Source organism: Talpa occidentalis, unplaced genomic scaffold, assembly GCF_014898055.3.
Source record: "Talpa occidentalis isolate TD23 unplaced genomic scaffold, MPIMG_talOcc4v2.1 talOcc4.4, whole genome shotgun sequence".
In the NCBI taxonomy this organism is placed as follows: domain Eukaryota; kingdom Metazoa; phylum Chordata; class Mammalia; order Eulipotyphla; family Talpidae; genus Talpa; species Talpa occidentalis.
In genome coordinates, this window is record NW_023604295.1 from 2,979,718 (window position 1) to 3,033,429 (window position 53,712).

At 53.6% G+C, this 53,712-nt stretch overlaps 3 protein-coding genes across 5 annotated transcripts in view; 2 read left to right on the top strand and 1 right to left on the bottom strand.

Moving 5' to 3' along the window:
- Positions 1-1,981: 1,981 nt before the first annotated feature.
- On the top strand, positions 1,982-28,874 carry LCA5L (lebercilin LCA5 like). The gene is made up of 10 exons (XM_054700635.1): positions 1,982-2,039; positions 6,342-6,491; positions 13,857-14,188; positions 16,729-17,237; positions 19,410-19,547; positions 23,638-23,719; positions 25,505-25,611; positions 25,786-25,903; positions 27,150-27,237; positions 27,346-28,874. Exons 3-10 carry the CDS (start codon positions 13,867-13,869, stop codon positions 27,752-27,754), a joined length of 1,773 nt encoding a protein of 590 aa, XP_054556610.1. The 5' UTR covers positions 1,982-2,039; positions 6,342-6,491; positions 13,857-13,866; the 3' UTR covers positions 27,755-28,874.
- GET1 (guided entry of tail-anchored proteins factor 1) lies at positions 28,087-43,673 on the bottom strand. 2 transcript variants are annotated; one of them, XM_037524933.2, is made up of 5 exons: positions 38,376-38,736; positions 36,433-36,598; positions 34,566-34,633; positions 33,453-33,567; positions 28,087-32,332 (listed from the first exon to the last, which is right to left on the bottom strand). In XM_037524933.2, the coding sequence occupies exons 2-5, from the start codon at positions 36,596-36,598 to the stop codon at positions 32,259-32,261; spliced, it is 423 nt and encodes a 140-aa protein (XP_037380830.1). In that variant the 5' UTR covers positions 38,376-38,736; the 3' UTR covers positions 28,087-32,258. The 2 variants fall into 2 exon arrangements, with proteins under 2 accessions (XP_037380830.1, XP_037380829.1); XM_037524932.2 differs by lacking the exon at positions 38,376-38,736 and adding an exon at positions 43,529-43,673 and having other exon boundaries at positions 28,088-32,332.
- Positions 43,674-50,397: 6,724 nt separating this feature from the next.
- HMGN1 (high mobility group nucleosome binding domain 1) overlaps positions 50,398-53,712 on the top strand; it is a 5,914-nt gene continuing 2,599 nt past the window's right edge. The window contains exons 1-5 of one of the 2 annotated variants that reach the window (XM_037524934.2): positions 50,398-50,446; positions 50,757-50,789; positions 50,866-50,895; positions 50,971-51,021; positions 53,405-53,533. In XM_037524934.2, the coding sequence (XP_037380831.1) occupies positions 50,432-50,446; positions 50,757-50,789; positions 50,866-50,895; positions 50,971-51,021; positions 53,405-53,533 (258 nt within the window). In that variant the 5' untranslated portion in view covers positions 50,398-50,431. The remainder of the gene's footprint in view (positions 50,447-50,756; positions 50,790-50,865; positions 50,896-50,970; positions 51,022-53,404; positions 53,534-53,712) is intronic. The other variant, XM_037524935.2, reaches the window with a different exon arrangement.

The following is a 53,712-nucleotide window of genomic DNA, read 5'->3' on the forward strand; positions in this document are numbered from 1 at the left end:
AGGGACGAGCTCTGGGGACCTGGAAAAGCCCAGAAAACGCGGCTTGCAGGAGCCGGGAGGCCTTGTGGCCGTTGGCAAATAGTGGAGGAGAGGCCAGAGGTGGCTGAATAAACAGAAGCGCGGCCTCGGCCTCCTGCTTGAAAATGTTCTGGCAGATTTTAAAAATAAAGCCCGTCCAGCGTCATCTGATCCGCTCCTTTGCGAGCAGCTGTGTCCGGTGTCTCGGCGCCCGCCTGTTGGTCCTAAAGAACAGGAGCTGACCAGGGCCGGGCTGCAGGGTCAGCGCCATGGCCTGGTCAAGCAAATCGTCTTCTCGCCCTCGAGACGCTGGAGACGAATAGATGATGTTTGCAAAGGGCTCCACGCGTCCGTCTGTAAAGAGCACTGGAACTGGGTCCAGAGCTAGAGGACTTCAAAGCCTAGGAAGAAGCCCAAGTGCTGATCACCTCACTCTTTGGATGGGTTTCCAAATCCAGAGCACCGGGAGCAAAGGCAGCGGGAGACTTGGTCCTCTTAGGTAACTGAGCTGCCCCCGCCCCCTTTTTTTAGTCCCCTGCTACTCACGAAGGGGGTGGCCTGACTTCCTGGGAGGTTTCCAGCACCAGCCCCATCCTCCCTCTCCGGCACAGTGGTGGAGGCCCGCCCCTTCCCTCCGGGGTGCCTGCTGTGATAGGGACACCCTGGGCCCTGGCACAGCTCAAACTCACTCTCATCAGCAGGAACCATTAAAATTACCAAGAGCTGACTTAGTCCCTCGACGGGCAAACGTAACTACTCCAGCAAATCTGCCCTTAGCGAAGGTCATTAATGGCCCCCAAATTTCAGTGACTAGCAATTACAGATTTTTTTTTTAAGATTTATTTTTTTTTATTTATTTATTTATACAAGAACCAGGGTACAGGCCAGATGCGCGGAGGTGAGAGGATTCACCAGAGACAGAGCAGGGAACAGAACAGGCAGACTGACGAAATCCACTGCTCAGGGGAGCAGCGGGCGGCAGGGGAGGTCTGCGCGCCACGTGGGACCCTCCTCCGGTGGCCGGGGAGCAGCCGGGGATCGAACCGGCGCTGCAGAGGCTGCGGGCAGCTTCGCAACCCAGCGCTCAACCGCTGCGCCACCGGGGAGGCCCCCTCCAAATGGTATTTAATAAAACACAAAGTCCTGGGCCTCCCTGGTGGTGCCAGGGGTTAAGACACAACCTATGAAGCAATCCACAGCCACTGCAGCTAGAGTTCGATCCCCCAGCCAGGGAGATACCCACATGGCGCTGCTGACCTCTCGGGCCGCCCGCTGCTCCCCTCAGCAGTGTCCTTCGGTCCTTCTGCCTGCTCTGCTCCCCGCTCTGGCTCTGGTGAAGCCTCTCACCCTCCCGCGCCTCTGAAATGTACCCCAGCTCTTGTATAAAATAAATCAATCTTAAAAATAAACAAAACAAAATAAAAACACAAATAAACGCGTGTTTCGTGTTAACATGTGTCCTTTGCTCTGGGGTCACACCTTCCAGGACAGTCTAATCTGGGGGCGCCGGACAAGCGCTGCCTTGTGAGCGCATTTCCCCCCCCAGGGGATGTCCTGCTGTAAGGCGACAGCTCGCGGGCGCCCGGCCCAGCCCTGCCCGGCCGAGACGCGGCCCCGAGCCCGCAGCCCGGCCCGGCGGCTCCCGGGAACCCGGCAAACGCGCGCGCCCGCCGGGGCGGCCGCGGGCCCCGAACCCCCGGGCCTCCCCTGGCCGGGGCCGCGGCGCCCGCCCGCCCGCGCCGGCAGCCACCCCTCGGGGCCGGGGGGCGCGTCGCCCGGGGCGGCCCACGCGGCTGCGCGGCCGGGACCCCGCGGGGTAGGGGCGCGGGCGCAGACAGCGGGCGCCGGAGGCCGCAGGACACGCGCCGCGCCCCGCCCTGACCCGGGGGACGGGGCGTGGCCGGAGCGGCCCGAGTGCGCCTGCGCCCGACTCAGGCCCCGCCCCGCCCCGCCGCGTCCCAGCAGGCCCCGCGCCCGCGTCTCCATGGCGACGCGCCCCGACCGAGGGCTCCGCGGAGCAGGTAACGGCCGCGCCGCCGCCGCCGAGGCCCCCGCCCGGCCCCGCCGAGCCTCCGGGCCGGCCCGCCCCGCCCCGCCCGGGCCCCGCCCCGCCCGCGTTGCAGTCGGTGACGGGGCCGGCGCTCGGCGGCGTCGGGCGGACGGAGGAGCCTCCCGCCCGCGCCAGGCTCCCGCCGCGTCGCCGAGGGGCAGCGGGGGCAGGGGGGCAACCACGACACCCTCGGCGCGCAGGGCCTCCCGCGGGCGCCCTCCGCCGCGCCTCATCCTGCCGCCCGCAGCGCCGGCGCGCTCCTTCCCCGGCCCGGGCGTTCTCCGCCGCCCGCCGCCCCTGCCCCTGCCCGAGCCCCGGCACGCCCGCCCCGCAGCCAGCCCCGCGGGAGCTCGCCGGGGGGGCGCCCGTCGGCAGCCCCTACACCTGCTGCCCCCTCACCTGCCGCCCCTCACCTGCTGCCCCCTCACCTGCCGCCCCCTCACCTGCCGCCCCTACACCTGCTGCCCCCTCACCTGCCCCCTCACCTGCTGCCCCTACACCTGCCGCCCCTACACCTGCTGCCCCCTCACCTGCCGCCCCTCACCTGCTGCCCCCTCACCTGCCGCCCCCTCACCTGCCGCCCCTACACCTGCTGCCCCCTCACCTGCCCCCTCACCTGCTGCCCCTACACCTGCTGCCCCTACACCTGCTGCCCCCTCACCTGCCGCCCCCTCACCTGCCCCCTCTACACCTGCCGCCCCTCACACCTGCCGCCCCCTCACCTGCCGCCCCCTCACCTGCCCCCTCACCTGCTGCCCCTACACCTGCCGCCCCTACACCTGCTGCCCCCTCACCTGCCGCCCCCTCACCTGCCCCCTCACCTGCTGCCCCTACACCTGCTGCCCCCTCACCTGCCGCCCCCTCACCTGCCCCCTCACACTCGGACCCACTCAGTTACTGGGAGCCGCCCTGCTACCTGGCCAGGCCTTGGCGTCCTCCTTGACTCCTGGGCCTTCCCCTGCACCTCCGGTCGGCTCACGCGTCTTCCAGCCCCCTGCCGCGCCTGGGCCGCCTCGCTGGTGCCAGCGTGACCTCGCCAGCCTCTTCATGCGTCCCCCCTTGGTCCCTCCCTGCCTCGGGCACAGACGGCCCAGGAATGTCAGAATATTTTCCCTGAGTGAGAGCAGAGACATGGGGGCGTTTCCATAGAAAACGCAGTATTTTCGGTACACACTTTGAGAAGTGCAACCAGGTAGAAAAGGCTGGTCATTAAACCAGGTCGAAAAGGCCACACACGCACCTTCCCCTGACCCACCAGCTGAAATGGGCAGATGCCCGTCGGTTTTCGTGGGGATAGATGCGAGTTTTCCTAGAGCGTAACTGTGGCGGGAGCTTTAATCCAGGCTAAGGGCAGGGAGGCTTTGGCTTTGTGTGTCCCCTGTTTTTCCCACTTTAGAGAAGCACCCACAAAGGCAAATTGAAAGGGAGACATTTCCACAGTGAGTCCCTGGCGCTGACACCCTGGCTGGTCACGGCGTGCTGCCTTGGGGGGTCTGATGACCCCCACGCTCCTGTGCCCTGGCCAGTTGCAGGCCTCCAGCCCCCACTTTTCCGCTCTCCATCTGGTGAGACCCTCATTGACCAAAGCGATGCAGTCCTGAGGGCCACACCCACCCAAGGCTGCAGACCGCAAACCCCCTTTATCCAGAGCTGATCTCCCACATCCCCCTTGTGCTGTCGCTTCACAGAGGAACTTAAATCTAAGGGAATCGCCCAATCTGCACCATCAAAACCCCAGCCTGGCCTCCATCAGCCCCATCTATTTGCCCTCCCCCACTCCCCGCCCCCTCAAACCCCCAGGTTTTTGCCCTGGGCTACCCGTTCTCTCTCTTTTGAGCCCCTGTCTCCCCTGACTTTTCACACGCCCGAGTTGCCCACCACAGCAGAAGGAAAGATCCTCTCCCATGACACCTCGCTCCCCTTCCTAACCCAGCCTCCCGCCGCTCCACGGGCAAGCTTTCAAGAGAACGGCCACGTTCAGCCGGCTCTCGTCTCCACTTCACGCTGCAGCAGGAAGCACTGATCAGACCTCTCCCGGCTGTCTCGCCTCAGCAGCACCGCATGGGACACCGCTGTCCCTCCTCGCGCTGGGCACACTGTCTTTCTTGGTATCCGCACCTCCTCCCAGCACCCTTCTGGCTCCTTCTCTGCGAAGCTCCTTGCCATGGCGGTCCCAAAGCTCCAGGTCTGCCTCTTTGTGCTCTGACCTTAGCCTCAAGCCCCTACCCCCTGCCTGCCTGCTCGGGCAGCGTGGCCCCCTTTCCTGGCTGAACCCGTGTCCATCTAGCTGAGTGACATCACCTCTCCATACTTCTCAGACACCTCCAGTTCAAACGCCCCATCGCCACCACCCTGCCCACTGGGACGCTCCACTGGGAGCTCAGGGGGGCCCTTCCCTCACCCCAGATCCAGCGCACCCCACCCCACCCCGGTCTCCTGGCGCCTCTCTCATCTCTCTCTTCACCCTCACTGATGCCTCAGTCCGAGCCACCGCCTGCCCTGCCCCAGCCCTCTGCCCTTCCCTCCTCCACACCACAGCCAGCGTGACCCCCCGCAGGCCAGGCGGGGCTGATAGCCCCTCCCGGCCTCCCACTGCTCCCAGCCTGCAGCTGCTCACCCCTACCTGCCTCTCAGCACCTCCAGAATCACTGCTCTTCTCGAGGCCAGTCCCCAGGCCTTGCCCCGTCCTCTGTCTGCTGCGCCCTCCCTGCCCACCGTCCCGCTGCCCCGGCCGGGCCGCACAGGTGTCTGTCCCGTGTCCGCGCAGGGCTGCCCCTTTCCTCTAACACATGACAACAGTCAGGCGGGGGCCGCGTTATCACCCACGGGAGCGCTGCAGAAGCAGCTGTTTGCCTTGGTGTCCATCATGCCGGCCCCCACGCGCAGCCGCTCCCCGGAGCACTCGGGGATGTGTCGAATGAATGCAGTGAACATTCTCGAGTAAGACACGTGACATTGGGGGGTTTAGTAAGTTTTGTTTAAATAGAATGAAATATCAGATCAATGATCAAAATGAAGGGGCGCTCCTGGTGGCGGGAGAGGGAGCCGAGGGTGCCCCCCAACCTGCTCTGGAGCCCAGGAGGCAGGCCAGGGCCGGCTCCCTCTGGGGGAGCAGAGGCCTGTCCCGACCCTGCCGGCCCTCTGGGGGGCGCCGCCTGCTCACGAATTGAAGCTCTGTCAAAAATAGTTTTTCAGTGACCAAAACCTACCCAGCTTGTCTCTAAACAGCCAAACTGTGAGCGTGGCACGTTTCCATGGTTTCCAGTAAAGCGTGAGGTGCAGGTGCAGTTACGGATTTCTGTGCTGTTCGGGACCTGGAAGTCACTGGAACGGCCAGCTCATTTCACACACTCAACATGAGCCTGGCCACGCGAGCCGCCTTCTCTTCATGATCCCTGTTTTCAAAGCACTCTTCTCCGATAGGCAGGGCGACCCTATTTTTGAAGCAAAAAAGACGGGGCATGTCCTCTTCCGAGGGGATGCGGGGCGGAAGCCGTGCTCTCGGGAGCCCCCGTCGTGGCCGTGTCGCAGTGTGGCTGCCACAAGCCCAGTGCAGGCTTGGCGTGGTGTCAGCGGGTGCGTGTGACGGGGGCAGCTCTTCCTTCTCTAGCAAGACCCGCCACCTGAGTCCGGCCCATGTTTCCTCGTGACCCTCTCAGGCCAGTCCTGAGAGAAGACCATGGAGTGACCATGTCCTCGGCAGTCACAGGGAGGCCCGGGAGGGCCCCTTCGCACCCCCGGCGAGGTGAACCCTGATGACCTGGTCAAGGTGGGAGCTGCCAGGCCTTGCCATTTTTCCCTTTGCGTTTGATTCATTTTAAGCCAAATCCTGTCCCTTGTCAGACTTCCACCCACTGGCCTCTAGCATCGCAGAGGCCAACCCCTGGGTTCAAGTCCTGCAATTCTAGAAATAAGAGGGTTTAAACCTGCCCCTTGGGGCTACGGCTGTGAGGGCTTCAGCGGTCACCACTGATGTGGCATTCATGCATTGGTTGGTTGTCCTGCTACCATCTGGAGAACTTTCTCTTCCTCGTTGATTTGTTCGGGGCAATGAATACATCGGCACACTGCTGTCTTCCCACTGACGCCTGTGTCTTTAATAGAGGAATGGACATGGCGAGTCCTGTGGGATGGACTGAGGGATGGACTGGGATGGACTGCTGAGGGATGGACATGGCGAGTCCTGTGCAAATGAATAGAAATCAATACTTGTTCAAACTTGGAACTTATGTTTGTGAGATTGTAACAATTTCCTTTTGTAATATCATTCTAGGTTTTTTGAAATATATTTTTTCCTTAGAGACCAAAAAATGTCCAAAAGTACTACCCAGGAAACCTCATAAATACTACAGTGTGAAGGACCCTGCGCTCAGACCACACAGCTGACCTGCATACATCTTAGGGAGGCCTGACAGAGCAACAGGTAGGCATTCACTCATTTTAAGACCTTCTAGCCTGTTTATTTTTGTCCCTCTTGTTGCCAATGCAGCATCAGAACAATGCAGAAGTACACCCTGATCTGGAACATTCTTGTTTCAAATATCAGGATGAAATGGGCCTGACATTAAAATGTGCTGTTCTTGCAGGCAGCTGTCCCTTCTCCGTGCTGCATTTCAAAAGAACTTCTCTCCAACTCGGTCACATTTTCCACTAGGAGAGTGTTTTTAATTGTGGGTTGTGTTTGTGAGTCACAACAGCAAAGCAACTACTACAGACACTCTATAGTGATAGAGACACAGTGAAATTATGCTTTCAGTGTATTAAAATGGGCACAGCTACAACTCCTGTAAGCAGTGATTGTTCAAAATAGAAATGCCACCAAAATAAACCTGAGCTATGTGCTGCCGTAAACGTGACGTCTGGAAGCCAGTGTGCTAGCGGAGCGAATGGCAATTACAAAATTGCTCTTTTTCAGATCCTTGAAGGCAGAAGCTTGCCTTCTTCAGAACCCCAAACCTGCAGACACTTAAAAATATCTTCTTTGGACATTTTAGATCGTGATTAATGAATGAAGAACATCATTCAGTAGTTGACCTAAAACCTAGGTTTTTTCCAGTGATTAGCCACATAATCAGAAATTCACCCATGTGCAGCTTATGTACATTTTCATTGATAACAACAGTGAGGTAGAGCCTATTTATGTTTCTACAATGACACTAAGTTAACTTACAAGTGTAGTTAGAGGTCTGACACTAGCCACCTGTCAGTTCTTTTTTTTTTTTAAAGATGTATTTATGCATACAAGAACTGGGGTATAGGCCAGAGGTGCAGGGGTGAGAGGATTCACCAGAGACAGAGTGGGGAACAGAACAGGTGGATCTACTGAAATCCACTGCTGAGGGGAGCAGCAGGGAGGCAGGAGAGGTCTGCTGTGCCATTTGGGCCAGCTCCCTAGCCGGGGATCGCTTTCAGGCCACAGTGGTGACAGCGTTGAGATGAGCCCCTAGGCCACCAGGGAGGCTCCCACTTGTTGGTTCTTAGCCGGTAGGTGCGGAAAGTGGTGTTTGGCAGACCAGCTCTAGAAAAGTGCCCAGGGCGCATGCACACCCTCATGGGCAATAGCCAGAAGTGCAACTTAGGCCAACACTGCTGTCTTGGGTGTAAATTTTAGAACAGTTCTGGGAATTGCAGAATGCTAAGAATATTCAGTATCTCTGGTAGATGTCATTTATGTTACGTACAAGTAATTCTTTTGATAATTCTTCCTGATGAGATACACCTGAGTATATTAATGATCAATGCCTGCGTCACAAATTACCCCAAAACCTAACGGTTTAAAACAGTAGTGGGGTGGCGCAGTGGTTGAGCGATGGGCTGCGAGGCTGCCCGCAGCCTCTGCAGTGCCGGTTCGTTCCCCGGCCGCCGGCGAGGGTCCCACAAAAAAAAAAAAAAAAAATTTAATAATAAAACAATAGTGTGGCTGGATGCCACTGTTTTGAGAAAATCATGACTGGACTAAAACCAATGGATTATGAAATCGAGAAAACATGGCATTGTGTAATTGGCTTTGTTTTTTTCAAAATTAAGTAAACAGGACAGCATCTGTTAACCAAAAGAAGCTATTTAGCATTTGATCTTGTTCTTCCATTTTCTGCAAGGTCACTGCTGACTTTCGCCTCCTGGGGTCGATGACTGTAGCGCCAGCAAGGCACAGGAGCAGTTTCCCTGTGACCCAGGCAGGCAGGTGAAGGAGGGTCCTGGAGCCCTCAGTGCCTTTTTCGGGCTTCTGTTGAGCTTTTTACATCATTTGTAGTGCGGCAACCAGGTCCTGGGCAGGCAGGGGGGATGGGGGGCTGGCGAATCTTCACTCTTTCTGAGCTCTCTGGCGTTCCCTGGAGGGCTCTCTACTGGCCGCTACCGCTGTCTCTGCTTCCCTGCCAACTTGCTACTGTCACCGAACCCAGCCGCCTCAGTGGGGGGAGCCGGCAAGAGCAGGGGTGTCCTCTAACCCTGCTGCTCCACCCCAAGTCAGTCATGGCAATTGCTCCTCAGAGCTCAGTAACTGCCGTTTGGAAGGGACCAGTCAGGTGCTAAATGGTGCAATCACACTGCGGGTGAAAGAGGATATAAGCCAGGGCTGGAGGGAGCTGGGAGAGCTCCCAAAGGAAAGAAAATGACCCCAACCCCTGAGTGAAGAGGATGGGGGTCCCCGAAAAAGAGACGCCAGCCCCTGAAGAGAAAAAGATGGTTCCAGCCTCCAAAGAAAGAGGAAAAGAAGCATCCAGCAGCTGAGCTCCAAGGAGGGCGAGCAGCCGGAGCACTCTCACGGACTGGGCCTCAGTCCTGTCTCTGATGTTGCCTGAAGGGAGCCCCAAAGGCGCTGGGCCTGGCATTTCAAAGAGCTGTGTAACCCGACAACTCACAAAGAGCTGTGAACACTGGTGTCTCGGACCATGTGTTTTAGAGTTGTTGAATGCCAGCTGACGGTGTATCCATTACATATAGATGCAGATTAGATGGCAGATCGCACACCCGTCTCACAAGGCTACAGTCAAACTCCATTCTGACCCATCGCAAGGAATCCACACCTGTAGCATCAGGTAGGGGACATCGCTAAACAGGAAGGATTTTTCTCATTGGTACATTTTTAACTGTATGTAATTTTTCAAGCATTTAAAGGAGCTGCAGTTCAGACCTCCAGCTGTAAAGCCCTACAAAGCAGACCCACAGGAGACAGCGCAGCAGGAGTGACCATCACCGCCACCACCAAAGCCTGGACACCCGCGGGGGAGGCCGACAGCGCCGAGCAGCTCAGTCAGTGGCGCCTTCCCCAGGGGCACGGTCATCTGGGAGATGGTTTCAGGAGGGAGGGTTTATAGGTACCAGGCCTCACGTGGCTGCAATGGAGTCCCCCCCCATCTCCCGCGTTCTCGTGCCATCTGGCACTCTCGTCCCCTAGCAGTGGCCCCCTCGCTGTGCTGCCGCCACCCGCCATCCCCAATCTGGGCACGCGCCCCTGCTCTGCGGGCCCAGGTGTCGTGGTCATAGGCCCGCGCCCATGCTGCTCGGCCTGGAGCCTGCGCTGCAACTGAGGAGGCGATGAGGCCGCAGGCACTCCTGGGGGGGTTGGCAGGAGGGCACAAAAAAAGCCTGACGTAACTCCTCCACCCACACACCTAGACAGTGTGGTCTAGGGGTGGCAGAGCTCCCCACTCCACCCTGACCACCTCCACCCTTGCCATCCCCATCGCGTCCGCCTCAGGGGGAGTTCTGCTAATGCATCTGAAAGATGAAGGGACAAGTGGTTGTCTTCCATTCGGGCTAGGATTTCGAACTCTGAATAGAGAGAAAACTGAACACTGAGGAGCGAGTAATTCCCTCAGCCTTATCACAGCTTTTGACATAGTTTCAAGTTGCCGTGATAAATGGGTTGGGTTAAGTTATAGATCCATGCTGGGCCAAGCAGAGGCCCGAGTTCAAACCTCAGCTCTCCCACTCTCTCCGGGGGGACCCAAGCCACTTAGCCTTCCTCAGCCTTAGCGTACCCATCCGTGAGGCAGGGTTGATGACTGCGGGTCACAGCCCCCAGCACAGGCAGGCAGGCGGCTAGTGCGGGCTCACCAGCTCTGACCTCTGCGTGGCCTGCAGCAGGTGGTGCCGGGTGTGGTGACAGTCACGGGCGCGGAGTAGCGGGACTGTGCTGGGCCTGAGCTGACACCAGGAACAAGGCGTAGCCTGTCCGCAGGGAGCTTTCAGGGTAGTGGGATTCATCAAGCAGCTGTTCCTGGTAAAATGTTGACGGCACCACTCACCTACCAGAGCAGTCCAGGCGTCTGCGCCAGCATCACACCCCTAAGCGGGGAAGCTAGCACCTGTTGGCTGCTCCGAGGGGACAGTCCCCTCATAGCTGTTAGACAAACACCCTCCTCTCCCCCCATAAGCCCCACTCACCGCTCACAGATGGCCGGCACCAGGGAGCCAGCGAGGACCCAGGCCCACACCCTCGGCCGCCTGCGTCCAGCTGCCCCCACTGGTGTTGCTTGGGACGGGCAGGGTGAGAGGCTTCTCAGAGGGAGTTCTGAGGTGGGGAAGGGGGGTAATGTTTATGGGGCTTCTGCACTGAGACTCCCGAGGAGGGGCAACTCTGAGCCGCCCCCAGTTCATTTCATCGAGGGTTGGGGGAGGAGCTAAAAGGCCGGGCAGATGCAGAAAGAGCTGCAAATGGAAATGAAATGTGACGGTCTGATCCTAATTTCCAATCACGGGCAGCTGCTACCGCGCAGCTGAGAGGGAGAAAGAAAATCAGAAACAGAACAAGCAGCGCGAGCTCGGGCTCCGTTGAGGACACGGGACCGCTGGTTTCTCTTCGGCTTTCGACAGAGGGTCCTGCCATGCTTTCTTGGAAACGAGAATTGAGAGTGTTCAATGAAAAAAACAACAGCCCCTCTAAAGACCCAAGACAACAACAATTCCTTTGTCCCAAATCGCTGCCAAGGTGGCTGAGGCCGGTGGCTGGTGGCACCTGATGGGCGGCGGCAAGACACAGGCCCTTCAGCCGGGATCACTTGTGTTGATTTCCCTCTGTGTTGATTTCAAACTGGTTCCCTCCATTTCAACTCCCGTGTGACACAGCTGAGAGGGTTTGTTGAAGGCCTCAGAAGCGTGTGTACCTTGGAATCCGCTGATTCTCGCGCACAGGGCCAGGGCAGGCCCAGTGTTCCACAGTTGCCGTGGTGAGCAGCTTTGGCGCGCACCGCCTCTTCTCCAGAGAGGCCTTTCCCACCCAACGTTTGGGATTCTCAGGGGATCCAGATCTTAACTGTGGGCTCCCATCTCCCCCAGAGTCCCTGAGCAAGTCAAGAAGCTGGATGGACTGAGGGGACCTCTCAGGGTGTGTGGGAAGCCCCCAGAAGCGGCACCGGCACCCAGCCTGTTGTCACATGGTTATTCCGTTCAGTCAGTACTTTGATGTGACCACCGAGGCCCTACCCCAGGAACTCAAAGAGCAAGTGGAGTAAATGTGATCACTCTGCTCTGACTGTTAAACAAGTTCCTAGGGGCAAACAGCTGAGGAGTTCCTGTAGCTACAAGGGGCCCTGTGGCACCCTGTGAAAGTTGCTTGGGGGAGTAATTGACTGAACTGAAACATTCCTGGTCTACAAATAAGAACTGTTGTATTTAAATTAATTTTACTTAACTGAATCAAACTCACCCTCCTGGCCTGCACTGCGCCCCTTCCCCTGGTGGACTCCTGCAAGGGAGCTGAGCGTGTCTTGGAACTGCCTGACAAACGGGGGATGAAATGCAGTGACTTACACTGACAGTTTTTAAATTTTACTTATTTATTTATACAAGCACTGGGTACAGTCAGAAGCACGGGAGGGTGAGAGAATTCACCAGAGCCAGAGCAGGGAGCAGAACAGGCGGAGTGACGAAGTACACTGCTGAGAGGAGCAGCGGGTTCAGCAGGAGAGGTCTGCACTATATGGGCCCCTCGCCAGCGGCCAGGGATTGAACCGGCGCTGCAGAGGCTGCGGGCAGCTTTGCAGCCCAGCGCTCAACAGCTGCACCACCGGGGAGGCCCTACACTGACAGTTTTAATGAAAGTAGGACCTTGATAAACGGCTACTCTAGACAAGCACAGGCGAAACAATATAAACACAGGCGCTGAGTAAATCACCAGGGCTCAGGACTCCAGGCAGTGTCTCCCTGGGATTTGGCGTCTGGCCCAGAGCCAGCCTGCGAGGCCCCAGCCCCACTGCAGAGGGCGCTCCACTAGGAGGTGTCACATGCCCCTGATTAGAAGTTGGGATCACGCCTTCCAATTTCATTTCTACTTTTTGCTTTTTAACATATCTCCTGGAAGTCTACTTTTACTATTGTTCCCCAGTTAGATGTTGATTTTCACATTAAAAACAGATCTGCCATTAGATGCGGCAACTTCATTCCTAGTTAGCTATCTGAAGAATATAAAAACACGGGCCTCCCTGGTGGCACAAGGGATTGAGAGGCAACCTATGAAGCTAACCGCAGCCACTGCAGCACAAGTTCCATCCCCGGCCAGAGAGCTACCCACATGGTGCAGCAGACCTCTCCTTTCTCACCAACTGCTCCCTCAAGAGTGTATTTTGGTCAATCCACCTGTTCTGTTCCCCACTCTGTCTCTACTAAATCCTCTCACCTGCCACACCTCTGGCCTGTACCCCAGCTCTTGTATGCATAAATAAGTAAATCTTTAAAAAAGAAAGAAACAAACAAAGCTAAGGAACAAAGCTAACCCTTGAAACCTGACTGCAGAAGGAGATGTTAGGAGAGCAGGTGGGGGTGGAGGGCCATGACCAACAGGGTTGTTGGTCTTTGGCATCGGGTGTGGTGTGGTGTAATGCTGGAGAGGGGTGAACCTGTACTCTAAATTGTGTACGGTGTTGTAAACCAATGTTACCTCAATAAAGCATAATAATAAATAAAATGACAATATTATAAAAAAAGGATTTTGATTTTTCACTTTGAAATAGTTTTACGACAAATTACTTTTGATGTTTCCAAATTCATTATTTACAAAAGTTTGTTTTGTGTGTAGCTGAAAATATAGTCAGTCCTTTATTAAACAAGTGTAAATTTTCCATTTGGTGAATTTTCTTCAAAATAATTGGAATCCCTGGATGATTTTTCCATGTAAATCAATTCGTTCCTCTGAATTCCTGCTTCTGTAATCATGTGGTCTATGACCATTTGGTATATAATCAGGGAAATCATATTAATTTAATAATATAAGTAAAGCATCTAAAGGAATGCAAACTTCCTGAAATAAAATTTTAAAAACCTTATAGTCTTGGTTCAAGCTCACATAACTAGAAGCTATTATTACTCGTAATTTTGGAACAAGTACTGGCTCTAGAAAAAGGGTGGACTGATGTATTCTACATATGTAGTCTCAGAATATGTAATTCACCTTTAGTGAGTAAAAATGTGTACATCTCAACAAATATGTCTGAATTTCACAAGTGCTGTATTTCATACCAGATTTGCCAAATATTGACATTTTCATTAGTTCTGATCATGGCAGAAAATCTCAACCAATAGCCAGCCTTAGAGAATCAACTTAAATCGGTATCACCTGATGGGAACTCTATCTTACAGTGCATGTGACTATTATCTCACCACAGTTTGGCCTCAGGGTCTTATATTTTATGAGGAATACTATAACAACCAAACTAAGATTCTTCCAGAAGATACTTCAAAATACTGTTTTATTCCACTTCCCTAATTATCCATTTCTAGTTATATAAAGCACAGGTTCGTTTTAATGTCAATAGCTCTAAATCTAAAAATACTTTTCTTCTATTAGGTCATTTACTATGTCTTTGGCTGATACAACAGAGATAAATGTAGATGAGCCTTTCCCCAGTGTGACTCTAGAAAGCACTAGGCGGTCTGCAGAGAGGAGCGCAGACACAAGCAATTTTCCCAGGAACAGTAACGCTTCCGATAAGAGTGTTGATTATAGCAGATCTCAGTGTTCCTGTGGAAGCTTAAATTCTCACTGTGACTATTCAGAAGAGTTTGTCTCTGAATGTTCAGAAACAACAGCTAACAGAAATTACGTAGAGACGCCTGTGGTCAAAGAAAACAAGGAGGAGAAGAAAAATTATAATGTTTCTAAGTTCTCCCTGCCTAAAGGTAAGAAATGAAATTTCCCAGCCGAGACCAAATATCTGACTATAGTAACCTCCTGATTTCATGCACCAATACGTGACTGGTCCATATTCGGTTTTATTGTTTCTCCCTATCGGAAATGTGTATTTTGTTGTTTACGTGTTAGTATATTTTCATAGGAGGAATTAGGATATAGATTAAGAGTCCTCCCTGGTGGCACAGGTGGTTGAGCACAGCGCTGTGAAGCTGTCCGCAGCCTCTGCAGCGCAGGTTTGACCCCAGCTGTCCAGGGAGATACCCACATGGCACGGCAGACCTCTCCTGTCTCACCCACCGCTCCCCTCAGCAGTGGATTTCAGTCAGTCTGTCTGTTCTGTTCCCCACTCTCTCTGGTGAATCCTCTCACCCTCCCGCACATCTGCCTGTACCCAGGTTCTTGTATACATGAATAAAATAAATCTTTAAAAAAAAAAAGAGTCACACAACAACAGAAAGCTAGGCTAAAGCGTGACAGCCCACCCTCCCCGGGGCGGCCCTGCTGGAGCCTGCTAGTGAGGGCAGTTCCCTTTTCAGTTAACAGGTGGCCTTGTTTCAGAGTACCACGGTACTTGGATTTCAGTATCTTCTTGCCTTTCATCTCAGCTGGAGAACCAAGGCTTGACTTGCCAATGCAGCATAAGTACCTGTCTCAACGCCCCAAGAAGATGGTCTCCAAGTCCGGTGAGACATCCTGGCAGAGACAGTCTTTAGAAACAGGGCTGCTTCCAAAGGCTGTTAATGTCGTTTCCTTGTGGATTTTCAAAGTACCTACATCATCAAAGTACTCTGATGTACTTTGGTGCAAGCCAAGGGTCCTTCTGCTTAGAAAAGTCCCCAAAGGCAAACAGACAAGTAGATTTTCATGGGATCACAACCATGGGTCTTAGACTAGGAATCCCTGCACTGCAGCCGACAGAAGGGGACTCTGTCTCTGCCATCAAAGTACATCAAAGTACCCGCACACACATGGAATTAGCCTTCAGTGTCAGTGAATCCTCACCCCTGCCCCCTGCCCAGACAGTCCCGGGCTCGTGCATATTCCTTACACAGGAGTGACTGCAACTCCTTCCACTTTGACCATCAGAACTGCCATAGTTGGAAAACACTTAAGCAGGCGCCTGTACGTCTGGGCCACGTCTCCTGTCAGGGTTACCCAGTACCTGTCACCCACCGCCCGCTCTGGACTCCATGTCCCCCTGGATCATGTAGCATCCTCAGGCTGCAGCGCAGGGATTCCTAGTCTAAGACCCATGTGTGTGAACCCATGAAATTTTACTTGTCTATCTGCCTTTTGGAGACTTTTCTAAGAAGGATCCGTGGCTTGTACCGGATTCTCAAAGTGCTCTTTTCTAGAAAGACAGAGGGCCCTACACCCCCTGGCAAGACCCAAGGCCCAGGATGAAAAGTCCAGTACCTTGTCTCCCAGTGGACTCTGTCAAAAGAGACCATTGTAAGGCACATGCTGTGCTTGCATGTCGTATGAACAAAGCTCTGAAAACCAAAAATGTTTCGTATTTTTGGCACCAAAACTGATTTGGAAACAAAAATGGGTTTGCACTGACATTGAGTGTTGTCAAACCTACTTGTCCTGTCATAGCCCAGATTCAAACACCCCCCACCCCGACAACATCCCATTTCTATTGGCTCCGTGTATCTGTCCCAGGCAGAATCTCCTTCCTCACAGTCAGCCACGTCTCAGAGGACACGTCCACGCTTGGACCCAGGCCCAAGGCTGGGACTCCAGTGACACTGGTCACTAAGCCCCTTCACTCTCCAGCAAAGCACCAGCTTTTTTTTTTAGATTTTAGAATGCAGTTTGAGTCTCCTCTCAGAATATGTACTGATACGTAGCCCTGCGTGCACACACACACACACACACCCCTACAAGCCCCTTACACATGCACACAGAGATGAGGTACAGGCACACACTGCTGCCCACTGGTGAGTGCCACAGCCAAGCATCAGTCCATCCATCTTTAGCATGGGATGATAATGCAGGGACAGCTGACAAACTCACATATGATTTTTATAAGCTTGGTGCTTAAAGCTTGATGTAATATTGTTGAGACACTTTTTATTTAAAGTAGATTCCTAAACACAGCCAACCCACTGACTCTGTATGCCCAGCCACACTAACCGAGGACACACCGGCCTCCCATCCAGACATGGGATATCTGTCCATCTAGCTAAACTGCCACTTGGCTTTTGAAGGGTCTTTTTGATTCTATGAGATCTTCCTACCTGTCTGGCTCTAGTGCCACATCCTCACTATCCCATTCGTGTGTTGGATTTCATGTAGTTCAATGCCTAGCATACGGGAACAGTGATGGACAAATGACATAAACTACCCAGCTTTAAATTAGACTAGCACCGACCTTAAAGAATCACGTGACGGGAGATAACTATAAAGTTCTTTCCTGCTCTAGTTTGCATGTGTATGGGGGGATGCTCATGTGTGTATATTTACACATCTGCATATCTGAATGCATATTACTAATAACAAACTGGGTTATCTGCTTCCACAGGCCCAGAAATCTCCATGGAGAAAAAGCACAACTGCAAGGCGCCCATTTCCAATTCCCAAGCCAACGTGACCCAGAGAAGAGACGCTATGACTCACCGCATCCTCTCCGCAAGGCTACACAAGATCAAAGAGCTGAAAAACGAACTAACTGACATACATCGCAAGCTGGAAGCCACAGTCATAGAAAACCAATTTCTGAAACAAGTTCAGCTTAGACACCTGAGAGCTATCGGAAAGTACGAGAATTCACAAAATAACCTACCTCAGATTGTAGCTCAACATCAGAGTGAAGTAAAAAATTTAAGGCAGCTACTTAGGAAATCTCAGGCAAAGGAAAGAGCCATATCTAGGAAACTTCGAGAAACAGACGGCGAACTACTCAGGACGAAAGACACTCTGCAGACACTGCAGAGACTTTCTGAGGACAAGAATCTGGCAGAGAGGGGAGAACTTACTCAAAGACTGTCTAGTCTTACCACTAAAATGGAAACAAATGACAAAAAAATCCAGGTCTGTATTTCAGAGATCTAGAAATGTTAAGGTTTTAAAATTAATGTGGGGATGGTGCCCACTGGTCCTGTCCCACGGTGAATGGAACATGACCAGGTGGCTAGTCAGGTGGCTGCCATGTGCCACACTGGACGATGCTGACTTTTCTTGGGGATGGGAGTGGGAGCAGGAGGTGAAAAGGGGAGACACAGCAGCTCAAGACTAGAAATGGGCCTTCTGTTGTCCCAGTAGCCAAAGCCCACTCCGTGGTGACCAGGCTCACTCCTTGGTGGCCACAGCTCACTCTGTGATGACCAGGCTCACTCCATGGTGACAGAGCTCACTCTGTGGTGGCCTTCGTGGTGACCAGGCTCACTCTGAGGTGACCAGGCTCACTCTGAGGTGACCAGAGCTCACTCTGTGGTGACCAGGCTCGCTCTGAAGTGACCAGGCTCACTCTCTGGTGACCAGGATCACTCTCTGGTGACCAGAGCTCACTCTGTGGTGACCAGGCTCACTCCATGGTGACCAGGCTCACTCTGTGGCTACCAGGCTGTCATGGTTACCAGAGCTCACTCTGTGGTGACCAGGCTGTCATGGTTACCAGAGCTCACTCTGTGGTGACAGGTTCACTCTGGGGCTGGACTCCTTTCTCTGGAAATGACAGCTCAGCTACAGGCATCAAACAAGTCTTTATTTGCCGGAAAGTTTTTATGTGTTGTTTGCAAAGTCTCTTAGGCAAACTTTAGCAAAAGGCTACTTCCTAAAAACCTAAGCAGAGCATCTCTTCAGTCCCTTCCTGATCTCAGCCCTCCTCATTGTGTACATTACCATGTAGACATTTCAGTATTTGAGGGATGGGAATTTCCCCCAGATATGCTCCTGTGAAGAGAGAGGGGGGAGAAATCAAAGTTGAAGAAGTGACCTGGGGGCTACCCTACAAGGCTTGACTTGGGGAAACACACTCATTGTATCAAGAACTCTGCCTGTTTGACCTTCGACTTTGGACTCTGTGGACAGAAACATAACTGGATTGACCATTTAATTCCTTGATACATGTTGGTGACAGGCAAGAATTTTCTGTGATCTTGAAATAAGAAGAAAATGTTAAGTTTATTTCATCCACTTGGTTATCTCAGCTATTTCTTCTTTGGTAAAATCCTCCCCTATTTTCAAAGAGAATTTTCTCACATAAAATGGATACGTGAGCGACAGAAAATAATGAACATTGCTTTTCACAGTATACACTTTTTCACTGTATACTGTAAATTGTATTCAGGAGGTGATACTGGATCCACCTTAGCATATGTCCCACATGTAAATGTATTTTTATTTCTTCTATTTTTACATGTAAATGTTTACATAGTTCATGGTTTTACATCGTATAGACAAAAGGATCTCAAAACAAATTATGTTCTTATCAGAAGCACTTGATTTTATGGGGAGTTTCTACTTGGTGGTAAAGCCCTTGGTGGAGAGGCTAGAGGGCCCGAACTGTAGGTATTTAATGTTAGTATTTCAGGAAGTAGGATTTTTAGTGATTATTTTATCCTCTTAACTTCCCGTATTTCTTGCTGTTATAAGCAAGGAAACCACAATTTATGTTAAAAAGAAAAGAAAGGAAGGACAGAAATGGCCATGTGGCCAAGCCTCCTGTCGGAGTCCTGTAGCTCGAGGCGGCTGTGTGGGGCGGGCGCTGGCATCCCTGCTGTGACTTACTTCCAGGCTCCTGTGTGGGACCCCTCGGGGGTCTGCACCGCTGTGGGGCGGCTGGACAGCCCTTTGGCCCAGGGGTGGAAGGGTTTTTTTTTTTTAAAGTTGCCACACAAGGCAACGCTCGGAACACTTCACTTAGCACACCTGCCCAGGTGTCGTTCCCAGCGTGGCACTTCCAAAGTGTGTCAAAGAAAGAAAAGCAGGCTCAAAACACATGATGTTTATCTTCTAGACTTGGTGTGCTCGCTTCGGCAGCACATATACTAAAAAAAAAAAATATCTTCTAGACTTGGGACCGGGGGCTTCTGGCTATTCTGTTATTGTTCCAATCCCTTCTAAATTATATTGCCCCTTGCCAGCCTGCCACTGACATGGCCCTGAAAACTCGCGCTTCTCAGTGTAGTTAGCTCCACTGCGATGCAGGTTCTTACAGATACGACACGGGTGACAGAGCGTTGAATTGTATACTGTTTTCAGAGCTTGGAAAAACAACTGAGGTTGAACAATAAGGCCTTTAGCCGCCAGCTGGCCACTGAGAGCCGGAAGACGGCAGCGGCGCAGGCGGCCACGAGGACCCTGCAGATGGAGGTGACCCACCTGCAGCAGAGACTTAAGGTGCGTCTCCAACGCCATGAGCGTCCGCTCCCCAAAACAGCACAGTGACTCGGGCCCGGTATAGCTTTAAATTATTTCACTTCAGGAATATGTTTCTCAAATTACCTTTCTTTCCTACAACCATATGAACAGACAGAAGGCCTAAGGTTATTAGAACTCACTTTAACTAGAATGAGCTAACAGCCTGGTAGACTTGTACCATGATTAGAAAAATTAAAATTCTTCATTAACAAGACTTCTTAACCTTTCTATCTCATGGCATGAAGTAATATTAGTGCATGTTGCTAACATTTTAATGTAACCCCAAATACGTTTTTCAATGTTAAAATTAACCTATGACATTAAAATACGAGGTCATTTTAATGGCCCAGAAATTTATTTTAGAGTTTCACTTGCAAATGCTTGCAAAGTTGTCTTTTAAAGTATGCTTTAAAAATGGGTATTAGAAATACTTATTTTTTCAGGCTTTTGCTATCATTGTGCCTTGAGCATTTCTAAAATGTCCAACAAGTTGGGAAAGTGAGTTAAGACACTTCAGAGATGCAGCTCTTTAGAGGCTCAACTAGTAAATCTTAAGCTTGTTTTTTGAGATGAGACTTTCACTTATGACAAGCAGGGAATTCAGATCTCCCAGGTGCCTCAAAGGACATAAGGGGAGAAAGATGGATGTAAACACTCCCTTTGAAAGACAGGGGAGAGTCTTAGGAAACTTCAGAGAGAAGAATATGCCAGAAAACAGGCATGGCCATAGCAGCCAGCTTAGAAATAGAACAGAAGAGACTTCAAGGTCCACTGTTCAAGGCACACACACACACGCACACACAGGCACGCACACACCTATGCACACACACATGTATGCATGCACTGAGGGAATTATAAAATCAACATTATGCTTTCGTGTGTATCCACAGGCATGTAAGTAGGATGTACTCATTAAAAAAAATGTTGACAAAACAAATGCTTAATAGTAATGCAATGCTTAATGAAAGGAAAGATGCAACATTCTATAGACAGTAAGATCCAAATTTATTTCTGGGAAGTAACCACACCCCCACACAACGGATTTCTGTGCATCTGCAAAAAGGACCAAGATCACGGGATAAGCTCCAAGGGATCTTGCTGAGTGTGCAAAGGAAGGCAGGGGGGAGGCGTGGAGAATGCTGCCGACTGCAGAAGGAAGGGAGCACGGAGGCCCCCGCGTCTGCTTGTGCATAAAAAAGGACGGGGCCACGGCAGAAGTGGGGAGCGGCTGGCCCGGGAGAGTCACTGAGCCTGGACTTCCTTAGACATCTTTTTGATAGCACTGACTTTGGAACCGTGTGATACTTGGCACAGGCATGAAGCAGGATGAAATGTGAAGAAGCTGAAAAGCATTTCCTGACACTAAAACCAGGAACGCTCTGTGTCTGCCGGCAGTGGCGTGACGTCACAGAGAAAACGTCACTGTTGGTGTGGTGTCGTCTGGTTATTTTGACACTGTTCTGCGTCCATTCAGGGAGAGAACCCACATGGTGTCAGTGTTACCGAGAAGCGGGATTCCAGGGATAGAAGGAAGAAAATACAGAAGAGAAGGCTAAACAAAAACCCTGCAGTCCAGGGGTTAAGTCTCAGCACTGTGACGCTATCCACAGCCTCTGCAGCACGAGTTCGATCCCCGGCCAGAGAGCTGACCCACATGGCGCAGCAGACCTCCCCTGTCTCCCCGCTGCTCCCCTCAGCAGTGTGTTTCAGTAGATGTGCCTGTTCTGTTCCCCGCTCTGTCTCTGGTGAGTCCTCTCACCCCCACACCTCTGGCCTACACCCCAGTTCTTGTATGCATAGATAAATAAATCTTAAATAAAAAAAAAAAAACCCTGCAGTCCTCATCACAAATTGAAGGGATGTATGAATGAAGTATGAATTTATCATATATTTTGTCCTTAAATGTAAATGTGTATTTTCTGGTGTGGCCCACTCAGTGGTCATGAACACTCCTGGAACCAAGGTTCTGCACTTCTCATTCCACGCCCACCGAAAGGAATCAAGCCGCCTCTGCAAGCTACGTGTGGGCAGCATCAGAAGGACTCACCTGGACCCATCTCGATTAGGTCACTGCCAAAGTGGGGGGAGCTGGGGGGAATAAAAATACCTGCGTGGATTAAAACTCATCCAATATATAGAAATCCTGGCTCATAATGACACCACTTTTGAAAAGCCTCAGTGAGGAGCCCTCTGGAGCCAGCAAACTGTCTCAAAAACTGGTACATAACGGAAAAGAGACAATTACGTTTACCTTTCATATGCTCAGAGTAGCCGGGGAGTTGGTAAGGGGGGGGGGGCACTCCTCCTGGCAAAAGCACCCCAATCAGTACTGAGAAAGGGGGAGACCAGCCCTGGCTGTCCGGGCTGCTAATGCATGAGTGGAGCTGGGCAGTAAGTGTCAGGGACTGGGCCTCACAAAAGGGAATGCGGGGGGCCTCCCCGGTGGCGCAGCGGTTGAGCACTGGGTTGCGAAGCTGCCCGCAGCCTCTGCAGCGCCGGTTCAATCCCCGACTGCTCCCCACCCACCAGAGGAGGGTCCCGCATGGCCCGCAGACCTCTCCTGCCACCCGCTGCTCCCCTCAGCAGTGTCCTTCGGTCCTTCTGCCTGCTCTGCTCCCCGCTCTGGCTCTGGTGAATTCTCTCACCCTCCCGCGCTTCTGACTGTACCCAGTGCTTGTATAAATAAACAAATAATCTTAAGAAAAAGGGAATGTGGGGATACCCACCTGCGGGGTGCCCGGCCCCAGGCCGCCGGGTCTGATACACGCTCACACCCGAAACCAGAGAGCGCCACACAGCACCCCTAGGGTGCAGCCAGACTCGGGGAGAGCACACACACTCGGGGTGCAGCACACACAGTCTTCCACAACAAATAAACAGCAAAGCGAAAAAAGGAAGAGACGGGAGTGGAGCTCATAGAGGAAGAGGCTAAGAGACAAACTCAGCAACAGGAAAAGCCTAATCCGAACAAGGGAAAAGGCCGGGCGGAGAGGCATTTCTCCAAAGGGGATAGTAACCCCCCAGGCGTCTGCCTGGACAGAAGAGGCCTCCTCTACAATGAGAATGGGGGGGAGGGGGCATCAGAAAACAGTGAGTTAAGATGTGATTGCCAGCACAGAAAATTCAATAAAGATAAAGATGTAGGGTCTCTGAAGAGATCTCCCCAAAACAACCAGGAGATGCAGAGATGAGACAGACACAGAAGTGGGGCTCACAGGGGCCTGTCGCCCACGGACAGTTAGGGGGGTCCCGGGGGCTGTAGGAGCAGCCAGCTGTGCCAGCCCCCATTAGGCACCTGCACCCCGGTCATCGCCCACAGCTGCTTCCTGCATCCCAGATGCACCCGCCACCTGGCTCAGGGCGCAGGACTTTGCCCCTCCTGACTGACCGCAGGGACACCCGGAGCCCCAGCTCCATGCTGAGTGTGGGGGCTATGGAAGGTGGCGAATCCCCTGAAGCCTCTTGACTGAGATTTTCCAAACCTCATGGAGTTTCTTCAGCCCCTGAACCTCCCCTGGCTCACAGTTTGCGCCCGAGCGGCACCAGGAAACCCAAAACCCCATTGGATTAACGACCTCTCTCCCTCGTAGATCTCTCACAGCCTCCTCTCTCCTCACTCCTTCCTCTGGGCTTTCCTCTCCTGTCAGTGAGACACCTTCACTCGCGCCTGCCCGCCTCTCCACCAGGGTGGGCCAGAGCTGCAGGGTCTTGGATGCAGCCGGCAGACTTGCCTCCCCGTGTACACCCAAGGAGTATCCTGACACCTGCGGGGTGTGACTGTGGCCTGAGGGTCTCACTTTTTGTATTTTGATTAGTTCCAATCATCAAATGGCTTCAAACACGCAGAACAATGAACTTGGCACAGGCCCAGGAGACTGAAAAAAATGCTGACCTGGAAAAGCTTGGACACACCCCTTAGTGTGAGGCGTGATCTGTAATGATGTGGCCTGTTTCTGCCAGAATCTAGTGTGTTTAAAGAAAATTGAGTTTATTTAACCTGTGCCTTAGAAGAAATCAAAGTTAACAAAAACAAACATGCACAGAAAAATGGTATTGTGGTTCTCTCTAGGAGAAGGATCGAGAGCTTGAAATCAGAAACATCTATACGAATCGGATACTTAAAAATTCGCAAGACAAAGATTATCCAAAAGGTACGTTTTCCTTATTTTTGCTCATCTCTATTTTTAAGTATCAAGTCAGATTTTCCTAACGTGTCTCACTGGATACTGGGGATTCTAGAAAAGCATTTTATTAGGCACCAGGACACAGTTTGTGAGTCCAGATAAATAAGAGGGCCTCCCCAGTGGCACAGCGGTTGAGTGCTGGGTTGCGAAGCTGCCCGCAGCCTCTGCAGCACTGGTTCGATCCCCGGCTGCTCCCCGGCCACCGGAGGAGGGTCCCGCATGGTGCGCAGACCTCTCCTGCCGCCCGCTGCTCCCCTCAGCAGTGTACTTCGGTCCTTCTGCCTGCTCTGCTCCCCGCTCTGGCTCTGGTGAATTCTCTCACCCGCCCGCGCTTCTGACTGTACCCAGTGCTTGTATAAATAAATTTTTTTAAAAATCTTTAAAAATAAATAAAGAGAGAGATGTGCCGGGACCAGCGGGGCGGATCAGGCACGGCCCCCTGGTCTGCAAGCCTTCCCGCCCTCACTGAGGGCGGAGACAGGGCCACTCCTCAGCTGGAAGCAGAATGTCTGGCAAAGAGCAGCTTTCCATTTGTTAGCAGGCCAGGCACTTGTTAAATCGGCTTCACCTCTGGGCGCCATTCACCTCAGTAACACGCCCCCGTGCCAAGTGTTCAATCAGTGGGTCCTGACAAATGCATGGAGCTACCGCCCAGTCGAGACACACATCGTGTCCATCTTTTCCCGAAGCTCCAGCCCCTGGCTTCTGACTCCCTTCCGTTGGTCTTAGCTTATTTGCCTGTGTGAGGATTTCGTGTAAGTAGGATCACACAGCCTGTGCTCTCCAGGGGCCGGAGGCTTCTGTTCATCGGGATGGTTTTGAGATCCACCCTGTTGCTGCTGTCATTGCTTTTATGGCTTCGTGTACCAACCCACCCGGCACACAGTATCCCCCGAGTTAGATTCCACTCGGAAGAGGCACAGCATGGGCCTCCCTGGTGGCACAAGGGGTTAAGACGCAGCACTATGAAGCTATCCACAGCCACCGCGGCATGAGATCGATCCCCTGCCAAGGAGGTGACCCACAGGGCACAGACCTCTCCTGTCTCCCTGCTGCTCCCCTCAGCAGTGTTTCACTAGATCCACCTGTTCGGCTCCTCACTGTCTCTTGTGAATCCTCTCACCCCCACACCTCTGGCCTGTACCCCAGTTCTTGTATGCATAATAAATCTTTTTTTAAAAAAAAAAAAGAGGCACAACAGGCCGCCTCTATTTTGACAGCAGCAGCTACCTGTCCACCACCTCCAATCTCCTGGCCACTTCTGGTGTGTCTGCTTCTGGTTCACAATCCAGAATAAAGCCAGCAGAGTAGTTGAAAGCAAATGTGGGGTCATTTAAATGGGGTAATAGTCCCAGGAAAGCAGGTCTGGACTTCGTGGTGATGTGACCACTGGGATCCTGCCCCTGTGGTGCGGGGGCGGGGCTCGCAGGATCCCACCCAGGTCCGCAGCTTTGAGTTCCTTCTGGAAGCAGGGACACGGGTCCTCAGGTGCTACACCCTGGCCCTCGAACCCTGGGGCCACTTGCTTTCTCTGCCACTGAGATTCCCGGAACCAAGGTCACCCGCAAGAAGGAGCAGGGGAGTAGCGGGGTAAATAAAACCAGCAAATGTTCCACACTGGAAAATGTCAGCAGGTATCACATGCTTTGCTTTACTATTACGCTGCACACCTCGGTGTTATTTCGTGTTTAAAGTCAGTATGCTTCCAGGTGGGGGATAGGCTGCTCACATGCTCATGCTCCTCTCCTGCAGTTTCGTCAACAAAATCCATACAGGTGGACAGGAAAAGCGTCCCATTTACCATCATGAGACACCAGGAGACCCAAAAATCAGAAGATGCCCCATCTTTGACAACTAAGGTACAGCACATCTGAAATCTTTCAGGCTCTGATAAGCCAATCATTACAAAAATGAATTAGACGATAAACAGGTGCTTGTTCTATTACTTGCTCTATACAAATGATGTTTGTATTCAGTGAATAGCAAAATTATCTGTCCCCAAAGATACGTTTTCACTGCTTTTCTGATTACAGGGGAATAAGACAACAAGAAACATCGGTCAGAAAGAAAAGTCAACTGAGATCGCCTGTGCAGCCCCTCACGGTGTCGGGCAACTGCCAAACCAAGAGGGTGCCAAAAGAAAGTGTGAAGGTAACGCCAGCAGCTGCCCAGTCTTTATTTGACGTTTGTAAAGTTGTGCACTGTCTGTGTGCGTGGAAGGACACGTCACCTACATGCAGTTTAAACAATCGTTGTACATGATGTCTGTGTGGCCCTGCCCATGTGAGAAGCAGATCGGGGGCCTCCCCCAAAGCTGCGGGCCCCAGGCCTCACCCTCCCGCGCTTCCCTTAACCAGTCTCCCCAGGGCCCAGAGCTGGGGGTGGGGGCTGGTGGCCACTGGGCAGCCCCAGCCATCAAGCGTCAATGCTGCTTCCAGGATCAAAGAGCAAAAGAGCAACATTTGGCTCAGAATCTACCCTGTGTTTTGATTTGTTAACTAATTCTTGAAACATTTTTCTTTCTCTTGCTAGAATTCCCTTATTTTCCTGAGTATGAATGGTTCAATTTATTTCAGAATGTGTTCATATGTGAAAACTTCCCAACTCCCTGTACACACGACCCTGTCCCCTCTCCCCACGGGTGACCGGCTGCAGGCTTCTAACAGGGCCGGGGCTGCTCAGGCCTGGGAACCCGAGCCCGTCTGGGCTGCACCCAGGGCTTCCTGGGTCCCAGGAACCGGGCTTTTCCCCAAATAGCCTTTTCCGAAACACACTATGCATCTTCCATCAACTCAGACTTCTCCACCTCTTTCTCGGTAACAACTGCCTGGAATGCCACAGGCTGCCAGTGCTGTCCTTTTGTACCCCGACTGGGTCACGGGAGGCATCAGCCACGCTGCGGTGCGCAAACCTTCCGTGCATTTGTGCAGGGTTTGGCCCTAGAGAAGTGGCCCGTCTAGAGTGTGTTCCCGCAACATTCTGATAGGGAGGCCACCAAGTTGCCATCCCAAAATAGCCCTGCCAACTGACACCCCCAAGGGGGGGACAAACGTTCCAGTTTCCCCAGGTCCCCACCTAATCTGGAATTTGCAGATTGGTTGAGAAAACAATACTCTCGTTATTTTAACTGGCGCTATGTCCAGCGACGCTGAGGATCAGTAAGTCAGGGACAGGGGTTCGCTCCCCGGCCATGCCGCCGTGTTTCTCTTCGGGCTTCAGAGTCTCCCGGCCGCGGTGCCCCAGCTCACCGCACCTCGGCGTCCACCGCGCTCTCCCTGCGCCCGAGGGCTGCGCGCGTTTTCCCACCTTGTCACTTGAAAATGCTTGTGAGGAGGTGCAGGCGAGGGGCGAAACCCATGAATTTCTAAACTCACTGAGCCGGCTTTCTCTGAAACAGATGCCGCGGAGGAAGAGGAGCGACGGGAGGCGGACGCCGCGCCGGAACACGCGGGAAGGCCGAGGCCGCAGGACGAGCAGGAGGCGGCGCCGGCCCCGGGCCCGGCCCCGGGCCCCGCGGCCAGGGAGGGCGCCCCGGGGGCCGCGGCGGGCCGGGCGGGGAGCCCACGCGGGGAGCGCGCCCCCGACATCGCCAGGGCGCCGCCGCCCAGGCCCCGCCGGCGCTACGCCTTCTCCGAGGCCGTGGAGAACCTGCACCACGGGCTGCCGGCCGCGGGCGCCCCCCACGCGGGCCCGAGGCGCGGGGAGCCCCCGGGGCAGCCGGCGCGCGACGACGAGCCCTCCCTCGGCAAGGCGGGGCGCGCCAAGGCGCCGGACGCGGCCTTCCTGGCGCGGAAGAGCAGCCTGATGGAGGAGCTCTTCGGCTCGGGCTGCGTCCTGAGGGCCGGCGCCGAGGCCCGCGCGCCCGCCGAGGCGCCGAGGAGGAAGCGGCCGCAGCCCCCGCCGCCGGGGCGCGCCTCGGCCGGCAACGCCTGCGGGGACGCCAAGGCAACGGCGGTGGATTCCGCTTCACCCACGGAAGGAAAAAGAAAAATAATTACCTGAGCGTGAGCACTCTCCTCACACACCTGGTCTGCCGCTCTGGTCCTTCGCGCCGCGGGCCCCTCATCACGGGGCCCTGGGGTGACTAGACTAAGGTCTTGTTTTACCGCGCGCCAGACTTTCCACAACACTGTGTATTACTGACAACAGTTGCCAACATTACGTGGTTTTTCCGCGTGAAACCCGTCCATGGCCCTTCGGAGGACGGACTGGTGGCCACGGCTGTAGTGTTCGCTCGGACGCCACGGCTGGAAAGCTCAGTCAGCCCAAGAGCCCCATCTCACAGGAATTTATCGGCAATCAAATTGCATTTAACGTAAAACATGGAAGCAGTTTTGAAGAGAAACAAGTAGACTTTAAAAAAAAAAAAGGCATCCCCAACCCTGGTGTCAGGAGCTGTTGAGTGCTCTCTTAATCGCCTGTCACTGAACATCCTGCCCCGTGGGCGACACTCTCCTCATGTTCACTTAAGATTCGGTATCCTTGTTATATTTTTGCACACCTACACCGTGGCTTTTTTTTCTGCAAGTCTGGAAAAAAAAAGCCTCTCGGTGTAATAAACATCCCCCCAGGCTACCTGCTTGGCCCTAACACAGTCACTGTATCCCCAATATTTTGTAATTAAGACCATACAAAGGGGGCTCTGCTACCAATGTTAATCAGTTAACTTGCCTTTAGTTTACAGGGGCAACTTGTTTATAATCTGAACCATACTACTGCCAACGGTGTGGGAGTTGGTGTGTCATACCAGCACACTATTTTTAAAATTGAGTGAAAGACATGGTGGGAAATAACTATTTAAAAGCAAAGATGAGGTAAATTCAAGTGGCACAGGCTTTAATCTTTATGAAAACCACTGTTGGGGGAAAAGAAAGAAGGGGGGGGGCATGCAAAGGCACGTGTGCTGGTGACGACTGCTGAGCCTTAAATTCCGGAGAACTGTACTAAAAAGATCTTGGGAATGGTGTCTGGATGGGATATTATTACAGCATCTACAGCATCTACCCCTGCTTTATAGATTTCAAGAGCTCTTCTGCCAACTGACAAAAGCACAAATCATAGCATTAAACCAGAGCTATCTAAAAGCGCTTCTGCAGGGAATTTAATAAAAATTTAATCTAAGTCTGTTGCTTTCCAGTCATCTTTATTTATAATTCTCCATTCATCTTGTTAAAAAATGATCTACACTAATATGCCAAATTTCAAAACTTACTGTGTAACAGTAATCAAAACATGGGTACTGATGTAGAGACAGACAGAGGGTGGTACAGAGGGAGAGTCCAGAAATAAATCCTGGTATCTATAATGTAAAGTGACTTTTCACAAAGTCGCCAAGACCAATCAGCAGGGAACAGTTTCTTCAACAAAAGGTGTTTGGACAACTAGGTATCCACATAAAAAAGAATAAAGCCGAACCCTTACATCACCAAACACAAAAATTAGCCAATAATGGATCGAAGACCAAAATGTAAGAGTTAAAGCTAATACAAATCAAAGGCATCTTATCACCTTGGATTTGGTCATGGATTCTTAGATATGATGCCAAAAGCACAAGCAACAACAAAAATACTGACCACCCAGGATTTATTCAAGACTGAACTTCAAAAGTCAGTACTGAATTCAAGACAGTACTGAAGAGGGACGCATGCACTGGAGGTGGCAAACAGGCGGACAGAGAGCTGGCCTGTCCACACAGGACCAGTGAGTCCAGGGAAGGTGAGGGCGCTGTCCTGAAGCACTTGTAGGTCAGTACCCTAGAAAATTCTATTATCTGTCAGAAAACCAGAAAGTGATGTGTGCGTACTTTTTCAGAAAGTACATACTGACTTAAGAATTGCCAGAAGGTAGGCCTCCCTGGTGGCGCACTGGGTTGAACACAGCACTGTGGAGCTGTCCCCAGCCTCTGAGGCACCGGTTCAATTCCCGGCCAGGGAGATTTCCACATGGCATAGCAGACCTCTCTTGTCTCGCCCGCTGCTCCCCTCAGCAGTATATTTCGGTCCTTCTGCTTGTTCTGCTCCCCGCTCTGTCTCTGGTGAACCCTCTCACCCTCCCGCGCCTACACCCTAGTACTTATATAAATAAATCTCTCTTAAAAAAAAAAAAAAGAAATGCCAGGAGGTGTATACAAAAGCCGAAGAATAATCTCTGGTCCTCAAGGCACTTAGAGCATCACTGGGGAAAAAAACACTATCACAAAATTAGTTGACAAATAAGTCATAATGAGCTTGACTATCACACCAGGTGGTCAGAGAAGACTCCTGAAACAATCTCGAAGGTCTGGTTATACATAAACAGGTTGAAGGGGAAGGTCAACATGCTGGTCTGTGCGCACCCAAGGACCAAGGGCCTGCAGCTCCACAGAGTAAGGGAGTTCGGTTAGGGTTCTGCCCACCTGCCCGCCACAGGGGCGGGTCACCTCCAGGCAAAAATGATTGTGGATTTGTGGGTAAAGCAGATTTCCCTAAATGATTTACCATAAAGATCAAGCAAACAAAACTGGCATAAAGCAAGCTCAACATGTTCTTGAAATCCAACAGATGTCTTTTTATATGAAACTACACACTAGTATTTAATAGAAACACACAATCCACAGCTACACACACACACACACACACGCACACATGGGGAGAGCACAGACGTCAATACCAGTAGTTCCGGTTCTATGGGCTCATGGGGTCTGCTTCCTTGCTCACGTTCTGTAATTTCCAAGTGGAATTTTCTTTTTTAAAAGGCAATATTTGTGTGTGTGTTTGTTTGTTTTTGGGGGGGGGAGTACTTCTAAAATTATAATAATTTTATTTTAAAAGCACACTGCTCATAGAGGTGTAGAATACCACTGGGGGAACCGTTAAGAGACTGGCTGAGTGGAAGCCTGGAGATTGGAGAACATGAGTCAAGGGTCAGAACAGGCACTCCCACTGTGCCCTCTCTGTGTCTTTTGAATTCAGAACCATGTTTATCACCCATTTAAAAACAAATACAGATTTTGAAAAACCACAATGACAAGAAAGATGGATGCTTCAATCACCCCTACTTCAGGTCTTCAGAGACTACAAACATACAAGGGAAGAGCCAGCAGCTGTGAGCTATGCCTCCTTTCCGCCTGGCCTCTTGAGGTGTGTCAGAATTGTTGCAGTATCAGCAGAAAGCTCATCCTTGGAGACTAGGAGGGTCTCGCAGGGAGACCCCTGATCAGCCCACGGGCAGGCTTCCTGGCCGCCCATGGCTCCCCAGCTAACCTGCCACTTCTGCCCACAACTCATCACCCGTGGGCGCCACACTGTGCCTTCTATGGCCCCGAGACCCCGCAGCTCCTTGTGCAAAAGTCATCTCGGGGGCTTCTTATCCTGAGGTCCCCATAGCCCGTGCAGAGACTGAGAGGCTGGAAGCTGTGGCAAGGCCCACGAGGCCATCTGCTATCAGTCCTGCCATCGTGCCTGCTCTGTGTCCTTGCTGTGGCCGAGCAGGCCCAGCCGGGGAAGCCTGAGTGACACGGAAGCCAAAGCCCACTCTGGGGGTCTTCAGAGTGACAATCAGCTGAGGTACACACCGCCCTTCACCAGCAGCAGAAATGCAGTGAGCTACTTACCAGATCGCTAGGCAGCACAAGACGACGAACGAGGTCTTTCAAAAACTAGCCTTAACATTTAGCTCTCCGCTGCGGTGGCCACTGGTCATTTGTGACGGTCACAGCAAAGAACTGGAGGGAGGGAGCACTTGCAAAGAATTTAATTAGGGGAAAAAAGTGTTTTAAAAAATAGCAGAATTATACCCTATAGGGGTAACACATCCATTTAAGTTAACTTAATCAGGCTTCCCGGTGTGTTTTTTAACTTTGTTCTTTTCTATAGAGCATGACTATTAAACGTTTATAAAATACACTTATTTGAAATGCTTTAAATATAAAACATACAATTCAAGAATTCAAGCACAAAACAAAGCATTATGGGCTCATGAATACAATTACAAAACAGAGTAATGAAAATTTAACAGTTTCAAATAAGTAGCCAGCCCGCTGCACTGCGCTGCTGGCAGATTTAAATGAGAGACAAAGCACGAGCAACGTCAATTAGCGTAGTGTACTGTGTGAGAGGAAGAAAGAAATGTTCAAATTCCAGTAGTGGTATTAAGTTCCTTTCTAATCTGGATTAAAAGTAACAGTTTTGTTTTTAATAAATTATTAGAAAATTTTCACTTTAAATTATGCCAACCGTGCAAATCACAAATGGCCCCTTGTAGACACCCAGGTGACCGCTGGGCACACCCCCGGTGCCAGGCCAGCACCCGTAACAGGCTGGCCTTTATGGCTCAATGACGAGTGTCCAAGATCGTGTTTCTTGTAAGCAGCTCACTTACAGTCCAAGAACAAACACAATCAAACAAAACGAACCTATGCACTGTTTCTTTAAAAAAAAAAAAAAAAAAGGAAAGAAACAGTATAAATCAAGTTTTAACCCAGTGAAAATCCGTTTTTAAAGTGTCGTGGCTGCGTGCATCTTCTTTTTCAGCTGAAAGGGTGAAGAACAATAGCCACGACTTTGTTACAGACCAAAATCCAACAAGTAATTCCAACACCACCTGAAAATAAAGAAAGTCGGTGTGAGCGCTCCCCGAGTCCTGCGCACTCCCCCCTGCCTCTCAGGTGCAAGGGGCCGCCCACACCTCGCAGGACAGCCATGCTCTGGGAGTGCGCGTTCGGGCTGTCTACGGGTTCTCAGGGTTGCTGCCTGTTCCTCACAGGACCACTCAGAGCGGCAGGCACTGATCTGGGTCTCCTTCCTGTCTTTATGACATTCGCAACTGTGAGGCCCCCGTGAAACCACTTTGCCTCTCAAAAAGTGTGACAAAGGAAGCTGCGTTTGCCCTTCTGATGTCAGACACAGGCAGACAGGCCACAGGAGTGGTACCCCATGCCCGCCCCGCTGGCAGCACCGAGACCTAGCAGCAAGGGAGAGGGAGCTGAACTGGAAATCTTCAAAACAGTCCTTCCTTTCAGCCCAGTGATTCACCCCCAGAGGCGTCACAGAGCAGCGCCCAGTGGTCCATCTCAACTGAGGGCAGGACGTGTGCCCCAGGGTTGCAGTCCCAGTCCAGAAGGACCAAATAAATGCCCTTTCATGGGGAAGTGAGTAAGTCATGACACAGGCAAACAAAGCACAATTATTCAAAATTCCTTAGTAAAGCAGTTTAACAGCACGGGAAAGCCTGTGTTAAAAAGTAGGAAGAGGTAAACAACTGTATTTAGCTGACCCGTCATTCAGATGACCTTACCTGAATAATATTAATTAAAAAGATTGGAAAAAATATGCCACAATGTTAAGAGGCGTTATCCATAGCTAATGAGTTTTTAATTCTATTTCTAATCGCTCTGCAATGGCATGCACTATTCTCGACATCCACAAGAAACTGCCTTTCAAAAAGGAAAGCGTGGCCGAGAGCAGTACATGCTCCAGGAGAGATGAAGCATATGAAGAACTGAAAAGAGGTCACAGAATGTGGAAACCAGAGTGGTGTCTCCATAAACAGGGTCTCGGACGCCAGGTATTGGGCTTGAATCTGGACACTGGTTTCTTCCCTGCCAGGCCTGTGCTCACTAGTGAGAGCGGCAATGAGGGTGAATGGGGGAGCCCACCTCCTGCCACATCGGCGCAAGCAAGCTAGCCATGTTCTTCCACTGTGTTTTCTAGAAAAGTCTTACCTGCCACTCTAGTAGGAAATGCTACCAGGCGGTCTAGTGGCGTTATCCATTTACTCGGCACCACAGCCACAGGGACAGAGTAATACTTCCAGATGAGCGAGACCATCAGGGCGGCCTGCAAAGACACTGCCGGTCAGTAGGAACACCCGGGGGGACCAGGCCACTCTCCAGATCCACAACCTCAAGACCATCAATCCAGCCCCTGCCACCAACAGACATGTACACCAGCCACTGATCGCTGGTGCACAACATTCCCAAAACACACAGGCGACAAGTGGGGGCGCCTTCTGTGAGCAGCCCGTTCACTGAGCATTATATGACACTATTTAAATTAGCTGACCCATCAACCAGACACCCACACTCAGTGCTCCCTTTTCATGGGGTACCTCCTGCGAGCAACCAGGCTTTGTCAAATTCCATCTTAAGAGACAGAGGTGGCAGGTCTTGAAAAACTTGTCAAGTCTCCCATCCCGTGCAAAGGCAAGCCCTCTTAGCTGAAATGTGGGGAGAGGCGGGGTCTCTCCCTGCTTCCCGAGCAGCATCCGTCACGGACATGGACACGCCACCCAAATGAGTGGACCGACTGGAGGGCCCCGGCTCTAAGAAGACCTACAACCTTGAATCCTTTGCCCCAGTAAGATGGCACCTATCACTGAAACCGAGCTCCTTTAAGGCAGCCACGACAATGAGTACAAGGCTACGAAAACCCCCCAGGTGAGGAAGTCGGGCACCGAAGCCATCGGCCTATACTGAGACTGTGGGCTCCCTAGCTGGAGAGCAGACAGCCTCACCTGTGTACTCCACGTAACAAGATCATGAGTGACCTTAGAAATGCCACATCTAAAGAGGCTGCTCTCACCTCACCTCACAGGCTCCCAACACTGCACAGCAAGAACCCCAGAGGCCTTCTTCCGTATCCACGGCTCAACAATCCCAACATCTCACAGCTCAGACAGAATCCAGGCTTTCCTATGAAGTCTCTGTCCCACCACAAGCAGGCAGGACCCGCAGCTGGAAGCAGGCAAGCCTGAATTCCCAGCCCTGCTTCCGTGAGGTTCTGAGGACAGTCCACTATCAACTTGAGTGACTCAGGTGACACAACAGGACACTTACTTGCAGTACGTAGAAAGTGACACTTACAACCCATTTGATCTTGGCCAACTGAGCTGTCCGAGCTTTCACTGAAAGGAGAAACAGGATGGAGTGATTACAGCAGTCAAGGACTGTGAAGAAAATATTCAAGTCCCAGAAATATCGTTTCCTCTTTTAAAACATTTTTTTTTTTTTTTTTTTTTTTTTTTATAGAGGCATGCTTTATTTATTTGTTTGCTGGTTTCTTTGTTTGTTTTGTTTATACATGCACTGGGTACAGTCAGAAGCGCGGGAGGGCGAGAGAATTCACCAGAGCCAGAGCGGGGAGCAGAGCAGGCAGAAGGACCGAAGTACACTGCTGAGGGGAGCAGCGGGCGGCAGGAGAGGTCTGCGCGCCATGTGGGACCCTCCTCCGGTGGCCGGGGAGCAGCCGGGGATCGAACCGGCGCCGCAGAGGCCGCGCGCAGCTTCGCAACCCAGCGCTCAACCGCTGCGCCACCGGGGAGGCCCTTAAAACATTTTTTGATTATGTCTGTTATATTTGCTAAATATACTTAGGAAATATAAAATGGAATCTCTTTTTTTTTTAATAATTTTTTTTTTTTCATTTTATAGTTTTTTTTTTTAATACAAGCACTGGGTACAGTCAGAAGCGCGGGAGGGTGAGAGAATTCACCAGAGCCAGAGCGGGGAGCAGAGCAGGCAGAAGGACCGAAGTCCACTGCTGAGGGGAGCAGCTGGCAGCAGGAGAGGTCTGCACGCCATGTGGGACCCTCCTCCGGTGGCCGGGGAGCAGCCGGGGATCGAACTAGAGCCGCAGAGGCCGCTGGCAGCTTCGCAACCCAGCGCTCAACTGCTGCGCCACTGGGGAGGCCCTAAAATGGAATTTCTATGCCATTATTTAAAATAAAACCACATGAAGATTATAAGATTTGAAGTTTTAATTTGGAAAACCTTAAAAACATTCATCTAAATCAGATTTTTAGGGCCTCCCTGGTGGCGCAAGGGTTTAAGCACTGCACTATGAAGCAATCCCCAGCCTCTGCAGCATGAGTTCGATCGCTGACCAGCCTGGGAGCAACCCACATGGCGCAGCAGACCTCTCCTGTCTCGCCCGCTGCTCCCCTCAGCAGTGTACTTCAGTCAGTCTGCCTGTTCTGTTCCCCACTCTGTCCCTGGTGAATCCTCTCGCCCCCCTCATCTCCGGCCTGTACCCCAGCTCTTGTATGCAAAAATAAATAAATCTTTAAAAAAAAAAATAAAAAATAAAATCTACTATCTTAAAAAAAAAAAATCAGATTTTTATAGAGCACTTGCTAACAGGACGAAAGTTTCTTCCCTGATTTCCCCTACCACAGAGCACTCGGGCATTGCTCCTCACTGCTCTGGAAGCACATCCAGAGACGTGCTCTCCACCACGGAGCCTGGGAGGCGCGGCGGCAGAGGTGAGGGTGGATGAGGCCTGGCCTCTCCGGGAAACCCTTAAGGTCAGTGCGGGACCTTTTCTCAAGACCAGAACAAAAGCCCCCGGGAGCCCACTATGAGGTTCTCTCAGAAGACTGTCGAATATGAAAATGACGACCAGCCGTAACAACACAGCTCTGAAAGACACCTAAGAGGACGCTACATGTTTCTGTGTTTAGAAAGCGAAGATCCACCCGCTAAGGAGAAAGGAGTAATTATTACTGGGTTTCCTCCAGACAACGTCAACGTTTCTATCCCATCTGACACGTCCAAGAACCAAAGGACACACTCTACTCACCTGCACATAAAGCCTCATTCGTTAACCAGCGCTCACGCACCCCCACCACCCCGCCCCTCCTCACCCCCAAACCACCACCCCCCCACCCCTCCTCACCCCCCCGCCCCCCCCCGCTGAAAGCAGTACCGTGAGTTTTGAGCTTGTCTGTCATCTTGTTGATCCTCCTTTCCAGCCTGGCGTATCTGGCGAATTCGTCCATCATGTTGACCGTGGACAGCTCTTGCTTCATGTCCTGGATCTCGGCTCGCATCTGCGACTCCTGCTCGGCGTCCTTCTGCAGCACCCTGGACATCTGGTAGCGGGGCCGGCGGGTCAGTGCCTCTCCTCTGGGCACATGTCCGCGCCGCCCCCCCCCACCATCCTCTCTCCAGCTGGTCAACTCTTTGCCCACCGGGCCGCTCTGCTGCCTTGTCCTGCTCCTAGTCCTACAACCACCACAAAACAAAAACACCCTGCGATCTGAGTCATGCTATTCAATTATGCTTTTCTTTTTGCCTGTGTGTGCTGGCACAGCTGTATGCCTCTTTCCTAGAAGTGTAACACTGCTGACAACATGAAAACCCACCCAGCCCCCAGAGCCGTCTTTCGGGTGCCAAGGGCCACACGCCCTCCTTCCTCCCTGAAGAATTCAGTCCTACATTAAGTGGACAGAGCAAGCTGCGGGAGCAGGATGCCCCGAAGCCGTGGTCGGGAGGAAGCAACCCAACGGGAGAGAGGCTGGTGCTGGGCAGCGACCAGCTGCTGCAGACACACCAGCCCAGTGACCAGGGGCTCAGGCCAACAACACACCTCCAAATGGCTAGTTCCCTGTGCTGTATGCACAACTCTTCCGCACACTTAAAATATTTTAATAGAGTAATAAGAAAGGCCAAAGGGGACAGGCATTTGAGCCACAGGTCTGCGCAAGCTGGTGTGGGGGAATAGGGGGCGGCCAGTGAGAGTGGCACAGGTCTGGGAGGGGGGGGCAGCACAGTGGCACAAGCTGCAGGCCTCAGGAGGGGAAGAGGAGCCCTTGACCCCACCATCTTTGCCGGCTATGCGGACACCTGACCACCCCCTGACACGAACTGAAGGGCATCCACCCCAGTCAGATCCACCGTGGAGAAGAAAATGCAAGGCCAATTCTCTTTAAAAATCATAGAAATCACCTTCCAAGAGCAAGGATTTTACAGATATTGCTTAAACTTTATAAAACAAGGCACAGGTGCAATGAGGGCTTTTTGAAGCGGTGGGGGTTGCGTCTCCTGTTGTGGGGTTACCCTACTGAGCATCAGAAGTCACCAAGCCGTCCACCTGCACAGTAACAAATTCCAATAGATGCAAACTATGCATCAATACATCTGACTTTTAAATCTAAATTGTAAGAAGAAAACAACAATGCTTAGCGTTAGAGACTACGCAAAACAAGCAAAAACTGCAGAGACCTCCGTGGGTGAGGGCAGGGAGTGAACCTGAAGGGAACTGAAGTTTTGTGCTTAAATCAGACAACTGCAGTGTTCAAAAAAAAAGAATCCGTTACATTTTGAAGTACTTTAAAAATGCTTAGAGGTGTAAACAGATGCCAACATTAGCCCGCCTTCCTTGTAAGTGATCACATGTGCTAGGGTTACGAATTCAATGGTATGATCTGATAAGATTTGAATTTCAGTGTATTCTGAAGGTGAATCTTTAAAATAAAAAATAAATCTTTTAGGTCCTGTGTACTCAAAAGCACTTCCCAGGACATGAAAGCGCTCACTGGAAGAAACAGGTACGCTCTGCAGGGCACAGATTTTCTAGGACTTGGAACTGGGTCCACAAAGAACTGAGGCAGATACTGAGTTTCTGACGTGTGTCAGGATGATGGGGGCAGTGGAAATCTGGAGAGAACAAGGACAGAACAAGCCCTTCCTGTCACCGTCCCCAGAGACGGGCTGCCAGCCTGTGTGAACGCAAGGGTCCTCCCAGCAGCTGCCTGGGGTCCTGTCCAAGTTCCACCCTCCATGTGCCAACAGACAAAAGGTCTGGGCCCCAACCGGAGGTCACACGGGGACCCCACTCACCCGCTGGCATCTCTGCCCCAGACGCACCTGAAAACCAAGGCCTAGCGACACCTGCAGCCTCAGCGCATCCCTCCTGGACACAGCAGACCCCGCTCGGGTGTGTCCCAACGCCAGACAGGCCTGACATAGGCAGGACCCGGGGCAGAGCAGAACTTCCTGCTCCCACAGGCGCACTCGGCTGAGCAGTCGCCAAAGTTTCCTCGCCCACTACAGTTCTTACTGTTCAGTTTTCCCAGCCTGCACGTGCCTGCGCACGCTCTCTACCAATTGTTGGCTGCAGCGAAAATAAAGGACTTACAGACCTTGCAAAAGAAGGGAGTTACAACCTGAGACCTGACCCCGAGACCAGACCAGTTCAAACTGGCGCTGCGGGCACAGGCGGGCACAGGCGGGCCCACAGCCCCGAGACGGCCACCAGCGGCAGCGCCCCCCCCCCCCCCCCCCCCCCCCCCGACGGATGGACTCTGGTCAGGTCCACCCTCCTTGCTCCTCCGCCAATAAAGTCAACTCCTCTGTGAAAGGTCCATGCAGGAGGCCGGAATGCAGGAGCCAACCAGGAAGCCCACCTGGGGGGCAGGAATGCGGATACCTGCCTGGAGGACTCAGACAATGAGCCTCCCCCCTCCCCCTACGAGTCTCATCTCAGACAAAGAACCTCTACCTGCCCTACGAACTTTTCCCGCCCTACGAGCCCAACTACCCACCTGACCTCTCCTCGCCCTATAAAACCCTGCTTCCCCCTAACAACGTGCGCGACTCCTCTGACCCCCGCCTTGGGTCCCTGAGGTCCGCCCGGGGCACAACAAACTTTCCCTCCCTTTGAGAACTGTAGCCTGGCTCTCCTTGTCTTTACCGCGCCGAACCTTTCACTCTGTTCTAAAAAACCCAGCCCTGGAGTCCGCACAGACACCCCCCACCCCCCAACAACGCAGGCGGGGCCCGGGGTCGCCCAGAGCACGCTCCTGTCCCGCCCGCCGGTCCTCGCCCGTGCCAGGGGCCTCAAGGGCTTGGGCGCGGCCCGACCCCCCTCGGCCACTGGCCAGGGCTTGGCCGCCCGTGCGGCCGGGGGGTGAGCGGGGTTGGGGGGCTCCGGGTCCCGGCAAAGAGCCGAGGCCCTGCCGAGGGCGGCCCGGCAGCCCCGCGCACCGCGCCAGCGCGGCAGGTCCCGCCCGGCCGGCCCGAGCACCGGCCCCCCAAACTCGTGGGGGCCCCACGACCCCTGGCCACCACCTAAAGGACCACTCGGGGGGGGGGGGACCTCGACGCACGCCAGGGCCCGGGGGGGGGGGGCGCCTTGGGAGGGGGGCGCCCGGGGGAGGGGGGTGCTCAGGGGAGGGGGGCGCCCAGAGGAGGGGGGCGCCCGGGGAGGGAGGAGCTTGTGGGCTTCAAGCAGACGTGGCGGTCAGCCCTCAAAGAGGTTCGGGAGGGGCAGTCAGGCCCCAACGGAAGCCGAGGGTGCGGTGGGGACTCCGTGAGGAAGGGCCCCGGGCAGCGATGACCAAACACGGGGTGCCCCACCCACGTCCCGCCAGTCAGGGCGCCTGCGCAGTGAGCAGTGCGCAGGGCTCGCGTGGCCTCCGTCCCGCCCCCCGCCCCGCCCCGCCAGCGAGGGCGCCTGCGCAGTACACGGGGCCGCCGGCGCCCCTCAGCCCCCCCCCCCCCGCCGCGCCGCCCCGCGCCTGCGCAGTACCCACGGCCACCCCAGGACTGCGGCGCCTGCGCAGTGAGCCCCTGCGCAGCGCGGAGCGGGGTGTCCGTGTACCCCGCCTCCTCTCCGCCTCCAGGTTGGAAGTGCTGATCGCCAACAGGCGCTTTCACACACCATCCTCGACCAGCGTGAACGGGAAAGGAGACCCTCAGGGACACGCCACCCTGCCGACCCCGGGTCTGCAGCCTTGTCCGACCCCAGGCGGCCCCGCCCGGCCCGGCCGGCCCCGCCAAGCTTCTGGCTGGTGGGGGGGCGGGGGGGGGGGCCTCGAGAGGGCTCGGCCTGCGGGGCTGGGGGGCGCTCCCTCGCACGGGGCACCGGCCGCAGACGCCCTCGTGGACAGGCGCCCGCGACCCCCTCGGGCCGACCGCCAGCCACGGGCTGGACTCAGCCACTCCCTGTCCGCCCTTCGCACCCGGCCCACAGCCCTGACAAACAGCGGCAACCCCAGGAAACCGGTGCAGACCCGGCTTGAGGCGAGAGGTTGGAGACACAGCCCGCGGGAGCAGCACAGGACGCGCGCAGGCCCGACAACCGCCCGCGCGGCACAAGGCACGCGCCAGGGGAGCCAGGGTTGCCTGGCGGGGGGAGCCTAAGGTGGGGGCAGTTTGGCTACAGTCACTGCCATCCCCCAACAGACGCCTCCCCCCTGTAAGAAACCAGGAACTATTGTAGAGGAATGAAAACCCACCCAGCCGCTAGGAGCCAGGAGATCAGCTGTGCATGGGCCCAGCATGAGGGGAGGGAGCTGGATTCGTACTAGAATGCAGGAGAAACTGCGAGGACGAGCAGCTCAGAGTCGAGAAATATTTACAACCATCCTTTCGGGAACGCGTTAACACACAGAACACAGAACTCCCACGTCTACACCAAAAAGCAGCCCCTCCTCCCACTGTGAGCCTGCAGAGGGCACCCTAGCCCTGGGGACAGCTCCTGGCGCCCTATTTAAAAAGGACCAAGAGGGCCTCCCCGGTGGCGCAGCGGTTGAGCGCTGGGTTGGGAAGCTGCCGGCAGTCTCTGCAGCGCCGGTTCAATCCCCGGCTGCTCCCTGGACTCGGGAGGAGGGTCCCGCATGGCGCGCAGACCTCTCCTGCCGCCCGCTGCTCCCCTCAGCAGTGTACCTCGGTCCTTCTGCCTGCTCTGCTCCCCGCTCTGGCTCTGGTGAATTCTCTCTCCCTCCCGCGCTTCTGACTGTACCCAGTGCTTGTATGTATCAATCAATCAATAAATAAATCTTTAAAAAAAAAAAAATAAAAAAAAAATAAAAAGGACCAAGAACTCAAGAGACACTTTTCGAAGAAGATAGACAGGGCCTCTCCGGTGGCGGTGGCGCAGCGCTGTGAAGCTGTCCGCAGCCTCTGCAGACCTGGTTCGATTCCCAGCTGTCCAGGGAGATGGACACGCACACTCCCACATGGCGCACAGACCTCCCCTGTCTCCCGCTGCTCCCCTCAGCAGTGTATTTCCTCTGTCTGCCTGTTCTGTTCCCTGCTGTCTCTGGTGAATTCTCTCACCCTCCCGCGCCTGTTGCCTGCACCCCAGCTCTTGTATAAATAAATAAATCTTAAAAAAAAATAAACTGGTGGCCAATAAGCACATGAAATGATGTTCAACATCACTAATCAGGAAGATGAGCATCAAAACCACCGGGTGGAGCCTTCCCTAGTGGTGCAGGCGGTTGAGCGCAGTGCTGTGAAGCTGTCCGCAGCCTCTGCAGCACCAGTTCAATCAGCCAGCCAGCGAGGGTCCCACATGGCGCGGAAGACCTCTCCTCTTTCCCCGCTGCTCCCCTCAGCAGTGGATTGCAGTCAGTCTGCCTGTTCTGTTCCCCGCTGTCTCTAGTGAATCCTCTCATCCTCCTGCGCATCTGGCCTGTACCCTGGTTCTTGTATAAATAAAATAAATCTTTAAAAAGAAAAAACACACCTCTGCACACCTATCAGGAAGATTCTTATCACCAAAAAAGAAAAAAAGACAAGTGTTGAAGAATGTGGAGCAATAACAACCCCATTGTACTGCAGGTGAGAATGTAAAATGGTGCAGCCACTGTGGAAAACAGGACGGTGTCTCAGAAAAAGCAGATGTAGATTTGCCAATATGACCCAGCGACTCCACTTCTAAGAATCACCCAAAAGATTAAAAACAGAGACTCAAGTAGTTATTTGTACATCAATGTTCTAGCCTGTCCACAAAAGTCAAAAGATGGAAACAACCCAAATACCCACCCAAAAAAGTGAACAGGCAAACAAGAGGTGGTCTGCAAGACAATGGCGCAGCGCTCACCCTCACAAGGACAGGCCAGAAAGACAATACGCTGAGTGAAGTAAACCAGACATGAAAGGACAAATATCGCATGATTTCCCTTGGCTGGTTTCCAGGGAAGGGGAACGTGGACTCAGGGTTTAATGAGTAGAGTTTCCGCTTAGGAGGATGAGACAGTTCTGGAGTTAGGTGATGGCACTGGACAGCAATGTGAGTGGACTTAATGCCAGTGCACTGTACACCTAAAAAAGGTTTCAGTAGTAGATTTTAAACATATTTTACCCCAAAAAAATTTAAAGGCATGAGATGGGCAGGGGCCAGCTCTTCAAGGGCCTTTTATGCAATGCTAAGGGCTCGTGCCATCATCCTAAGAACCAGGCGGCTGGGGAAAGACTCCGAATGCCAGGGCTTAAGAGAGAAATCCCTGTCAGGAACGCGGTAGGCAGGCCCGGGTCAGAGCTTCGTGCACTCAGCTAGCACTGGGAAAACACAACAGGGAGAGGCAGGGCTCCTGCTACTCTTAAGTACCAATTTCTATGCGGAGAGAAAATCAGGGACCACTGAGTTTCGGGGGATGATGGTAGGAAGAGCGCACCCCGTCTTACCGGACGATGCTAGGAAGAGCGCACCCCGTCTTACCGGATGCTGCTGGGAAGAGCGCACCCCGTCTTACCAGGCGTCAGCCGGGGTCAGCCGCTCGCTCCCACAGGGGGCGACAGAGGGCGCCCTTTGCACGGGCTCGGCGCCCCACACTTCCCCGCACACACCCCACGACCACCCAAGGGGCCGCCAAGCCCCTGCTCGTGCAGCGTCGGAGAGCCCCGAGGCGGGCATCCGCCCTCCCGCCCGCGAGGCCCCAGGCGCGGCGCGCTCGGCTCCGGGCCTCCCCGCCCCGCTGCGGCTCCTGCGCGCGGGCTCCTGCTCCGGGACCCGGCCCGCCCGCGAGCGAGGCCGAGGCCGCCGGGCAGCGCCGGGCCCGCACCAGCCGCCGAGCCCGGGCCGAGGCCGCGCCCCGCCCCGAGAACGCAGACACCCGGGCCGGGGGGCGCCCTGCAGCCCGCGACAGCCGGCGCGCAGCGCTGAGACCCCGAAAGCCGGGTCCGCCCCGCGCGAGGCCCGGGCCATGCGCGCCCCGCCCGGCGAGCCTGAGACCCCGCCGGGCGCGCGGGGGCCGGGGCGGCGGCCCCGGGAAGGCCAGGCCGGCACTTACGAAGGAGGACAGGGACGGGAGGAGAATCCTGAGGACGTTGCAGCCGAACACGAAGCTGAGCACCAGCAGCCACGCCCCGCGGTCGGCCTCCTCCGCGCTCATCCCGGACGCTGCCGCGGCCCCGGCTCCGCTACGGCAGCTCCATGGGGACCACGCCGGCCGCGCGCTCGCGCCTGCGCACCGCGGCCCCGCACCCCCAGGGACGCCGCCGCGCCTGCGCACCGCGGCCCCGCACCCCCAGGGACGCCGCCGCGCCTGCGCACCGCGGCCCCGCACCCCCAGGGACGCCGCCGCGCCTGCGCACTGAGCCGCACAGGCGAGGCCCGGCTCTTTTCCTCCCGCTACGCCTCCACCCTCCCGGCTCGGGTCGCCCTCCGGCTTCCGTAGTTCCCGCCCCGGCGCCGCTCGGCTGGATCGCGCGTCCGAGCTCGGCGGGTTCCGCTAGCTGTCGCGGCCCGTCTCCTCTGCAACCCGCTGGTTATGTCATCGCTCCTCGGGTTGACGCGCTCTCAGCCCTAAATGAGCTCATTTTAGGAGGAATCTTTCCGTACGTAGGAGACGATCGTCATTATGATCGCGGGAAACGGAAAAATGAAATCGTTTTCTTTTAAGCAGCTGCACGTAAACTGTCTTCAGTTTGCGAGGAAAAGGTGAAACGAGCTACAGTGACCGCCCCTGAGAAATCCAATAATGTGAACAAATAAGGATGTTCAAAGCAAAAATATGTTAATTTAAAAAAAAAAAAACACGATGGTCAATCTAAGCAACTTAAAAACTGCACACCTGAAAAATGAGTACTAGGAGGCATCATTGGCAACCAGCCTTTGAGAAAATCGCCTAAATTTAAGATGCTAAAGAATCCCAAGTCACCTTTATGTCTTTAGCTGCCTCTTCTACCATGGATGATTTTTTTTTTAAGATCTATTTATGCATACAAGAACTGGGGTACAGGCTGGGAGGCGGTGAGAGGATTCACCAGAGACAGAGCGGGGAACAGTACAGGGAGACTGATGAAATCCACTGCTGAGGGGAGCAGCGGGGAGACAGGAGAGGTCTGTGCGCCATGTGGGTGGCTCCCTGGCCGGGGATCGAACTCCTGCTGCAGTGGCTGCAGATAGCTTCATAGGTTGTATCTTAACCACTTGTGCCACCAGAGAGGCCCCATGGATGAATTCTTGATTCAAAATGAGTCAAGGAGGTATGGTTCAACTAATTTCCATTCCAAAAAAAAAAAAAAAAACGTGAAGCAAAGCTACTCAATAGTTGTAGAGGAAGGTGATGCTGAACTGGGTGGGAGCCGGCCTCTCCTCCACAGCCTTTCCCTCCAGCTGAACCATCAAAAGCTGCAATTAGGCTACTGGCTCCTCCACTCACTGGAGATGACTATAGACGGAGAAACTGTTACCCCCGTGCAAACCTTCACCCTGTACAAAACCTAAACATTTGCACTACAGAGTCCATGTCCTTCAGTTACTGTTCTCTTCTAGGTGGACTCTTTTACAGGAGAGTCTGTTGTTTAAAGGTCAAATCAAAGAACCAGCCAAAACCAACTTGAATGTGCACAACCTATCCAACAGGTACAAATACATACCAGAAGGGGAAAAGTGCATGCGGGGCTCTACCTTGAAGAAAATCCTGCCCCCTTTGTCTGCTTTAAAAGTAACTCTCCCCATCAGGGAAGGAGAAGTGCTTTGGAACACAAGTTACCCCTTTACCCATCTTGTCAAGCAATAAAGTTCTTTCTCTGCTTTTCTGAGTCTGGTCATTGTATTAATTGATTTACAGTGGCCCCATGGCTGACCTTGGGGTGGTGACAAACCTACCTCATGGAAAGTCTCCTCCATTCAGCCTTAAAAGGAGAACATCAGAAAAAAAAAAAAAAAAGGAGAGCATCAGATCTTCCCATACCCACTATATCCCACCCCACTGCCACATACACCCAGGAGGAGGCTCACTACTTCCTGGTGACACAAAAATCTGACAAAGCACCAGGAATGTCCTTGACCATATGCAGCAGTGATGGGAAAGGATTAGTAGCAACCAGCATTAAGGCAACCTGATTTAAATAACTCCACACTGGCCCTCCCTGGTGGCGCAAGGGGTTAAGATGCAACCTATGAAGCTCACCGCAGCCACTGAAGCACAAGTTTAATCCCCAGCCATAGGAGCTACCTACATGGTGCAGCAGACCTCTCCTAACTTGCCCGCTGTTCCCCTCAGCAGTGTATTTCAGTCAATCGCCTGTTTTGCTCCCCACTCTGTCTCTGGTGGATCTTCTAACCCCCTACACCTCTGGCCTGTACCCCAGCTCTTGTATACATAAATAAATAAATCTTTGAAAATAAATAAATAAATAACTCCACTCTGTCCTATTGTTTCATCTGAGCAGGTCTCAAAATAAGCACCAGCCATGGAAGACTGAGGAAAGAAAGTATGAACACCAGGACATCTCTATGAATCAGTCTAGACCTAGTAACCCCAGATGTACTCAGAATGGAGTAACTAAGATCAGTTACTCAGTGAGTCAGTGCAGAGGTGGTTTTTTATCCAGACAGGCACATCAAGAACCCAGTTCTGAAATGCAATGTGAAAAGAAAATTGTCCCAACTATTCCCAAAACAGAAGGAACAACTAAATTTTTATCTTGGCTTTGGCCAAGTGAAAATGATAATGATTCATTCATGCAAATGCAAAATGATAATGATTCATTCATGCAAAAAGCAGACTGACAATCTTTCCACCTGAAACTGGGATACTGAATATTTTTTTTCAAGAACTGGGGTACAGGCCAGATGTGCGGGGAGGGTGAGAGGATTCACCAGAGACAGAGTTGGGAACAGAACAGGCAGACTCACCAAAATACACTGCTGAAGGGAGCAGTGGGCAAGACAGGAGAGGTCTGCAGCGCCATGTGGGTATCTCCCCAGCTGGCTGGGATCAAACTCACGCTGCAGAGGCTGCAGACAGCTCCACAGCGCTGTCCTCAACCACCTGCACCACCAGAGAGGCCCGGAGGTACTGAATATTAATGTACAATCTGTAGTGTTTGTTTCAGCAACTGACGCAAGCTAAGGAAAGGCAGTTATCTCACATGCACAATTTCATATCCCTTCTACTGTTCTGGCTGCCCTAAGCCCGGACTTTACCCTGTGTATTATCAACCTGCTTTAGTGTCAGTATAGCTGACAATGAATGAAGTACTAGGACTTCTTGGTCAGAATATGGCACTTTCATATAGCAGAGTGTTCAAGCATCCTTGCATGGCATGTGCCGACATGGGCTTGCGTAAACAATTTTGCTGTGTTTCTTTAATTTGTTTTTAAAAAGTCATTGATGGGCCTCCCCAATGGCGCAGCAAGTTGAGTGCAGCGCTGTGAAGCTGTCCGCAGCCTCTACAGTGCGGGTTCAATCCCAGCCCGTGAGAATCCCACATGGCACAGCAGACCTCTCCTGTCCCTCCCGCTGCTTCCCTCAGCAGTATATTTCAGTCGTCTGCCTGATCTGTTCCCCGCTCTGTCTCTGGTGAGTCCTCTCACTCTCCCACACCTTTGGCCTGTACCCCAGCTCTTGTATAAACATAAATAAATCTTTTTTTAAAAAAGTCATTGATGAAAATTTTAAAACGCAATGCCTCACACACCTTGGATAATGGTCAAACCCCTTAAACTGGCATTACATGCCTCCTGCAGACCGCCCTTCCTCTTCTCGCTGCGTCTTTTCTCTCATCTAAACAGTCTGTTCTCCCTGTTCCACTCTGACACATTCTGTTAAGTCTGCACGCCTTGGGATGTGCTGTCCCCTGCTAACCTGTGGCTTCCCTTTTCCCTTATGAGGACATGTGTGTACTTTCTCTCCCTCCTAAATGACCACCTGACTCCAGGAGAGTTTTCTTTCCACTCCAGGCAGGGCCCGTCATAATGACTGGCACAGGGTACCTACTCAGTACAGGTTTGAGCAATAAACTTAGGCACTCTCCAACATCAATTTTTTATGTATTCAAAAGAACTGTTTTATTAAAAAGGGAGAGAAGAGTAAAAGACACTTGCTTAGACACAAGCAGGTGAAAGAGCTGGTTAATGTCAATTTTTTAAAATGCAAATAGGAGAGAGGGAACAAAAAGCAAGAGGAAAGGATCAATTTCACCCTTACCCGGTGCCCTCCAATTGTTCTCCCCAGGCAAGCACTGGCACCACTTTCTTGTGTAGTTTCCCTAAGATACACAAAGATACCAGGATGTGTAGGAGAGATGTACGCAGCTATATAGAGAGGTATGTGTATATAAGTGTATTAGATGTGTTGGCTGAAACAGATGGAGGCAAGCAAAAATTAAGTGAGCATCTTAAAGAATCAAGACTGAGGACTCATTCCTGGGAACAGCCTCCATCCCAGCTCACTCTGGGAAAGCTGCCGAAGTGCTGAGCCTCACAATGAGAATTTGTAGTCTGCCAGGAAAATATTTTCAAGAATCCAGACAGATGTCCAGTCAATGTATCCATGTGCTGTTGTCTATACATTGAGGGAAAAAAGGAAGACTTAATATTTACCCTATCTATAGCCTTATCTTTTGGGAACTAGGAGTTTCACTTGCCTGGAGAGAATGTTTCTGCAATTGTGGACATAGCTTCATCGCAAGGCCTGTCCAGTTGTGTCTTGGCTCTCCAGCTTTTGCCCCTTAGTTGAGACCAAGGAGAGGGGATATGCTTTTAATGGTTGCTTTTAGTTTACAGATGCCATGCAGGAAATAAGATGGGCACTTGCAATTGTAAACTGAGAAGTCAGAAAACGTCCTTGAGAGGGTGACATTTGTGCAAAGACTGGTAGGAGGTGGGGAAGGGAGTCACCTCTGCCACATTCCAGGCAGAAAACAGCAGGTGACAAAGCCCTGAAGCAGAGGTGCCCAACCTGCTTGTGGTCAGGAAGGTGGAAGAGAGTTGCAGGGATGAAAACTGTTGAAACAGGCCAGAGGGCTTTACATGTCACTCTGTGGGCTTCAGTCTTTCTTCCATGAGGGAAGGTCCTAGAGTCATTGACCAGGATGGCCACTGTGTGACAGTAGTTCCTAGTGCCCACTTGCTCCAGGCAGGTACAGCCTCACTGTTTGCAGCAGCTCAGCACTGCTCTATGTGGAGCTGCCAGGTTATCCCCACCTCCACGAAGATGGACATGTGGCTTGTTTCCCATCTTTCGGACTCATCTCCAAGAATTCCAGGAGACAATTTTCCAATTGCAAACTTTTTCTACAGTAGCCTGTGGACTGAAAATAAATACTACTAATTGCAGCTCCCTCTGCTCTGGGAAACTGCAGAGTGAGCACCTTGAAGTTAGCATAAAGGGGGAAAAAGAATTAACTATTTTTGCTGTGAAGCGCCGTGCAGCCAAATCAACACACCAAGGCGACCACGTCCCTTGCGATGCTGCAAACTGCTGCGGGAAGGAAGCCGAGATAAGCTGCATAACGGCGTTCAGGTCCGCAGAAGCAAGCTCTATCCAGGAGAGTCAGAAATCTCTGTAAGCCTCAGTCCTTGTGCTACTCGCAGAGACAGCTAAATCTGAATGCAGAATGAGAGGTCACTGCTGTTTCATACAAAGCTTCCTTTCTCCTTAACCAGAGTATAACCAGATGGCTCCTTTGCCGCCACTATAGGGGCATGTGTCTCCTCGTGTGCCCATAGCTGAGCACACCTGCAGAGTGAGCCCGGCACCTGAGAAGCCCGGTGCGTCTCCCGCTAGCGGACCCGTCAGATCGCTCCGAATAATCTTTAATCAGTTTCTTTTTGAATCGCTACACAGCGGTGATTATTTCAGTTGACAAACGCAACTGAATCTGGCAGCTAAGCTTACGTTCCTTGCGCAAGGAAGCAACAGTGGCGCGCGACCTCTCGGGTCTCGGGGCTGCGAGACCGACTCCAGCCCGAAGACCTTTCTCACCTGTGCAGGTGCTCAGGTGAGCAACCCGCCCCCAAACGGGCAGGAGCTGGGGTGCGCGAGCGGACGCGCCCTGGGAACGAGGGGGCCAGGAGTCCCGAACCCACTCGCTCGCCCCTGGCGTCTCCCGACACCGCCGGCGGGAGGATGATGCCGGCGGCCAGCGGACCCGCGGCCAGCGGACCCCGCCCCAGCGGAGTTCCGCGCCTGCGCACTGGCGGCCCGCGCCGGCCCCGCTTCCCACGACCTCCCCGCCCGCGCCTGCGCACTGGGGCCGCTTCCCGCAGGCCTGAGGAGTAGCGGACCCGCGACGGGCCGCCTAGGGCACGAGGACGGGCTTGTTAAGTCCACTGTGTCTCCCCCGCGTCGGCGACACCAGCGGCGGCTGGCCCCGCCGGCCCCGGCCCGGGGGCAGGCCTCGCGGCGGCCGGCTCTCCAGGCCCTGGCCGGAGCCCAGGTGTCCAGCGGCGGTGGGCGGGGCCACGCGCGACCACGTGGCGGGCGTCCGCCAATCGGCGCGCAGACCGCACTTTGCGGCTCGCCTTCAAACAAACTACCGTGAGGCGAGACCGGCCCCTGGGGCCCCGCCCCCGTCGCCTGGGTCGGGGGCCCCGCGAGACGGCGGGCGGGGTGGGGGCGCCGCGGGCGGGGGCGGGGCGGGGCGGGCGGGCGAGTGACGGCCCGCCTCACCTATTCCGGGCGCGGGCCGCGGCGCGGTGGGCCCCGCAGCCAATGGGCGGGGGCGGGGGCGGGGGGCGGCCCGGCGGGCGGGGAGGGGGAGCCCGCGGCCGGGGGACGCGGGGGGAGGAGGGGGCGGTCTCGCAATCCGGTTCCATCCGGTTCTCCCACCGCCCCCGCCGCGGGTCCAGGCAGCTCGGGCGGCGGGAGGAGCGGCAGCGGCCAGGCAGCGCAGCTCGCGGAGGCTCTCGGCGCGCGGCGGCCCGCAGGCACCCGGCACGCGCCCGCCCCGCCGCCACGATGCCCAAGAGGAAGGTGAGCGGCGGCCGCCGCGGCCCGCGCACGCCCCCTCGGCCGCCCGGCGCCCCGCGAGGCCCGCGCCCCGCCGCGCCCGCCGCGGGGGGTGCGGGCGGCGCGCGGGGCGGGCGGCGCGCGGGGCGGGCGGGCGCCCGGGGGGCGTTCTGGAACGTTCGGCCGCCGGAGGGGCCGGGTGGGCGATTCGAACGCGGCGGCGGGAAGCCGGTGACGTCACGCGGCCGGGCATTGTTCTCGCGGCGCGGGCCGGGGGCGCGGGCCGGGGCCGGGGCTGGCGGGCGGCGCCCACTCCCGTCCCTTCCCTCCGCAGGTCAGCTCGGCCGAGGGGGCGGCCAAGGAGGAGGTAAGCGCGCGCGGCCGGCCCGGGGGCCCCGGGGGGGGGCGCCCGCCCGCGGCCCATTGTCCTCTTCTCTCCGCAGCCCAAGCGGAGGTCGGCCCGGCTGTCGGCGGTGAGTAGCGCCCCGACCCCTCCGCGCGCGGGGCCCGCGCCCGGGGCGACGCTCACCCGCGGCCTTGCTTTCCAGAAGCCCGCGCCCGCGAAGGTGGAGGCGAAGCCCAAGAAGGCGGCGGGAAAGGTAGGTCCGCGGGGGCGCCGGGGCGGCCGGGCCTCGGGCTGCGAGGGCCTCGGCACAGGCGCGCGCTCGTCGCCGCGGCGTCCTCACCGCTCAGGGAGCGGCCCGCGGCGCGCTTCGGCGGCCGGGCTGAGGGCTGAGGGCCGGACCGCGCCGGGGCGGCCTCGCGCGGCGGTGCCCGGACGCCCCGGACGCGGCCCGAGCCGAAGGGCGTTTGTGTCGCGCGCTGCGGTTCTTGCGGCCTCGGCGCCGGCGGCGGCGGGAAGGGGGCGTTCTTCTAGCGCGAAGCCGGGCGCCTCGCGAGGGAGCCGCTCACCTGGCGCCGGGGGGCGGCGACGCGGCTAACGGGGTCCGCGGGTGGTTCCCTCGAGCGCGCGCGAGGAGGCGGACGGCGTTGTGGGCGCCCCGGCCCGTGCGCGCGTCCTCAGTCAGCGGGACCGGCCCGAGGGGGACGGGAGGCGGGTCACGTGACGGGCCGGCGGCGAGGTTGCTCTGGGTTACCTGCGTGTTGGCGACAGAGAGGAAAGTACTGAGAGTCGTTGACAGCTTTGATGTGTGTAGCGTTAACCGTTCCCTGCGCAGCCCACGGCTTTCCTCAGGAGTTCAAGGTGTGATTAATGGTCTTCACTTAAAACTTAGGTGAGATTGCACTATCTGACGTCTCCTCTCTCCTCCCTACCGTCCGCCCCCCAACAGTCCTTCATACTGTCACCACCTTCCCGAAAGTTACCTGGAACCTCAACGCTGCGTAACCGGAGTTGTTTTTTTCTGTCATTATACAGAGCTGCGTGCAAAAATCCATCCTTCAATAATAGGAAGTTCTTTTTGTGGTTTAAGTAAAGGGGTGGGGAGTGGAGGGTATGTGTAGTAAATCAATTTAGAGCTTGTGGCAGGAGAAGGCAGCAGCTCTGTACAGATACCTCGGGAAGGGCCCAAAGGCCGAAACTGTAGGGCGTCTTGTTGCACAATGTTGGCCTGAGTGGTGCACTGTCATCCCTCTTAGAGTTTCTGCTTTTTTAATAAACGAATTGGCTAAACTGCTGTGCTTCTCAGATTTTTCTTCCCTGTTCGTCTCTTTTGATACATTCTAAAAATTCATTTCCAAAGAAAACAGTTCAGATTTTACCCTCAGTTGGGTTTGGGACATCACATATAGTCCTCTTTTTCCACCTCAGTGAGGTCACCAGGTAAGTCTTTGTGTTGGTGTTGCCTAAGGGAAAAGACTGTTCCTTTTTCTGGGAAAATGGGAAGGAAGAGGTGTGTGACTTGTAAATTTTCTCAGAACATTTTAAAGGTTAAGCCTGTTAGGGAAACATACTGATTTGTTCCATTTAGCTTATTAGTTAAAAAGGGGTGTTTTGGTATAGGTTACTGTGTGTACTGTTCTTAGTTTCAAAAAGGTTTTGTGTGTTTATGCTACTGCTTAAGTGGTTGTGCAATTAGTGAGAAATTAATCAGATTACAAAGGGACAGCTTTTAATTACAGAAGCGATGATGACGCTCAGTGGTAGCAACATCCGAGTAGCCGTGTGTCCAAAACATGTTTACTTACGACAAGTTCTGAAGGGTTGGCTTAGCAGTTGTCCTGCCATCTTGCCACAGGGGATGCCGGCTGGTACAAGCACGGGGCGCTGATTTGATCCCTCTTGGCACTGAGCCTTGAGAGACGTACATGCTTGTGGTCGGTGAGGGCTGGCATTGGTCATGGGGTTCTTCTGTATCCCCATCACTGGCGACCTAACTGCAGTTTGTTACATTCTTTCTTCGTAAGAAATTTTAAATATTTGTTGAGTTTCTCTCCTATTGATGAAAATAATTCAAAAATAGTTTCATACTGCCTCAAAATCATTGCAATTATAAGCCTCTTTTAACGTCCTACTAACACCTGTAACTGCCAGGCTATTCGAATACTTACGTGAAAACATTAAACTCAAAATTGATCCTTTAGCTGCTCGTAGGATACCAGGGGACTGACTGACATGCAGCGTGGTGCTGTTTTTCAGGTGAATGTCCTCACTGAGGGTGAACGGCTCGTCAGGACAGTGATGGCTGATAGTTGGGCCGTTGTGCATGCTTGAGAGACGTTTGGGGTGGATGAGGCTCCCGTGGGAAGAGTCCTCGGCTAGTCCTCGCCTCACTCTTCTGTCCAGTGGAGCTCACAGGGCAGCGGGAGGTGGAGAATGGGGAGTGGAGGGGGGCGTGACCTACCCTTGACCTTAGTGTCCAGCACCTTCCTGGTAACTGGGGTGGGCCAAAAGGGGGCTCTCTGGTGGTGTGACGCGCTGCCGCGTGACACGGCTTTAACGGTGCCGTTCTGTGGCGCTGCCTTTACAGCAGAATGTCAGTGTAAAGTTCACACTTACAGCATACCCCTGTTCTGTCACAGGATAAATCATCAGACAAAAAAGTGCAAGCAAAAGGAAAGAGGGGCGCAAAGGGGAAGCAGGCGGAGGTGGCTAACCAAGAAACTAAAGAAGACTTGCCAGCAGAGAACGGAGAGACTAAGAACCAGGAGGTGAGGCGTGCTTGTGCGGTCTTTTGACGCTGGACAAAAAAATAATGAAATTGTGTCTTTGTGTGCAGCTGAAAATATAGCCTTTGTTTATAATATTTAAAATTTTGTGCTGTAACTCCAACTGAATAATTTTAACTAGATGATATTTGCCAAGTATATATGAAAATAGCTTTTTAAGT

Coding starts and splice junctions, on each gene's coding strand:
- LCA5L (XM_054700635.1), top strand. CDS start 13,867: ATGTCTTTGGCTGATACAACAGAGATAAATGTAGATGAGCCTTTCCCC. Junction 14,189..16,728: donor TAAGTTCTCCCTGCCTAAAG/GTAAGAAATGAA, acceptor CTGCTTCCACAG/GCCCAGAAATCTCCATGGAG. Junction 17,238..19,409: donor CAAATGACAAAAAAATCCAG/GTCTGTATTTCA, acceptor TACTGTTTTCAG/AGCTTGGAAAAACAACTGAG.
- GET1 (XM_037524932.2), bottom strand. CDS start 43,630: ATGAGCGCGGAGGAGGCCGACCGCGGGGCGTGGCTGCTGGTGCTCAGC. Junction 33,568..34,565: donor TCACTTTCTACGTACTGCAA/GTAAGTGTCCTG, acceptor GTGTCTTTGCAG/GCCGCCCTGATGGTCTCGCT. Junction 32,333..33,452: donor ATTTCCTACTAGAGTGGCAG/GTAAGACTTTTC, acceptor CTTTATTTTCAG/GTGGTGTTGGAATTACTTGT.